At 37.4% G+C, this 72,089-nt stretch overlaps 4 protein-coding genes across 5 annotated transcripts; 1 reads left to right on the forward strand and 3 right to left on the reverse strand.

Moving 5' to 3' along the window:
• The first annotated feature begins 5,227 nt into the window (after nucleotides 1-5,227).
• On the forward strand, nucleotides 5,228-10,584 carry LOC133788804 (uncharacterized). The gene is made up of 2 exons (XM_062226404.1): nucleotides 5,228-5,415; nucleotides 7,771-10,584. Exon 2 carries the CDS (start codon nucleotides 7,790-7,792, stop codon nucleotides 9,767-9,769), a length of 1,980 nt encoding a protein of 659 aa, XP_062082388.1. The 5' UTR covers nucleotides 5,228-5,415; nucleotides 7,771-7,789; the 3' UTR covers nucleotides 9,770-10,584.
• On the reverse strand, nucleotides 10,353-15,364 carry LOC133788805 (4-diphosphocytidyl-2-C-methyl-D-erythritol kinase, chloroplastic). Of its 2 annotated transcripts, none has more exons than XM_062226406.1 (11): nucleotides 14,945-15,364; nucleotides 14,715-14,810; nucleotides 14,551-14,619; nucleotides 14,373-14,477; nucleotides 14,239-14,295; nucleotides 13,944-14,144; nucleotides 13,258-13,350; nucleotides 13,082-13,181; nucleotides 12,559-12,701; nucleotides 11,965-12,050; nucleotides 10,353-10,581 (listed from the first exon to the last, which is right to left on the reverse strand). In XM_062226406.1, the coding sequence occupies exons 1-10, from the start codon at nucleotides 15,119-15,121 to the stop codon at nucleotides 11,997-11,999; spliced, it is 1,095 nt and encodes a 364-aa protein (XP_062082390.1). In that variant the 5' UTR covers nucleotides 15,122-15,364; the 3' UTR covers nucleotides 10,353-10,581; nucleotides 11,965-11,996. The 2 variants fall into 2 exon arrangements, with proteins under 2 accessions (XP_062082390.1, XP_062082389.1); XM_062226405.1 differs by having other exon boundaries at nucleotides 12,602-12,701; nucleotides 14,945-15,356.
• Nucleotides 15,365-22,874: 7,510 nt separating this feature from the next.
• Nucleotides 22,875-23,729, reverse strand: LOC133792355 (uncharacterized). Its single transcript, XM_062230256.1, has 3 exons — nucleotides 23,199-23,729; nucleotides 22,994-23,053; nucleotides 22,875-22,910 (listed from the first exon to the last, which is right to left on the reverse strand). Exons 1-3 carry the CDS (start codon nucleotides 23,727-23,729, stop codon nucleotides 22,875-22,877), a joined length of 627 nt encoding a protein of 208 aa, XP_062086240.1.
• Nucleotides 23,730-32,357: 8,628 nt separating this feature from the next.
• On the reverse strand, nucleotides 32,358-33,542 carry LOC133792356 (zinc finger protein ZAT9-like). The gene has a single exon (XM_062230257.1). The coding sequence runs from the start codon at nucleotides 33,540-33,542 to the stop codon at nucleotides 32,358-32,360; it is 1,185 nt and encodes a 394-aa protein (XP_062086241.1).
• Nucleotides 33,543-72,089: the final 38,547 nt, after the last annotated feature.

A 72,089-nucleotide genomic window follows, 5' to 3' on the forward strand; every position in this document is an offset into this window, starting at 1 on the left:
TCTGTTCGGGTTTCGAGTACTGTGACAACTGTCTTGTCAACTTTTTGTCGCTACTTGGTTTATTTAATCTAGGCCCTTGGATCTCAAACTAATCTAATCATGTGGCTTAGATTGGTTCCCAAAGTTTACGTATAAATAGGAGAACCAGACCTGAACTTTACCACCTCTGTATTAAAAAAATTTCCTCTTCTTATTTCTCAAAATACTTTCAAAGCTTTATGCGTTCCCTCATTTTCCAAAAGCTTCCAGGTTATTGCCTCCGGTGCTGCTATCATTTCCTCGACTGAAAAACCAAACTGTAAGTATCTTTATATCTAGTTTAAATTTCATCTTCTTATTTTTCAATAAGTTTTATAAAATTTTCCAATATATTTTCTTACTTTGATTATGTTTGAGTTTAGTATGGGTCTTTGTTAGGCTGAAAACAATAACACTAGGTCTAATTAGAAATAATGCACAAAAAGAACGGGTGATTTTCTGGGTTTTCTGGGTTTGAAAGAGGATCGTCTGAGTATGTGAATGTGAAGATTTAAGGGATTTTAGGTTCAGTTCTAGGTTGCTTAAGGGTCACGGTTTCTTGAGTTTGTTTTGCATGAAACAACTTTTCCAAAAAAGTATTGGGTCTGACACGTGAATCCTGAAGTACCAGGGGTTTCCCAAGGTTACAGCGCGTGGTCACTGATCGCGTGTGTGCACATGCATTAGTGCTAAGGGAAATCTTAGTTCGTATATATCTTAGGTCAAATAGATCGAATCCAAACCCTTGGGTTGCCATACCTTTATAATTGCAGCAAGGTTTTATCTTAGGTCGCCTCTAACAGGCCGCTTTGTCGCCAGGCGAACTAAATTATGGCGAACCACAAGAAGTTAGTGAGCTCTTCTTCCCAAAGTAAGAATAAAAGTAAGCAGATTGCATCTGAGACCCCTATTCCCCACTTCGGCCCAATAGTGGAGAGGGAGAACATGGTTAACCCCAACACCTTCTTTGAGGCCGAGCATATCGAATCCTGGATAAAGACTCAGGGTAAGGTGAATAAAATTTTACTAAGTCACAGGATCGAGTTGGGGTCCGCAGGTCTTGTTGCCCGCCCTCCGATGGAGGGAGAGCGGAAATGCACTCAACTTCAGAATGACTTTGGGGCTTGGAGTGATGAACACCGGAAGGCAGGTGCCTTTCTTCCCTTGGACCAGTATTTTGTAGATTTTTTAAACTACGTCGAACTAGCACCGTTCCATCTCCCCCCAAATTCGTACCAACTTTTGGCGGGGCTAAAATATCTATTTTTGAAGCACCAATGGGAGGTCCCCACCCCCACCGATATTATGTACTTCTTTTGGCTCAAAGCCAATATCAAAGAGATGAGGTGCTAGATTCTACTACATCACTAGATTCCCCAGCACAACCTCCACCATTGACCTCCCCAGCAACCTGAATGATTACAAGGATCAGTTCCTTATGTCAAACGAGTTCAATAACTACACTCATCGATATTTCAACCGTCCTCGTAAGTTTCTCAACTCCTTGAACTTTGTACTTGAATTCCTTCTGAACCAAGTTTAAATATATTTTGATCGAGTTGTTACCTTGTGCAGCTATATATAAGAGAACGGGGCGGTCAAAGACCCTCGGAGGCCAATATGAGACTCTGGCTCGTATTCCTGCCAAGGAAAAAGAGTTCTGGATGGTGGTGAATGTTATAGCCAAAAATTGACCTAATTTCTCGAGTATCGTGAACATAATGTTCACTCAGATGTTAGATCGAGCAATCATTGTAACGACCCAATTTCGCTAATAAGGCTTAAGGGCCTTGATTAGCGTGCCAGGAGGGCATAATGGAATTTATGTGTGATTTTATGAGTTTAATGCATGGTTATGATTTAAAGCATGTTATATGACTAATTGAACATTGAGGTGCATGACTACGTGGTTAGTATGCATGTTAGGTGAAATAATTATGCATGTGGACCCCGTTTGCATGATAGGGGTAAATTGGTAATTTTAGCCCGCTGAGGGCATATATGTGATAATTGTATTCTGTGAATTGTACCACGTGAGTGTGGTGTTATTATTGTGATGCACGTGCCGAGACGGTCCTAGAGAGCAAATTAGCTTAAAAGTCACAACGGGATTTTGTACCCGGCTCGGGAGGAGCCTAGGGGTACCTCGGGAATTTTATGGTTAAGTAGAGAATTAGCGGTTAATGGTTATTGGTGATTTAGTAACTTGGGTAACCATTAGTTACTGCTGTGGGTAACAAGTTTAGTTGGAAAATGGTAGAATTGAAATAGTAGTGAAAGGACTAGAGTACCCTTGAGGAATTAGTTGAGAAAGGATCATTTGGAGGGGTAGCATGGTCATTTGGCAAGGGTAATAGGCAATTCTCAGCTGGGTTTTAGTGGGTCACGGTTTGGGTATTTAGGGTCATTTGATGCCTTGATAAAATTGGAAGAGAAGAGAAGAAAGGAGAAGAGGTGTAGATGGGGCTGAAGTTTTGAGACCTAGGAGGAGATTCAAAGGGATTTGAGGAACCAAAAACCAGATTTGAGCTAGGACTACTCAAGGTAAGATTTATATTCTGTTATTTCTTGGGTTCAAGGTTGATTTCTCAAAGTTTTAGTGTGGAATTTAAAGATAGGATGGTTGGTTTAAAGTCTGAGGAATTTGAAACTCTAGATGAGATTTTTAAGTGTGATTGTGTTGTTTAAACCATCCTAATGTTGTGATTATTAATTGGTTTTGAATTGGGAGCTTTGGGATGGCTTAAGGTGAGGTTTTAAGCTTGAAAATGGTGGGTTTTTCTGGGTTCGAAGGGTCAGGCCGCGGCATGGTTCTGGGAGGGCCGCGACCCTTGAAGGCTAAGATGCGCTGAGGATGGAGGGCGGGCCGCGGCATGGTCCTTGTAGGGCCGCGGCCCTTACCTGTTTCTGGGCATTTTGTGGCCCTGTTTGGGGGCCATGCCGCGGCGCTTAAGGAATTTTGGGATTTTGAGAATTTAGGCTTGGGAATTTAACCTAGGGTGCTCGGGGTTGAGTCTTTTACCATGTTTGGTGAATTTCAACGTTCCGAGTACTAGAACTTGGCCTGGAAGCTCATTTAAGGTTGTTAAAAGTGTCTTTTGTGTGTTGTGACTAGGATTTCGGGGAGGCTCGTGCTAGTGGACCGTGCTTGTGACCGTAGTGCATCGGATAGCAAGGGATACGGGTAAGAAAACTATAACACCCGTAGGATAGGGCGTGGGCCCATAGTGTGATTGCCGGGCATGGCCCTATATTGCATGTTGCATGATGAGATGATTGCAGGGCATGGCCCCAGATTGTACTATGTGCAAATGTTTAACCTTAAATGAATCATGATGTGTGTGAATGATTATTTCGAATGTACTATATGTGTGATTATGATGAAATGAACGGCAAGGGCCAAGTGCGGCGTAGGCCGGGGCGGCCGTGGGGCCGAAAGTAACACACAGCACATGGGATGCTTATATTCAAGGTGGGACCCAAGGGATACATGAGTTATCCTCGCGGTGAGAACCGATACCCCAGGCTTCGATAAGGCTCTGGGGCGGCATGGCCGTGTTTGCTTAGTCTAATGGTTGACTTGTTTATTTGTGGATTATCTGTTATGATAAACTGTATACATTGCATATGTTATGTTCTGCATGAGTTTTCTTGCTGGGCTTCGGCTCACGGGTGCTCTGTGTTGCAGGTAAGGGCAATGACTGAGTCAACCAACCATGAGTACGGAGAGCGTGAAGCGACGCGTACATGTTTGGCCTGCCCGACTGCTTTGGTTGGGGGTTTATTCGAAAATGGCTGTAATAATCTATGATTTTATGATTTCTTAACTGTAACCTTATTTCAAGATGTAATTAGTTTTCAAACCTTATTTTGGGATCCCAAATGTTTAATGATAGAAGTTTTAATGAAACGACGCATTTTCAAAGATTACAGCCTTAACTTTTAATTAGTCACACTTTTGTTCAAAACCTCGGTTAGCGAGTTCATTGCACACTGTTTCGTCTTAAAAACTCACTTAGTAACGGCTCTAAGGAAGTAGGGCGTTACAATCATCATTTTACAACATAATTGTAATAAGATATAGAATCCATCAAGAGCTTGGACAGAGGACATCAAGTTGAGTTGTCCAACGAGTTCTTGTTCCTTTTAGACTAGATAGAGAATTGTGCCAAATTTGGAGGACAAACTTCTGAGTTGTGTCTCCTCAGGATAAATTGTCGGGGATGGAGAGAATAGACAACAATGAGATAACACAAAACTACAATAAGCACAAACAAAAAACAACAAATGTTGAGCAAACTCAACACAAAGACTTACACAAGATGAAGATCTTTATTCAAAATTTGTATTCCAATTTCTAAATCACTAGATGAAGATCTTTACACAAGATGAAGAGGATTGCTTGAGGTTTCTTGAAAATAGAATGAGAATAATGATATAATAAGCCTTGAAAGTCAACAATCAAGCAATTTCTTAATGAGTTTTTTTTGAAGAAAAAAATGGTGATCTTTGAGAGCTAGATAGAGAATTGAAAAGTGTGATCAAAACCTTTGAACACTAAAAATCTATATATATATATATATATAATGTTACCACCCTCCTAAGTTTTAACTAATGTGTCATTTGGTTGGAGGGAATGAAATTTGAGGAATAATAATGAGAATGAAAAAAATAATAAGAATGGAATGGAATAAAAGTTAATATGAATAAAATAATTGATACAAATATTATTAAATTATTTTGAATTTTGTATTAGAACAATATTTTCTTTCATTTTTAAATGAAATAATCATTTCATCAAAATTATAGAAAAATTATTCCATTAAAATGATATTACAGTACTTCAAAATACAACAAAACAAATAAATGGAATGAAAATTAATTAATTTTCATTTCATTCTATTCCTCCAACAAAAATTCACCTTGTAGAATTAAACTTTGAAAAGCACGTTATTTTGAACCAAAAATGGAGTTGCCACTAAATTTAAGTTGAACGTTTTTATTGAGAGGGTACGATGTAATAAATTTTTATTTTTTTGAAATGTTAATTTTTTTTAAGGAACGTATATTTACCATAATTATATTATAATACTAGCGAAAAAAAAAGTAACCGTTAAAAAAAGTTGAAGAAAATTAATAATATAAAATTAGGAAAATAATAATAAAAAAAGAGAAACAAGGGCGACGAGGCAATCTACTAACCTTCCGTTAATAGAATTTTTGGTTTTTATGTCTCTTTTTTCTTTCTCTCTCCTCTTCTTCTTTTTCAAAACCCTAACTCTATCGCTCCGATTCCGTTTCAGCCTCGAAAATACATCTTTCTCTCTCCTTTCTCCCAACGATTCACATTTCGCTGCGATTCTTCCTCTAATCACTGTTCTCCCTCTGCATTTACAGGTTGGTTTATTTCTCTCTTATTTTTCTGATCAGAACTATTGTTCTGTATTTGGATTAATTGCTCCGTATGTTATACATTTGCATGGTGGCTTTGTCATGGTGAAGTTGTCAATCTCGCTTGGTCTTTGGTCAATTTGGGGTTCGAATTCGAATTCGAATCCGAATTACCTCGGCCAGTTTGCTTTTTTCTTCTTCTTTTTATTTGGGGGTGTGGTGGTGGTAGGTTCGATGTATTTGAATTGAATCATTTGGGGAATTGGTCTTTCGTGGCTATGAATATGGGGTTTCGTGGATCTTCGAGCTGAGTGGTCGACCCGTGATCCGCAATGCTTCTGTCTTAGTTCTTCGCTTGTCGACGATGTGGGTTTTATCAGATGATTCTTGAAGGATTCGCTGTGAATGTGGGGATTTGAGGTTTTCGAAATTGGATGTTGCTTATGAATAATGGTTAACTTGTTCGTGGCAGTATTGGAATAGACTTTGAGAATGTGGTAGACTATTTCACCGGAAGTGCCAGGCTAATTTACATGGAATTATCCAATAATCGTCAAATTTGGTCCATTTGAGAGGAGAAAGTTGCTAAATCGTGATTCTGTGAAGAGTAAACTTTCTGTAGTTCTGTAGTCGTATTGATGGGAAGAGCTTGATCTCTATTTCGGATAAGCAGTTGGTTGTGTATGCAATGGGTGCTTGCGTCGCTCGTTTTATCTTATGGCATTAAAAAATTACACTGATCGCAGATGGGTTGTGTCCTTTGCCTCGAGATGTTGATTCGGTGTTGATTTTAATTTTTATCTTCAAGATTTCCTCAATTTATGAAACACTTACGTGAATAAGCAGAAACTTGTGTTTAAGAACATTTGAAGTTCTTTAAACGCTGGCTTCAAGTTTATTATCTTTTGTTGTTTACTTAGAATCATGAAGTACATATCGGTACCTTTTTCTTTCGGTATATTTTTCTGTTTTATTTTGCATTGTGGAACAGCGACAATTCCTGTATCTTATATGTTGAATCCACTTTGAAATGGTTGAATTTATGCATGTACAAAATCAGAGTGTTGTTAGCAAGCTGAATTTTGTTGTGAGCCTTTGCTGTTCTTTGAGGAGACTGAAAAATATTGTTTGAAAATTCTTATTTACAAAGTTTATTGGTAGTCTAGGTCATTGTCATCATAGCAGAAGAATAGATGGATCATTGAGCTGGATTTATAGCTAGGTGTATGAATGTGGGGATGTATGAGGTATATGCTATTTGTTTGTATTTTATTTGCTGATAGAAATGGTATTCTGTTACCATTTCTTTGTAGTTTCAGGAGTAGAGTTGTAGGAGACTGCCTCAATGTCCTATAACTATAATCTTGCTCTATGATTATGGTTACTGATTTGATCTATTTGTTTCCTGCTTTATCCTTCTGTATACCCTACAATTCATTTTTACTTAAATTTTTTATTAAGCTTTCTTACTGATTGCTTCCTTGCCTTGTTTTACTTGCTCACACTTGCTTACCTTGATAAAACACTAACGAGGATGTTATTCTTATTATATATTGATGTTGAAGATGTTTATATCTAGGTCTAGGTCAGTATCATCATAGCAGTTAGAATACATTATCCATACAGTGGCACTCTTCTGGTTAATTGAACACAAACAAGGTCTTTAAGTGCTTGTATCTGAGTTAGAATACATTATCGATACAGTGGCACTCTTCTGGTTAATTGAACACAAACAAGGTCTTTAAGTGCTTGTATCTGAGTTTAAGGATGAGAACATACTGTGGCAGTAAATATTTGATTGATTTTAACACATTCCTCGTGCCTTTGGATTTTGTCTGCATTTATATTTGTACTAGTTTGACCCAAAAAGATCCTATTAAAATAGAAAATCCTATTTTATAAGATGTCTGTGTCGGAAAAAGGGGCAACCATTTTCTTTTTCCTTTATATAGGGAGGCTTTCTTCTGTGGTATTTCATAATCTATTACTTCAGACAATTTGAATAGGTTCAGTCCTATTTGGTTTTTGTTTCGTTTCGTTTTGTTCTTCCTTAAAACCATTTGGAAGAACAGGTCCTTTATTTTAAATATGCTCTACTAATCAGAAGTTATTTGGTTAACCCTTTTTAATAAGCCATTTTGACACTAGTACATAGTTTTGTTCTATTCTCCCTTTCTCTCTAGGAATGTATTATAATGATATGCACATGTTCATTTCAGATTATTACTATTTATAAATATGTATTTTTTCTACCCAACTTTGTATTAGGTGGTATGGTTTTGATTTAATAATGTATATCTCAGGGCTAATTTCTATTAGATAATTATCTAATTTAATGAATAATTGTGTTTTGAACTGTAGGAACACATTGCTTTTCAAGATGTCTCCAGCGTCTAAATCTAAAGCAAAAGACAAAAAGGCTAGCAAGGAATCTCAGAAGGCATCTACAAAGCCTTTGGTACCTGCTAGTTCTGGTAGTGGTATCCCAGCAAGTGCATACAATCCGATTTTGGGAACATTTCACACTCTTGAGTTGTTACCAACATCTACTGTGGCATCTCTTCAGACTAATGGTCGTTTCCGAAACATAGATGAGTCAGATGATCATTCAGGGAGCTCTCTTGCAGTTGGAGTTGAGTATGATTCTGTCTCCAACAATGGCAGTTGGTCTGGTGAATCAGAAGATCACAAAGATAAGGCATCTAATCTTCCTGCCCGGCAGGATATAATACCTGGAGCTGACAATGACAAACGAGAAAAAATACGTCAGAAGAATGAGAAAAAGCATCAGCGTCAAAAGGAGAGGCGAGCTCTAGAATTGCATGAGCGATGCAGTGGTTATCTTATGTCAAGAAAGCTTGAAGCACTTGCCCAACAACTTGTGGCCATGGGATTTTCACAAGAACGTGCAACAATGGCTCTAATACTGAATGAAGGTAGAGTAGAAGAATCAGTTAACTGGCTTTTTGAAGGTGGTGAAGAAGCTGATAAGTTCAGGGATCAAAACCTTGGTGGGAGTAATTTGAAAATCGACATATCAGAAGAGCTTGCTCGGATTGCAGATATGGAAACGAGGTACAGGTGCTCAAAACAAGAGGTTGAAAGAGCTATTGTTGCTTGTGAAGGTGATCTTGAGAAGGCTGCAGAAAGCTTAAGAGTATCAAAGCAAGACCCACCTTCTGCACCACCTAAGCCAGAAGAAACTGGTGATCCTCCAACCATCAGTAATGGCAAGCTTTCACTTGCAGTTAGTCAGAATTTGAGGCTTCAAGCAAAATCTATTCCTCCACACTCATTACAACAAAGAAAAGATGAAAAAGATTTTAATTACACCAAGCAAACAGTAACAGTGTTAGGATCTTCAGAGCCTGCGGGCAAACATTTGCAACCTCTAAAGAGAGTTAATCCTAAGTTGGATTGGGCAAAACCTCAACAGCCAGCATTACCAGCTGATAAAAGGTGGCCAAATGCAGCATCAAATCCTTCTGCATCATACTCTTTAGCATCACCCTTGCAGGTGTCGTCTTCACCAGCCAAAGGCGAAAACCGGTATGTAACTGTTGGACATGATATAAAAAACCTACATGCAGGGGCAGTCAGGGAACCTGTTATTATGATGCAGCGTCCTCAGTCCCTCAATACAAAGCAAGTTCAAGCTAGTATGAGCTCATCACTTCCTGGTACAGCTGGCAGTTGGTATCCTACTAGTAATGTAGAAGTTATGAGGTCCAGTGGGTTTTTGCCACAAATTCCTACTAGCACTGGAAGCCTCAGCCCGAACAAACTTAGCTCAAATCAGATGTACCACCAATATCAGTATCAGCAGCAACAGCAACAGCAGCATCAACAACTTGTTACAGGCAGTGGCCCAGGGGATTCTCCTGCAACTAGCAGAGGGAATGGTTTGTGGAGTAGCAGAGCAGGTACTTCCCCAACTCTAGCTGCAGCTTCTTCCCTTGGACTTTTTTCTGGGTTGGGTTCAGCTGGCTCTTCGGGGGCATCTTCTCCAGTAGACTGGAATACCGGTAGCTCAATGCTGCATTTAGACTACACCAGCATAGACTGGACATTGGATCGAAATATGCCGTCAACAAGGTCGAATGGGTTATTGCTCGGGGTTGCCTCGTACATGAACAATGCCAACATCTACGAGCCGAAAGCTTCTGGGTTGGCAGCTTCTCAGCCCGCGATGAGATCGGCTTCCTCTAATGTGAATGGTGTTTCCATGGTGGGACTGCAGGATGGTGGAGCTGCAAGTTCTGAAACATCAGCCGCTGGTTCCAGAGACTGGACATCGCCATTTGAAGGGGAAGATCTTTTTAGTTTACCCAGACAGTTTGTTTCTTCTCCTTCTCTTTAAGCAAGGAAAGTAATTCAATGAATAAATAAGAAAAATGAGGAAAAAAAAAACAAAAAAAGACCCCAGAAATGTGCGTGGATTTGGTGTTGGTGTTGGTTCTTATGATGCTGCAGTGTTGATTGTTGGTCCATAACCTTCAGTGAAAAAGCATCTAAAGTCCTTTGCTTTATCTCTCTTTTCCGTTCGTTTTCATCATTTAAAAAATGAAAAGAAAAAAAAAAGCTTAGGTGCTGGAAGTGAGGGAGAGAGCCTTAGAAAATTAAAGACAATATTTTTAAACAAATAATAATTTTAAAATAATTCATCTATTAACTAATGCTTTCAGTCTAATAAATGGAATAGACGAGGCTGCAATTGAAATGAAAGCTGCAACGAACAAATTTATATCCTTTTCCCTAGAAAATGGTCAAACTTAAAATCCTACGTGAATGTTTTAATTTAACCTACAAAAAGTGGAGATTTGCTTACGATACTCGTTTAATAAATTGTCCCATCATCATCACCACTAAAGTTAGTACGTGCTATATTATGTTGACTTTATTATAGGTCAAACTATTGTTTTTGATTCTTGGAAAGGTGAAGCTAAAACAATAAATTAGATTTTTCAGATTCTATATTTTATTTTATTTATTTATTCTATTACATAGCGTACTTAATGAATGATACAATTTAGCATTTTTCCAAAGAAAGGATGTACTATAATTACTCGCCAGATAAAAAATCACGAGAGAAATCGTCCAAAGGGCTACAAGCACTTGCTGAAGCAGGTTCTTTGTACCATTCATTTGCTTCTCGAGTCAGGAAGTTGGCCTCTGCATATAAGAAAACCACTTATTTCAAAATATATATATATTTTTTTTTAAATGAAAGGAAATTACTGTAAACAGTAAACACTGCAATTGTCAATCTCAAAATTTTGCGGGAAATCAGTAGCTAGAGAAATTAAGTAAAATAGTTGGACTCCATTTCTGTCATAGTTGTATCTCTCCAATTGTTCCCTTATTCTTGCTTTGTTGAGTGTTGTCCCAGTAGATCCTCAATGGTCCTTTTCAGTGGCTGACTCCAACAAAAGCCTCTAGATCTCAAATGTGGACTGCATTTGAGTTGGTACTTTAATTGTTTTCCTCTTATTCTCAGTGGCTTCACTATGGATATATATTATCTAATACATATTTTTATCAGTCATCCTAATTCTTGCCTTTGCAGGTAACATGGGACTGAAGGGTATTCTAAAATCATAAAAGATTGTAGCATATTCAACAGTTATAAACACAGTCTGGCCCTGCAAATCACACATGATGAACAAACTCCGACAACCATCAGTATAACTTTATTCATTTTCAATTCTGGTTGTATAAACCTGAAACAAAGATCTCTTAACTTGGTGTTTCCAACTAAAAAGGGAATCAACTACTAGAGAAATATTCCCTCCTTGATATCTTGATAAGTCATCGAAATTACTGCTAAAGAGCTCTTTAATAACAACTTCATTTTCATTTTCAAGAATGTCAGACAAAATAATATGGTTAGCACTTTCAACCATGATCTGCTTAGCACAAACAACCTTATGAGATGTTAGGTCGCTAAAATTATGTTAAGACCTGAAAAAATAAGCAAGAACAAACCAAGAACGAAGCACAACACTAGAAAAACAGTAAGTGATTGAGGCACAAAAGTTCTGGAATTTCTATTAGGAAAAATAGGCACACACTTACACAAACACTGGTGGTATTCGAGAGACCACCCACTCTCCACACACTGAAAACTCACACTAGATATCCCTTACACACCAAGCCCATACCCATTTATACAATAAACAACAGCCTATTCCCATTCCAAAACTGACAACAACAACACGCAACTTAAATAATAGCAATCAATAACCATGACAGCAAACCATTCTAATTCCATAACCACCAGAATATGAACTGATACATCTATTTCTTACGTACGTGATGTGAGTTGGAGGCCTAACAAATTACTGCACAAAGCCTCAGTTTAACCATTAACTTCCGGTTAGTGTCATGGGTTCCAAGGTAGTTTTTAAAAGTTCACCAGATAGACAACCATGACATACAAATTCAAGGCTTAATTGGTATCAAATACAAGTGTTTAAGTATATATAAATATATGTATATCCACATTGATTTGTTCCACTACTACTGGAAAAAACATAAAAAGTTTAGAAGACTAACCTGACAAAAACACATCCTTGTAGTCCTCATCATCATATATAAACTGTGGTGGATCTGGGGAACCAACCCCAACAATGGTGCTTCCACTGCAGCATGCACAATGAGAAAATGTAAAATTCTTGTGACAGATAATGCGATGAAATTACATAACAAATTCATGATTCTTAAAATTCATTTGATGCAAGCATCTTCCAGTAGATTAATTATGAACCCTAATACACAAAGACTTGCCATCAACATCATCAGCTGATTTTTTTTTCTTGTTTCTATAATTACATGGTTACTAAATACCTAGCAAGATTTGCTTATTATTGGCACTCGATATAAAAGAAATGAAGCTCAGTCAGTATAAAAGCCTAGGGTGTCACTGTCAATAATGGTGTCAAAGAAAACTTAGGTAATTATTATGTGGTGCAAGCTACAGCTTAAAGCATACTGAGGGCTGGCTAGGAGAAAACTGTTAGCAGTGTAGTAACTAGTGTAACTATCTTCAGTGTCAGGATGATGGTGTTGGACTACTTAAGGGTTCACATTTATCTGTTAATATCTAATATATCTGGGCTCAAAATTTCCACATTGAGCATATGAACTCACGAGCAACGTAAAGCCACCAGAACAGGAAATCCAGTAGTTATACCTCCCAGACATAAAAACAGCATCATATTGTCCACGACTAGCTGCAATTATGCGCTGTTTCAATCTTTTAAGAGATGGAAGAACTTCAAAGGCAGGAGGTTCTGCAAATAAATACAACAGCAGACATGAAAAAAAAAAACAAGGAATGCTTATAAGATGGCACATCGAAGTTGGAAACTTGTCAATACTCATTAAAACCAATACCGTTTTGGAAAATCAATATTGGCATATGCACCCAGTACAAACTCAAGTTAGAAAAAAAAAAATCTGAGCAGTAAAACTAAAATATTTTCTTGACCTCCAATGTGTGTTGAAGTATTTAAAACTCAAGTTTTGACGATCAGGCCACATAAAACGACCAGTCATGACCGTCAAATATTCCAACTAGCAAAGCCTGTAATAGGTTCAATGCAGTGCAGTATAACAAATGAAAAGGGAGAAAACAAGTAGGTTTGTTCAAGTTTCTGCAATATGTACTTACCTAAATCATTTATGCAAACATCTTGACTTATTCCATCACTTGAGATCTTGTTGAGCAATTGTAAAGGGTCGCTCTTGCTAGTTTTATCCAACTTAAGACACTACAATATACATAAAGTTGGCATTAATGTAATAAAAGAAAATGATTAAATATTCACCATCTTAAAAAAGCACTACCTTATAAACTTCAGCTGTTGAACATGCCTCTGGGGGCTTTATGAGAACCATCGGAATGTTTAATGGTACAGGTGGTAGAATATCCTGAACAACCTGAACAGCCAGAGAAAATTTTATAGCAGGAATCATCACAGTTCATAAACTCAGAGATACAGTTGTTCCCTTCCACATAATAATATGCACACACAAATATATGCATATTCTTTTCTTTAGATTAGCCAAGCATAGACATAATATGGGTATATAGATATAAAAACATAATGTCAGTAACTAGATGGTGAATGAGGGAAAACATAAATTCCTAGCCTTTTATAATACTCAGTAACTGGATACTGTTTCCCCTCATTTTGACTGTTTCTGAATTTATGTCAATGCAACTTTATTCAAAGATGAGAAAAAAGAGAAGAGAGAAAAATCCAATTGGGCTTTCCATTTAATAAAAGCAACAGTAGCCAAATCATGGAATTTTTTTTAAACTGGGCAGCTTGCTTAACCCCACAATATTTTGAGCATGAAACTATAGCAATTGTACCCATGAGGGACTCAAATTATGACCTTTGCCAATCACAGAAACTAATGAAAACACAGCTGCAGAAAAAGGATTACTATATTTACGAATGAATATTCATTCGTAAAAGAATTATAATATCTTTGTTTGAGCTACATATAGTAAGATAAAGACCTACCTCACCTCGACCTGTACAATAGGCTGCCCCTTGGGAGAAAAAGAAGGGAATATCTGAACCAATCTCACTTGACCATTTTTGCAGTTCCTTTTCAGTAACAAGACAACCGTTGAACTGATTTGCTGCCCATAGTGCTGTTGCAGCATTACTACTCCCACCACCAAGCCCTGCTCCAGTGGGCACTTTCTTGTCAAGATGAATCTGCCATTTTAAATGAAGCAAGGTATCATCAGTCAATGGCAGCTTCTTCAAAAACAAAATAGAAGATAAAACTGTCTTAGGGGTCACTTCTTACCCAAAAGTATTTGTTTGTACCAGTTTTCTTTCGGTAAAGATTAAGGGCCTTGATAATCTGTACAAAGAAAGTCGTGTGTGATTAAAAATCATCAGGAAACAAATAAAAAGCATATAGGAACATTCATCCCTTACCAAATTTCTATCATCAAGAGGTACCCCAGAGGCATTAGTTGACAAAGAGTCTTTCTTTGTTGAAGGAGACAAAGAGAACTTAAGTACATCTCCAAGGCTTATCACCTAAATTTCAACCAAAAATCCACTTATGTTTCATATGCTTTCAAACAACTTAAACAAAATTGAGTATACTTACATGAAAGAGAGATGCCAAATCATGATACCCATCTTCCCTTTTGCTAGTTATTCTCAAGAAAACATTAATCTGCATTCATCAAACATCATAGGACTGCTCAAATTAGCACAAATCAAGAAACCCATTTATTAGAAACAAAATCTGCAAACAACACAATGATAAACCTTGCAAGGTGAGAAAAGAGTGAGCCTTGAGAGTGGCGCTTCTTTGTCCACTTTATCAGCCAACTTGTTTATCCTTTCATCAGCATCATAAACTATCTACAACCCCCAAACTAATAATTAAACAACCATACAACTTTATACACAAAAATAAATAAATGATAAAAAAATTAAGCCTTACAAGATAAAGACTGAAAATTTTGAAAAAAGGAATGTGAGATTACAGCACAAACCTCGACTTGTCTTTTTTCAGAAACCACAAATTTGAGAGATGAAGTCCTCGAAAATTTAGACTTCGAACCAAAAGAACACAACCCATTTGAGTATAAGGAAGAGAGATCCCTGTTCCTAAAGGGATTGGGAGAAAGATTGAAAACATTGTTGTGGCAGAGAATATGAGAGGAAGCCATTTAAGTTCTCGAGAGGTATAACAAATATGAACTAACTATCAAGCTGTGAAAATTATGAAATGGTGCATTTGAACATTTGGGATTCAGTGGAACAAAAACAGAATCAATCTCGGGGCCAGACTTTTGAATTCTCACTTGTCCTCTTTCTCATTCATGGTTGGTTGGTTGGAGGATGACTCTCAAGGAAACATCGCTGATTGTTATATTTTAAACGAAATAAAACAACAACAACAACAATTGTTCTTGATATCTTTATTTAATTTTTTTAAGCAAAATTTCCGTCCAGTCGTAAAATTTTAAAATGTAGATTTTTTTTAAGGAATTTATAAAATTAGATTAATATAAATTAGTAATCATCTAGAGATTTATTTATTTATTTATGTTTTGGAATTATTATTATTATTATTATTATTATTATTATCACCCTAAAAAAAGGAGTAATGGAGTTTGAGACCTACTTTTTAGGGGAGTGTGTTACTATTAGGTTATGCAAATAACTAATTCATAATGGATTTTATCATACATTCTAATACATAATAGTTTTTCTTTTGGAAAGAGTACATAATAAATTTAAAGAAATATTCAAAAAGCGAAAAAAATTAAAAACTTAACCGTTAAGGTACTAATTAGTTTTTATTTTGAAATTTTAGTGTTGATTTGAAATATTATTTCTTTCAAAATTTTAACTAATCAAGATCAGTCTTTAATTTTGTTTCAATTTTGAAACCTACTGATTAGTAAAAATCAATTTTGTTTCAATTTTTAGAACCTGAAATATAATTTATTTTACTGAATTTAGTACTAATGATAAATTTATTTTAGCAAAATTTACACGTGGTGTTGTTTTTCAAATTTTATTTCCAAAAATACCGATTTTAATACTTTTTCTGTTTTTGTGTACCCTTATTTGTGAAGTAATTGTACAACCTTATTTTTTTTTAATTTTATCTTTTGACTACCATGTAATAAAATGAATTCTCTAGACATTATTTTTTTCAACTAATTCTCTCTCTTCTCCACGACTTTAAACAAATTTTATGGTCACACCGCCAGTCATTTGGGCTCAAGTATGATACTATTGCGATCTACTATTAGAAGTGGTCATTTTAATATGTGGGAAGCATAAATTTTTTCGCCGTCGTCGAAGAAGATAACTGAAATTAAAAGTAACATCTTAGTTTATTTTATATTTAGTTTACCATAAAGTTTCTTTTCTACTTTGTTTTATTTAAAAAGTAATTATGTTGTTACTTTTTAATTTGGTTAAACAGAAATTCATAATAAAAAACTAAATAGGAAATTACATTTTATATGAGATTTTTAATAGAATGTGCAAAAATATGGTTTTTTTTCAAAAAAAAGTTAATCTATGGCTTTTTTTAAGAATTTTCACTTTTATGGGTTTATTTTCCCATATTTTTGTATAAAAGTTGGTTTATGCCATAGTTTTACTCTTAATCAAATTTGGAAGGGTATGTTTGTAATTTGATTATTATATTTTTAGGTTATTTGTTTTTTATATTGTTTTTATATTAAATTTTTCTTTGGTTGTTTTGCAAATTTTTTTTGTAATATGAATTATTTTTAAAAATATTATTTATTTATTATAAACATGTTTTTTTTAAGATTGTATGTTTTTTTTTTCAAATCCTGGGTAGGGTAACCAATTACTTGATTGATCTTAAAAAAAATCATAGAGCTAGGTTAAATAACATGCACCAGGAGGGGTAACCAGTTATCCTGAGATGAGTAACTTTCTGTCATAAGAGGGGTAACCAGTTAACTAAGAGGGGTGACAAGTTACTCATATTAAATATGAAAAGAAACATCAAATTTGAAGGAAAAAATGGAAGAACACTTCATTAAAAAATGAATAAGAAGTAACTATGATTTTAGTAACATAAGTAACTAGTTACCATAAAGAAACCATAAATATACACACACCAGAACGTGAAAGTAACCAGTTACCCTCAGAAATACACATACAAAGAATGTGAAGCTAACCAGTTACTCATTCACGTTTTCATATTTTTATTAGTTTTTTTTCCAAATTTTGGTATTCCTATAAGTGTTACAGTAAAAAGAAAATGCTGAAAAAATTTATTTGAATTTTTTTTACATATAATGGAAAAAACTATAAAAAAATTACAATAATAAAAGATAATACATAAATAAAATAGTAGAATAATTATGTAATGTTAAAATATATGTGTGAAAAAAAAGAAATAGAATGAGAAAAGAATAAGTACAAAAATGAAAAAAATATATGAAAAAAAAACAAAAGAAATGATGAATGAAAAAAAATAGATGAATAAATAAGAATGAAAAGAAGAAGAAGAAAAATAATGTAAAAATGAAAAGAAAAAAAATATGAATAAAAAAATTGGTAGAAAAAAAAGAAAAAAAAAAGCTCATATGTGTGAAAAAGAAAAAAAAATTAGGAGAAAATAATAAATACAAAAATAAAGAAAAAATAGAATGAAAAAAAACTGAAAAAATATGAAGAAAAAACAATACAAATGAAAGAAAAAAATAGATAAATAAATAAAAATGAAAAATGAAGAAGAAGAAGAATGAAAAATGGAAAGAAAAAATGATGAAGGAAAAAATTGGTAGAAAAAAAAAGAAAAAGGAAAAAATGGAGGAAAAAGCAAGTAAGGAAAAAAAAGAAAAAATAATTAAAAAATGATGGAAAAAAAATAATAAAAATAAAATTACCTTCAAAATCAAAGAAAACGTAACTATAATAAAAAAATGTGACATTTCTATATTTTAGTTAGCTACTAATTGTGTTTTCCATACTTTAACTTTTTCTTTAATAAATTTCTCATACAAATTAAGAAAAGTATAACTCCCATATTTTTGTACATTGATGATATAAAAGCCATATTTTTTAAAAATTCCCAAAACTAAAATGTGTATTTTGTATTATAATACGAAAGTAATTTCTAAGTATTTTTTTTTGTTTGATTAATAAAAGAAACATTGTTATTTACATATAAATTTCATTAGTGATTAAAAAGTGAATCAAAACTTTTCATTAAAAAAAATATTATATAGTATACAACAAATAACTTTTAATGATAAGTTATATAGTAATTTGTTATACTTTATTATAACTCATTAGTTCCTAAAACAAGTTTGAAAGTAACGTAAAAATATTTTAAATAATAAGACACTATAATATAACCTTAAAAAAAACTAATCAGTATTTTAAGATAAAAAAAATTCAACAAATATATTTTGGAGATAACCAAAATATATATGAAATAATATGCTCTAAAATAAACTTTTTTGTGAAAAAACAACTAATTGGTAACTTATCACCATTATAAGTAACCAAAATGTTACTTTTGAAAACCCAAAAAAATGGAAAAGAGATTTCGAGAATGTTTTCAATTCAGGTATATTATTTTTGAAATCCGATATTTTTTTATGATGTGGCAAGGTATTTTTGTAAATAAAATTTTGTAAGTGATTTTTGTAAGGGAAATTTGAGATTTTATGCATAATGAGAAGGCCTAAATCTAAAGCACTCTCATTCTTGTCATCATGTAAAATTGATTCTAAACTTTGCCCAATTACTGAAAATACCCCTACCAAATTTTCTAACTCTCTTCTCACCTCACGAAGCTCTATTCTCTCTCTCTCTCCATCTCAGACACTTCTATAGCACAATCACACCACACCCACCTCTATTTCTTTCAGATTTGAAGACCATACATCGACCCACGAATACCATGGAAGCTCTCTTGCCATAGTTTTGCTCTTTGTTTTTTTTCTTTCTAATTTCATTTGTCTTTAATGATTCAAAGCTTAAACTAAGTAAAATTTTTAGTTAAAACACTAATATATGCATTTGAACAAGTACGTGTTTGATTTTGTTTTTTGCAATTATTTTACAATTTTTTAGATCTGAAACGTAAAAATTTGCAGAAAACTCAATATATCTCGATATACCTCGATGCCCAGCTCGATGGGCCCTTAAAAATCATGTTTTTCGTGAAAAAAGTCATTTGCCTCAACAGGCCTTGATGAAACTCGATGCAATTCGTGCATAACTTTTCACTCGGGGTGTCTGTTTTGGGTGATTTTTTTTTAATTTGAGTATTTTTTTGAGATCTACACATCTATGTTGTGTACACACACATTTGAGAAGTTCAAAGATTGAAAACACCCCAAAGTTAAAAACAATGCCCCTATATTTTCAAAGTTGAGTATGTTTTTGATCTTTGAACTTCCCAAATGTGTGTGTACACATCATACACATGTAGATCTAAAAAAAATACCCAAATTAAAAAAAATCACCAAAACGGACACCCGAATAAAAAGTTATGTACATTCTATGAATTGCATCGAGTTCCATCGAGTTCTATCAAAGCCTGTCGAGGCAGATGACTTTTTTTTTTTATGAAAAGCATGATTTTTAAGGGCCCATCGAGCTAGGCATCAAGGTATATCGAGTTTTCTGCAAATTTTTACGTTTCAGATCTAAAAAATTGTAAAATAATTGCAGAAAAAAAACAACAAAATCAAACACAAACTTATTCGAAATGCATATACTAGTGTTTTAACTAAACTTTTTACATAGTTTAAGCTTTGAATCATTAAAGACAAATGGAATTAGAAAGAAAAAAAACAAAGAGCAAAAAGATGGCAAGAGAGCTTCCATGGTGTTCGTGGGTCGATGTGTGGTCTTCAAATCTGAAAGAAATAGAGGTGGGTGTGGTGTGATTATGCTATGAAAGTGTCTGAGATTGAGAGAAAAAGAGAGAGACAGAGAGAATAGAGCTTTGTGAGGTGAGAAGAGAGTTAGAAAATTTGGTAGGGGTATTTTCCGTAATTGGGCAAAGGTTAGCATCAATTTTACATGATGTCAAGATTGAGAGTGCTTTAGATTTAGATCACCTCATTATGCATAAAATCTCAAATTTTCCTTTTGTAATTATTTTATGCTATATGTATATAAGCATAAAGATCCATTTATTTTACCCTAATGTCTCCTAATTTTAATTTTTGATTTAGTTATGTAGAGCTACATGTTTTGTTTGCTAGGAAGAAAAGTAATATATTATTATGTGATTATATATTTTTTTAATACGAGATTAGTTACTATTTTATTAGATTAATTTGTTTTTCATTTTCCCCCTTTAAATCATAATATGTACATATATTAAAGTGTTAGCATGAAGATAAGTCAAGATTCAGAAGTTTGAAGTTGATAAAAATTAAAATAAGAGTTTATTTGCAAAAATATATTTATATATATATATATTAGATGTCAATTTTTTTTTATATGTTATTGCAAAATTATGTTAAATTAAATGAATATCATTCTAAAGAAGAAAATATTTAAAAACAGTGTTAATACATTGATTAAAACTCATATGTTTATGTACTCACAAATAAATTAAAATAAAGTATAATATATATATATAAAAGTAAACAACAGCCTACCTAACTGGCTCAACTTATTAGTTGCCTATCCCTTAGGGAGATATTAGACTTAAGCCGATTTATTTTTCCACATAACATTAATGATTTTTTTGGCAACCTAACTAGTTAGGTAATCAAGGGTACTATTTTCTTTGGAAAAATTACAAGTACTATATACAATAATTTATTCAATCTAAAAGAATTATTTTATTTAATACATTTTAAAAAATATGTATATAAGAATATTTATAACTTTCTATGATATTTAAAAAAAATTACTTTTTCATATTTTCTCTCATTCGAGTTTTGAGAATTGAATTCTACATGATTTAAATTTGAATCCACAAGTACAATTGATTTTGTGTTATTAACAACAAAATCAATCGACCAATCATTTCAGTAAAAGAATCTATGACTTACCATCGATTTTAGGTTGGTTACTAACTAACTAGTAAAATTATAATAATAATTGATTGCTAATGTTTTCAATAATTAGATAGCAGTTGGTGGCTATGTAGTTGTTTGGCTTGATACTAAAAAAATGATTTTTCTTTTTAAAGACAAAAGATGTTCTCTTAGAAATAATTTTCAAAAACAAAGATAAAGAAAGTGAAAATTTTGAGAAAAACAAAATGTTATTTTTAGTGTTTTTCAAAAACATATTTTTGACTTTTTTTTTATCACTATCTCTCACATAATTTTATCTAACATCACATTCTCTCTCTTTATTTTCTTTTCTTATTATTTTTTCTTATCACTTTCTCTATCATGTCTTAATTTTTCCCTCTCTGTTTTTTTCTCATCACTTTTTTTATATTCTCACGTTCTCTCATATCACAATTTTATCACTTTATCTTTCACATTACTTTTTCTTATTATTTAGAATAAAAAGTAATTTTGCCCTCCACCCTCCCGAATTATGACAAATTTAGAAGTTGCCCCCCAAATGATTGACAATGTTAAAAATTTCTCCCGAACTGTTAACGTTAGTTAAAATTCAATCTTCTGTTAGCTTCCGTTCAATTTTGACGTTAACTCGATGATGTGGCATAACATGTGTATAATACATGTAAACCTAAGAAAATTCACAATAAATATTTACATTATTTCTTTTTATGTATATATTTTTGGAAATAAAGTATTTAGGTTCCTCCGTCTTCATGATATAACTCTCTTCCTTCTTTTTCACGATTTTCTTCTCTTCAAACCCTAGGTCTATTTCTTCAACATGCAGTTGTCTTGGCCGAGCATTCTAAATACCTTATTCTATTGGAATAAGGTATGAAGAAGTTCAATGGAGAAACCCTATTTGTCGTTGTTGGTTGGAGGCTGTATTACACACCACTTGGAGTCTAAATAGTTTGGGAAGAAGATATTATGGCTGCCCAAGATACAAGCTTTGTTGTTTCATTTGTTTCTATCTTTTGATGGATTAATCTCCTCTAATTTATGTTAATTTTTTTATCAGAGAAATGAGAGAGATGGTTGTGGGTTTATGCATTGGATAGACCCTTTTAGTGGGCAAAAATATAATTGTGATAATGGAGGGTTGTTGAAAAGGCTAGAGGAGATTGAGGGCAATCTAGTGCAGCAACATATTATTGTTGGAGAAAGAGATGAACAAGTTGGAAGAATTTTGAAGTTGATGGAAGATTTGATTGTGAAAATGGGTCTTTGTATTTTTATTGTGATTCTGTCTTTTGTTTTCTATAAGGTATTGTTATGAAATGTAATTGTTGTTCTTTTTTTTTTTTACTTAAAAAAGTGTAAATGTGTTCAAGGAATTAAATATAAGTATTTCAATTAAACTTCAATTATTGTTCTTTGTTGAACTCATTAAACTACTCCTGTTATGTACCTAGAATGGTGGTTGAAATGTAATGAAAGTTGATTGCAAAAAAAGTGTTATAATAAGTGAGCCAAAGCCTCATTCAATTAACATATATTTGAAATACAACTTTATAGCCAAAAAAAAAGTTAACTTAAATTAAGTAGTATCTATTTACAAAAGAAATTCACTTATGGATCAAGTGACACAAACTGATATACATGTCTAAGTACAATGACAAAAAAGGATAAATAAAGTGATCCATAACCTGAAAAACTGGTCTAGGTACAGCCAAACAAAAGTGATCCATAAAGGTCTACCTATAGCCAAAAACAAATCTACGAGTATTCATTCAGCATGTTATTCATCCAAAAAAGACAAAATAGACATACCAATAGACTTTGATCTCCAAACCGATCCAATAAACATGTATGTCCGTCCAAAAAGCATCTAGTAATTTTATTAAACTTGTTTGTTCCTTGATTCAACTCACTTGCTTATTTTCCTCGGTGGGTTGAATGGGACCTGTGACATTGACAATATAAATGAGGATAGGTATAATCAACCAATAGGGATGATAATAAGTTTACAGTATTATTAGGATATACCTGAGGTGGTGAAATTATTCCAGTGAGACCACTCTCATTTGTTGTTGAACTTACTGAAGCCTTTGGTGTGATTTATATTTCAAGCATAATTACTCGGATCAGGGGGGGGGGGGGTTGTTTTTTCCCTACAAAAACAAACATGTTGAAGCATTTATGAATGATGTGAAAACCAATGAATGTTTATGAATTTGAAGTAAAAACTTACTGAATTTGCAATGTTTCTAGCACAAGTTCTGAAGTTGTGCCCCACTGCACCACAGCCACAACATCTCATTCTCACATATCTTCGTTTTAGTTTCTTGCCTTTTGATGGAGCAATCTCATCCAGTTCAACTCTTCTACTTTTCTTAGGCCTACCATGTTGTGTCTTCCCAATTGGCTTAATCATTCCCACATTGCCACTTCTAGGCCACTCATCTTGATTCCTAATGGGAAAAATCTGTACAGAGTAGGCCTTCATGTAGTATTCTCTAATATACCATTTGGAAACATATAGCTCAAGATCCTCTCTTCTATGCCAAATTGCAGCAATAACATGACTGCCAGGTATACCAAAATGTTTCCATCTTCTACAGGAACAAACCCAAGCCTGCAAATCTATAGAGTACATGCCCCCATACATGTTCATCACCTGGTAAATAAACTCATGTGATTTGGTGGGAATGTGACTTCTAGCTTCGACCTTGTTCTTTTCAAGAATGGTTGTGATCTTCGGTCCATTGTTGGACTCCCACATTACTATAGACTGCCTATTCTTAGTTAACCTTTGCATCATGTACATCCTAATGCACTCAAGCATTGACTATATTGGTCTATCTCTAGCAGCCAATATTGCCTTTGTCCCATTGATTCCCTTGTTGGGGTTTTATGCCCTAATTAAAACCTAATTTCTTTGTAATCTCATTTATTATCAATAAAAGAATAGAAATTATTTTTTAACTTGGTCAATCACTTTGTTCACATGTTTTATTTTCATGATTATTTGTTTAATATAAATTTCTGTTGCATCCTGATCATATAGCTAATCATATTTATAGTGACGTAATCATAGTGGAATATAAATATGATTATATGTTCAAAATAAATTAGTCCTAAGATTAGTCAGTGCACAAGATTTACACTGATTTGTCAATCTATGATATGATCTACTTACATATTGCAATGTTATGTTATTTCCAGAACATTAGCAAAGTAGATAAGATCGGATGTATTTGTTACATCGGACAGGACTGATATTGACAATAGACATGATAAGTAAACATACCGTTATTATCTATTCTAGTCATATCATATAGTTGACCATTGGTCAATTCAATCTCAATTCTGAATGATTAGTATTCTAACTGATTGTATTATTTGAGTTCTTTGACTTGTTCATTACCAGCTTACCCTACGGATTAGCCCATACTTACATCTTGGGAACTCGGTAGTATAATTGAGTAGGAGTGTTAATCATAGATATCAACATCTATAACTTCTGATGAAGAAGTGAAATGATGGTTTCCTTTTAGTTTGATTCAAGGTGCTAAATGATAGAGATCTCATTTCAGTAATTAATATTAGTTTACTGAAATATCATTTACAAGGAACTAAGTATTTTAAGGATAAAATACAATGAGGGGTAAAACGATATTTTAGTCCCATCTCATTGTAGACCGTCTATAGAGGATTGAGTGACAATTATGGTTGTAACAATGGATAATTAATAGTGTATCTATATTTTTTATAGAGCATTATATGAATTAAAGAGTGCAATTTTGAGTCTTTAGTGGAGTCACAAAACTTAAATTCAATTAAGTTTGTAAATTCATTTGTTAGATTTATGATAACTTATTGGAGCTTGATTTCATAGGCCCATGGTCCCCACTGTACCTTGGATAAAATCATTTAGATAGTCTCAATTAATTGATTTAATTATCAATTAGAATTATCAAAGTTGACCATGTCAATTTTGGATAGCTTCACAGAGTTATGTAATTTAGAGAATAAAAGAGAAATTATGGCAGATTTATTAATTAAGATAAATTGATATCTAAATTAATAAATAAGTTTAAATCAAGGTTCAAATTATAAATAATTAATTTGATAAATGATTTAAATAATTATTTAATTAATTAAATCAATAGAAAATAATACAGGCCTTGATTTTAAGTCCAATGTGCTTATAATCAAATGAGAAATTTCATAGGCCTAAAACCCATGATAATTTTGACCTAGGGCTAATTATTGACTATTATTTTATTGATTTTTTAATTAAATAAATGACTTAATTGAGTATATAAAAGGGATGTTAAGAGAGAGTTGAAATCATAAGTTTTAATAAGTCAAAACACAAGTTAAGATTTCAGAAACACAAGTTTCTGATAGGTTTTAGATTCTCTCTAAACATAAGTCCTTTCTAAGCCTCAATTTTTCTCTTCTATTCTTCTTATCTCTGTATCTATCTCATGTGTTGAGAATTTCCCACTCTAGTCTAGGTGATTCTAAGGATACTTTGGAAGACTATAAAGAAAATTGAAGATCGGTTCCGTTTCTTGGTAATACTCCGCGACAGAAATGATACAAGGGTTAGAGAAACTGAATGAATGACTCTATTTTTCCGTTGCGTATAATGTAAGTATTCTTATCATTATTTTCCTTTGAATTCAATTTTAGAAACATGTTTTAGGTTGTCTCATATTAACTTGTTTGATATTAGATTTAAATGAAAATAAATAAAGCAATGTATAAGTTTCCCTAACATCCCTCACACATATTATTTACCAGTATATCACATTTAGGTTGAGTCCTAAAGTGTGATCTACTCCAGTGATGTGGACCTGCAGCCATTAACCAATTATAGGCTTCCTCATTAATTGCTTTAATCTCTAACATCGCAGCTTCAAATCTCCTCATAGTTACCTTTCTTGCAGCCTTCCATAACAAGTCTTTCAATATTTTATTCCTGAAAACCTTGTTGATATTATTCTCTAGATGCCTAGCACAATGTCTATGCTCAGCCTCCAGTATTCCCTCATCCCACATACCATTTAAGGCTTGTTCTAAACCCTTGTGCTTGTCTATAATAAAGCTCTAGTGGTTTGAGTTTTCAATTTTTAGGTCCACCTTCAACAATTTCACAAACCAACTCCATGAATCCTTATTTTCTATCTCCACAACAGCAAATGCAATTGATACATTTGGTTGTTTTCATCAATTCCAATTGCTGTTAAAAGTTGTCCTGGATGTACACCTTTAATGTGGCAGCCATCCAATCCAATAACAGGTTTACAACCTTCATTGAAACATTCTTTTAATCCAGGATAACAAATATACATTCTTTGGAAATGTGGCTTACCATTTTCATCGGGTTCTGTCAAAAACTCAACATTTGAACCCTTATTCGTCCACTTAATCTCCTCAGCATAGTCCCACAGAGCAGCATATTGCTCTTCATAGGTCCCTTCAATTATTTTTGTAGCAATTAGTCGAGCTCTGTATGCCTTATCCCTTGAAATTTATATGACATGTTCCTTACTAACCTTGTGCATGAATGAAGAGAAAACCCACTTGTCATTCATCTTGAACTTATTTAAATACACCAGACTCAACCATTTTGATGTTGCAAATCTATTTGTATTCTTTCTTGCACACATTTGTTCACCATATGTTTTGATGACAAATGTGGAGCTCTCATCAATCTTAGATGCAAAACAAACCCAAGGACAACCCACACCTTTACATTGTGCCCTAATCCTATTAGGATCATTCTTCTTAAAAAATATATTCTTCCCATTTTGGATTGCATATTCCCTAGCTCCTTTCTTAAAAGTTGCCCCATTTGGGATGATAACCCCAGCTTGAACACTGGTTTCTCCATGTCAATTGAAGCCATGAACTGAGGCAACTCTGGTAGCTTGGTTTTTTGGTACCTTTTGTTTGGTTTGTGGAACCCTCTAATCTCCTCATCATTCTCATCTTCATCCTCGGTTGAACTATCTTTTGGAATAAAGTCACTCTCAAATCATTCACGACATCATCCCTTATGTCAATTTCTATCGACCTTTTCCTTAATCCTTTTAAGTGATTTTTCTGCTTCATCCCCAATATCTAAGTCATCATCACTCTGACCATATTCTAGATCTACCTCATAATCACCATCTTCACTACTCTCATCACTTGTGTCATCTTTTTCAGCATTAGTTGTAGCATCCAAATCTAAAAATTCTAAACCAATTTTATCTTCAAATATAGGCTTAGTTTCAGTGACATTTTCAAATTAAAGCCTAGTTTCGGTGACATGTGTCCAACCTAAAAAATAGGTCCGGTTTGTGTCTCATTTCCATCAAATACCAATTCATTTTCTAGAATAAATTCATCCTAAAAACACAAGCCCAGATTGTGTCTCATTTCCATTAAATACCACTTCATTTTCTACAATAAATTCATCACCTACAACATGCCCATCCAAGACAGGCCCACTTCTATCACCCAGACCAAGCCCATCCAAACCTACATCCTCCAAAATAGGCCCATCTGATTGTGTCACACCTCTTTCACCAATTCATTTTCAACATGTTTTTCATGACTGTTTTCCACACCTGTGACTGCTGAAGCTTGAGTTTTACTGACTTCTACTTCACAAAAAAAACATTCCACCACATTACATCTCTTCACAGAGGCCCCAATCCTTTCTAGTAACATTGTGTAACTAGTTACATGATCCATTAACACACCATCTATTCATTTAAAATAAAAACTAATGGCCTCTGGATGTGTGGAACCTAATTCTCTAACAATAACATGTAGCTCAAATATGCTCATGTGGTCCACCTCACACCAATGGACATATTTAGTAACTCCACCAAAGTAGGCTAGGATGTTACATAAGTGCTTAAATTCTCCACCGTGACACACCTTTAGAGTTAAATATGAAGATGTGGCCTCTGCAAGATAGAACAACAACAATTAATATGGCAAGTCATCAATAACTACACAATGGGTGGTCCCAAAATATGCTTTCAACATTTTATTACATGGAATCCAACCAAAGTCAAACACACACACACACATTGATACACAACACACCCAAAAGACCCCACAGACCCCCATAGACTGAACAACAAACCAGGGTAAAGTCCAAAGAAATTTCCCTATACTACCATGTGTCATCTGACTACAACAAGACTTAGTACAACCTTTTGACCAGATCCATTTCGAACAAAATGACAAAAAAACACTCTTTATGTGGGTATAAAGTTGTGTAAGATTCTTTTTTCCTTTTAAGTTAGCAATTGATCCTCTACATACTCTCAAACCCAAAGTACTGACCCAATACAAAATAAAATAGAAACGCGTATAAAAATAGAGACTAGCAACTCACCATAGAATGGAATGTCGTCTTCAGCCCTTGCCTTCTTCGGGTGTCCCTTTTTTTCATTGATCTTGTTTTCTTCATCCCCATTTCTGTCGAATATAGAACCAGGTTCTCTAATTTTCTCCACCAAAGCAACAATGTTGACTGATTTTCTCCAATTACTAAACCTAAAATGAATGCCCTAACTTAGCCCCCAAACTACTTTATTCGACATTTTGAAACCCCTCAAAATTGATTTATATTTTCTTTCCTTAAAAAAAAAAAAGAATTTTCCAACTCATAAATGACGTGTATAGCCAAGTAAGCCATATCATTACCATATCATCCCTTCCATTGACACATCATCAAACTTTGTTGATTGTGCAATGACACATAATCCTGTACAGTGAAAAATTGAAGAGAATATAACAGAAGACCCATAAACTACTAACGTTAACAGTTCGAGAGGAGTTTTTAACATCTTGAATCATTCAGATGAAACTTCTGAATCAGTCCTAGTTCGGGGGCAAAAATGTTATTTATGCTGTTATTTATTATAGACTTTTACAATATTATATCTTTCTAAATATGTTTATTAATTTTTTTTATTCATGGTTGTTTTTTAAAAAATTATTTTTAGAAAACATCAAGCAATTCTTGAAAATAATAAAAAAATATTTTTAATTATCAATTCTAAAAACACAACTTTGAAACAAACAACTATGCCATACAAATCCTAATATTTTTTTGTAATAATATAGTAATTGCAATTCAACTATTAACCTATGACAACTTAAAAACTAAAATATTAATAACTAGTTACTTTTATTGTTGACTAATTTTTTAGTTAACTAATAAAATAATAAAGGGAAGAGTTGTTTGTGCGTAAATCTCTAAGAGAAATATTTTGAGTGAATAAATGACTAAAGAAAAGGAATTAAATGCAGTAATAAATAAAGAGATACACGGAAATTATAGTAGCCCAGACCTTATTGAGACCTACAATCACTTAGTAAATTGTATTAAGCCTTTGATTGATGAACTAGCAAGAACAATTAAACTCAACAATTAATTTGTTTTGGAGGTAGTTGGAAAATGATTACAGAGTAAATGTGTTGACCCTTGATTTGGCCAACGACACGGAGTCAAATATACGACAAAAGATAAAACGACGATCCAGAAAGATAATCCAATGGAAAAGAAGAAAACACCAAGGATTTATAGTGGTTCGGCCCCAAAGAATGGTAATGACCTACGTCTACTTACTGTTATTATTAATATTGAATTTCAAAGCCGTGATAAAAAAACTAGGGTTCTTGAGTTTCACAAACCTTGGAAGAAAATACAATGAAACGATGGATAATTGCACTAAAATATTTAATACAAGATTAGATATTTGATACATATATTAACATAAATTTAAATATTATAAAATATCATTATAATAATAATATATTATACATAACTTAGTTTTTATTAAAAAAATTATTAGTTATATTTAAAAAAGTTATTATATTATATATATTTAAAAATCATAAACAATATTTTTTGTTTAATTTTTTTTTAATATGTTTATGTTATTATTTTATATATAATATTTTTTATTTATTAATAAAAATAATTAATAAATTATATAAATAAAATTAGGCAAATGTGTACTACACTTTACTTTTATTTAGTAGACAAATAAGCCTACCATTTTAGTGCTTGTTAATTAATTATAATGTCCCTATTTGATTAAAAGTAGCAATGTTTGACATAAAGTTTAAAAAAATTGGATTATTAATTTGGTTCATTTTCTTTTGAAAAAAAAAAAAATTTGGTTCGTTTTTATGAAAAAAAAAAAAAAAATTTGGTTACTTTGATTGCTGCTATTTGTTTGTGGTCACTTGGTTACATTTTATTTACTAGTTAATTGTAATCATTTTATAAAATTAAAATAATGATATAATAATAACAAAAACAAATTATTAATAAATATTTTTTAAAAATAAATATTATAGAGAGCATTTGTTTGTGAGGATTTTATTGAATTGATTTCTTATGGCCTACGACACTTGTAAACACGCAATCAGTTAATTCTTTCAACTTATTCGTAGCTAAATTCCAGCATTCATTCTATAAAATAATTTAAGCACAATATTAAATCAGTTAACTTTTTTTCTAAATTATCAGTTAATAACTTTTTTTTTTAGAAAAAAAAATGCGGACGTGCTTTTCTTCCGATTTATCTATATTTATATTTTAATAAAATATAGATTCTAATTAATACATATATTATAATATTAGATAAAATTATGTTCATAAATTGTGCGTAAAATTGTATGATCCTATGTGAAACAAAATCCTGAACAACAATCTTAATTATTATATATATACTAGGGAGGTAGAACCAATGCGCAATAAAAATATCTATTTAATTTTAAAGTTGTAAATATACTTATTCAAAGATATATTTATTTTTATTATATATTTTTTTAATTCTTATATAAATTTTAAATAAATAAAAAATATCATAAAAATAAATAAAAGATGTTTGATATAATGCATGACATAAATATATTAAAAAAATTAGAGCAAAATATTATCTATAATTTTAATAAAAATTTATTCATTTAATATATATATATTTATATAATAGAAGGAGTTTTATAATTCTATAGTATATATAAATATTTATATCAATAATTTCTACATATATATGACATCTAAACACAATATTAACATATATATATTTACATGACTATATGACATGTATATAAATTATAAAATAAATTTTTAAAAATGAGTTAATAATAAAATAAAATAAGAATAGAAAAAGTCATGTATGATTTACAAGATATGTATGATTTAGTTATTTAAATTATCATAAAATATCTTAAAAATATCATATTTTAGTTAATTAATTTATTTTTGTTTAAGTTTATATTTGTTCTAGTTTAATTAAATTTTGTTTAAGTTATAAAATGTATGATTTTATTATTTTTAAATAATTATTATTGTAAAATATCTAAAAAAAAAATTTTATTTTAATTATTTAATTTTAAGTTATGTTTACAATCTACGGTTAAATATAAAAATATTATGAATATAAGAATATCAGTTAACAGAAAAAAAATAAAAAACTGTTAAAACTGTTAACGGTTTATTCTTATATTTATGTAGTTTGTAAATACTTAAACTTAAATAAAATAAATAAATGATTAAAAAAATTTAAAATATGATATTTTTTAGAATTTTACAATAATAATTATTTAAAAATAATAAATAATTAAACAAATTAAAATAAGATATATTTTTTCAGATATTTTACAATGATAATTATTTTAAAATAATAAATAATTAAATAAATTAAAATATGATATTTTTGAGATATTTTACATTAATAATTATTTAAAAATAATAAAATCATATTTTTTATAACTTAAATAAAATTTAATTAAACTTAAACTCACTTATTAGAATAATATCATATTAAACATATAATATAATCTATTATGAATTAGCAACAACTTTTTAAAAAAAATTAGCAAGAAACTTAAATTTAAAATTCATGTATAATATTTAATATTACATTAAATATATAATATATAATATATAATATATAATCTCTTGTTCTCGCTCCAAAATTAAAAAATTAGAACAAACATCAACTTAATCAAAAATAAATAAATTATTTATAAAACTAATATTACTAAGATATATATAAAGTGCTATCTTTACTGATATCATATAGGTCAAAGAATTTTCACTTGAAATTTTAGATTAAACCCATGTATCAGCTAGGATTTATAATAAGATGTCAAGAACCAGATGGAAATAAAGTATAATTATTTACAATTAAAGTAGAGAGATTGTAAAATAAGAGCTGATGATCTAGCTTGGTCTTCAAAATAAACTTCAATTCGCACATACATAAAGGAAAGAAACTACAAAATATATCTAAGACTAAAAAAAAGAAGAAGAAAAACCTGTTCTAAACTTGATGAAAATGAGAAATTAGCCACTGAATGAAAGACAAGCACCTTTTTAGGCATCAGTTACGTCGTCGGCCATAACAGCACAAGGCATCTGGTTGAGATCAATATCAAGCATTAAAGGACGGCGCCCAGTAATCTTAGTAGTGTTACCATTTCTACCAACAAGATGATCATGATCCACTTGAGACGATGATGATGAGGCCATGATCTGAAGCTCACCACCACCATTACACATACTTGATTTAGCTACTTCAACACCTATACCATAAAACTTGGTCCTTTTCATAGTTTTCGCAACTTCAACATCATCATTATCATCTTTTTTCTTAGTATCAATTGTAGTAGCACTACTATGCTTCTTGTTGTCTTTGTTATGAGTTGATCTATGTCCTCCCAAGGCCTGGAATGTCGAAAAAGATTTATCACAGCTACTACATTTGTAAGTAGCAGCAGTAGCAGTAGTATTAGTAGTGCTAAATCTAATCTTCAGCTTCTTATTATTAGAAACGCTTTTCTCATCTTTATTACCATCATCCGTTTCGGTACTATTACTACTACTACTAACACTCACACTGTTTTTCATCATCATATTCTTCCTTTTCAAATCATTAACCCTAGCATATTTTTTTGGATCGGAATTATAATCAGTACCATCACCAGACACAGAAGTAGGAGAAGAATCTGCTTTTACCTGATCAGGTTGTTTTCTCAAAACCCTATCTTGTGAGCGAGAAAGATTGATGAGATCAACGGCCGCAGCTAAAGTAGGGTCACCTTTCCGGCCTCTCCTACCGGTCTCGGACCAACTTGATGACAAACTTTGTAATAAATCAACGGTAGTGATGGAATCTGTACTGGGCGAACCATTGGCCAATCTATCTGAGACTAGTGTCTCCGAAACAGGAGGCTGAATCCCTTTCCAATTCCTATCACGATGAGTTCTCATGTGACCAGATAACGATTTCATTGAGGGGAAATACTTGTGGCAGATACAACATAACATACTATTTTCACCTTTAATCCTGCTTCGAATGTTATTATTGTTACCACTCTCTTGAGTTTTGTTGCCGGCGGAGGCGGAGGCGACTGCAGCTGCGGCCAGGCGTTCCTGCTGGATGTGAAATCTCTTGTGCCCTCCCAAAGCCTTGCCGGAGCTGAAGCGTTTCCCGCAGAAGTTGCATACGTGATTTTTCTCTTCTACAGACTTGAATTCCATGCTCAGCACTATTTGCATGTCTCTTTCTCCAGAACCGCAAAATTATGAAAATTAGCAAATTGTAATTAAAATTGAGCACAATCAAATCGATTTGATCAGATTGAGGTATAATGAAGAGAGTATTTTACTGTGATAGTAGTAGTATACCTTAGAAAAGGAGATAAGCTACTCGGATTCTGGTTTAGGAGACTAAGTAAAGAGTTTTAGAGCTACTGATTTCGGATACTGGTTATTTAGGGCTTAAAGGTTAAGCAAAAAAAAAATAAAAATAAAAATAATAACAGAATAAAAAGTAATGAAACAATATATTTAATGGGAAGAAAAAAAAATACCAGATTAAATTTCGGGTAAGAATCAAACCATACAGCGCAGTTGTGGGGATTTTTAAAAAAAAAAGAATCAATTAAGTCGTTTGAATTAATTAAGTTTCCAAATTGCTCATGTACCCTTCATTAATGCATTTAATTCAACATCCTTTGCCAAAACTTTGTTTTCCATATTGTTTGGCTTTCCGTTATTGTATATGCACCTGCACTACCATTTAATACAATATATTATATAGGTTATTATCGGCTCTTGATTTTTTTTCTTAATTTATTATATATACAAAATTTGGAAAGTGATAATAGTTTTTGACTTTTTATATTCCTTTCTTTTATTCAGAATTTACCATATATATTTATATTCAATATATTCTTTCTCAAGTTTAATTTTCTTTGATATATAATGTTGTGATGGTTATCCTCTTATAATACTTCAACCACGCGTTGATTTATATTCTCCCTAGTCAAGACCGTTAATTTATTTCACCCATATATACATTAATTGATGATATAGGTACCTTATATATTCATCTGAAAAGAAGCTTTACATATATTTTTTATTCAATTTATAAACATAAATTTCTGAATGTAATAGTGAGGTTGAAGTAATTCATCGTTCTCATTTTTCTTTATCCTATCTCGGCCGTGGCGATCACCATTTTTCTTTCCTTACTTGCGGCTGCTTGTCTCCCTTCTGGCGAGCTTTTGGCTTTCAGACACGTGTATTTCATCACCAACATTACATATATTAAGCAATGTGAAAATATTGATGAGAGAAAAATGAAGAAAGAGATGCGAGATAGAATAAATGATGAAAAAAAGTGATAAAGAGAAAAAGTGGTGGTATACATATTAGGAAAAAAAATTGGGAGAGAAAATTGTAGAGAGAATTAACTATCTTAATTACCTACTTTGAAGAAAATCGATTAGTATTAAATTGATTAATCAAATTTAATGTCTATAATGGCATGCTCAAAAGAATATGTATCAAAGGGCTTGTTTTAAAATAATTGGATTTATAAAAACCAATCCAAATCGGTCTAAAATATTAATGTTGTTGATTAAATGTTTGTTTAGTTGTTTCAACTAGTTATACTTGCTTTGTGCTAGACTCGTTAGGCCAAGAGGGAGGTCTCCAACTTAAAGGAGGCGCTTATCTCCGTCAGCGATGGCTCCAATGAACAAAGTAATTTGTTGAGGAAAATAGGAAGAATGATGTCTTGGACGTGAGAGAGATGTGGATGTCAAAAATTAATGCACAGTAAAAGTATGATCATAAGAGTATCTCTAGTGGTATACCATGGTGATATGCATTGTCAAAATATATCTTACTCTATAAAATATTTGCTGCAATGGTTTGTCAAGTTGTATTAAATTTGACACACAATATAACAAGATGTATATTTTGTATCACCATAAATGCTATATTTTTTATTGAGTAATGCTAGGGACAAACATTTTGCACATCCAAAATGCACACAATAATGGGCATGTCACATCTTAAATCACACATAAAAATAATAAGTCTCGCCTTAATAAAAATTGAATGGTTTAAGATGCATGTTATATCATTGTGTATTATGAATGTGTAAAATGAGTGTATTAGTAAACAATTGATTTTTCCATCTACTTTTATAACTGTGCAACATAATACATAAAATTGTGTCAAATATATTACATATTGATTTTTTGTGTCAAATATAACATAATATTTACACGGGAGATGGTCGAAGCCATAATGAGCATAGTAAAAGGGGTGCTGTTTAAGGTTTGGATCGTGGGAAGTACATTATAGTCATGAAACCGTTACTCTTAGTGTGGTGAAGGTTTCTCTAGATCTCAAAATGAATGAAAATTAAAGATGCTTTAAAAATGATAAATCATAGATAGATAGGAGATACTCATTTATAAATATCTATAGTTTTTTTAAAATCAATTAGACATAGCTCACTAAAATGAGCAGTACCACTAACAATCTGTTACAATTTTCAAATATAAACAATTTTAATTTAAGTTACAAAAATATTAACTTACTAATCTATATCTGTGTAGATAACAAAAAAAAAAACAGTTTGTTTTGTTAACTTTAACAGAATATATAAAATATTTAACATAATATACCTTTAAAACTAACTTAAAAATAGATAATTATCAATTATATTAATATAAATTTAAATATTATAAAATATCATTATTATAATAATATTTAATATAAGACTACATATATAATAATTATATTAATAGCAATTCAAATTCAAATTCAAATGTTATAAAATACCATTATATAATAGAAGACTAAATATTTAATAACTATATTAATATAAATTTAAATATTATAAAATATTATTATGATAATAATATATAATCCTATTTTTTTACTAATTATATTAATATGAATTTAAATATTATAATAATATTTAATACAAAACTAGATATTTAATACTTATATCAATATAAATTTAAATATTATAAAATATAATAATAATAATAATAATATAAAATACATAATCTTAATTTTTATTAAAAGATATTTTTTTTTATATATAATATTGTTTATTTATTTGAAATATTTATATGACAATGTTATAAATTTAATAAATATAATTAATGAATTATATAAATAAAATTAAGCAAATGCACTAAGTAAACGTGCATTGCTTGTGTTGACGCTGTTTTTCGTTAACTTAAATCGTAGAGCAATTAAACAACGTATACTATGAAGTGAATGAATAATGAAGAAAGACAATAGGGTTTTTACGTGGTTCAACAGTTAACTCTGCCTAGTCCACGAGTTTGTGTTATTAAGGCTTAAAGATTTCTAGAAATTCTTCAGAGATGAATTACCCAGAAAAGATTCTCCAGCCCAAAAAGAAATCGATCATTTACAAGTGGTCATTCCTCCTCTATTTATAGGGGAGGTTACAGAGTTCATTCCCACATATTTCAGGAAGATATTCCATATATCAATTTAAATAATGATATTAAATGCAATATCTCCTACATATATGGAAACGTCCCATAAGAATCGGGAACGGATAACAGACTAAATAATATCCCTTAAATGTTGGGATTATACAACAATAAATATGTTCATACATAACGGGTTATCCAAGATGACTCATCGGGTCTTCGAGATCAGTGATCGAACCTGTGGCTGTTGAGACTTATGGTATTGTTACGAGCTTACCATCCTACTTCAGGACATGCTCGGACCAGATAAACACTGCCGAAGCTATCACACTCGAGCTTGCACTTCCCAAGCTCGGACTGTTTAATCCGAAGACGATCGATAACCGATGTATCCTAATGTCGTGTTATTTCGAACTCAGAAAGTGTCCCGAGGTTACACATCTTTGAGGTCGTCATTTTACTTCGGAGATCTCACAGCTGGACCATACGATGTATTTCATACATTTCGAGCTCACTCTGACGAGTCCAGTTTTTGAGGTCATAACCTCTAGTCTCGAAATCTGGGTTTAACAGTTTGCCCCCTCAAAAGTATCAGTTCGAATCCTATGAGAAGGAAACTTTTGAACTGTTCCTATTCGAAATGTACCATAAAAAACACTCGAGTGTGGACACGCGTCGAACAGGTATTGATCACTCAAAGTACTTGAGTACCTTGGAAATCTGCCCACGTCTATCCACCTGCCATTCTTTATGGTACTATCAACTCACAGGTCCCTGGCCGTTTGATCCGATATGGAATCTGGTCAATGGCCCAAATTAATTCGGCCTTTTACACTTCCATGGGTTTATAAATAGGACTCTATTCGTCGTCCCCATTTTACTTTCACGTTCGAGTTTTCTGCAGAGAGAATAGAAGAGAAAAACCAGATAATACTGCCCAGTTCTTGCATGTTCTCCAAACCACGAAAACAGAACAACGTGCACCTCTTCGACTCTATGAGATCGTTTTTGCAGCCACTTATTCAATCATCAATCTCTCTGTTTCCGCCGATCGCATTATGTAAGTTTTCTGTTCATAGCTTCGTATGCCCGTATATTTTTCATGCATGTTTACATTGCTACACTGTTTGTTCCCTTGCTAGTTTTTCACATTAGATTGTTTCAGTACATACTAGCCTTAAGGTCTGATATTATGGGTTCCAAACCCAGTTCATGTGTAGGAGACCTAGATATGGTTCTTTTACTGAACATTTTGAATTTTGAATGGCGTATCTTGTACACCAAGATATCGGGTATAAAATTAGGGTTTTGTAAAATGCACGTTTCCCAAAAATTCCACTCTTTGGGTAACTGCCAACTTTTTCCCTGAAATATCGGGATCTTCAAAAATAAATCCACATTCCTTTCTTTCGGTGGAATACACGCTCCGAGAGACTGTCCTCGTCCTTTGGATCGAGTTTGCCTTGTAGCCTCGAACATTCGAGCTTAGGTCATCTTGGTTTTACATTATTTCTTGTTCGCTTGGCCCTCACCCTTTTGCTCTCTTGCTAGATGTTGCAGAACTCAGGAAAATGGTGGGGGTCAAAGCTTGAGATTCCTTATTCACCAGTAACTCCGAGCCCGAATTCCCCTTTTACTCAGAACCAGCACTTGATTCGAGAGCACTAACTGAGGTGTGAGTAAGAAGACATCCGAGATCATTTTCGACGTCAGATAGACGAGGTCGAAGAAGGAAAAAGGAAAAAACTAAGGGTTGCCATCTACCCAGATCCGGATTCCGAGCTTAGACCGATTCCCCTCGACCCTGCGCTCAAAGTGACAGTTGCCTTTAGGCTAGGTGATCTCCAATTCTTACTGATGGGGGAACCTTCTTCCTCACAGCCAACCTCTGTCCCCACCTTGAGGAGGGAATTTTTTGAGGCCAAGCATTACTGGAGCTCGATCTCTTCACTAGGGCAGATCTTCGACATTCTGGCCCTCCACAACATCGGACTGTCGGGCTCACTGAGGTGTCGAGCTTCGGCCTTCCACGAGCGAAGTTGCCACGCGCCGGGAGATGGGAACCCTGACAGCAAGCTAAGATATGCAGCTTGGAGCCATGAACATATGAAGGCAGGGGTTGTACTGCCCTTAAAGTCCTTTTTCAAAAACTTTACGGAGTTTGTTAGGCTCTCCCCTTTCCAGCTCAACACCAACTCATACAGGGTTTTGTCCGCCCTGAGGTTGCTTTACCACGAGCTAAAGTGGGAAGGACCTTCACCAAAGGAGATCCTGTATCTCTTTTGTTTGAAAAGCAAACCCCTCCCGAGCTCGGGGAGGGGACGACTTCTACTACTTCTCGAGCTATCCCAAAGAGAAGAAAATCTTTGAGGATCTTCCCAACCATCCCCCAGACTTCAAAAATGCTATCTTTTGGACGGATGGCTTGGCTCCCTCCATACACTACTCGTTCAAGCGAATTCGTAAGTCCCTGACTAATTTCTTCGTTTTGTGCTCGAGTTTTGTTTGAGCTCGCGCTTAATCATAATATGTTCATTTTTCCAGCCAACTACCATCGTCCCACTCCCACCAAGGAGATGAAAGAGCACAAAGAGGCTCTGCTTCAACTCCCTTACGGAGGGAGGTCTCTCTCCTATCTCCTCCACGAAGACAAGCTCCGAGCCTGCGGCCTCCTGGAGAAGGATCAGTCCACATTTGACTGGTCCAACAAAAAATATACCCAGTGGGAGCTTGTGCCTCTCCCAATTGGCAGCCTTCCTCTGAGGTGAAATGTTAGGCCTCCATCTCCAGTTCAACGCCGCAGGAGCCCACAATTGGGGAACGAGGCCAATGATGAAGTCTCAAGCTCGAGCTCGAGTGACAGAGGTACAGTCATCCTCAGCTCGGATTTGTGGTCTCCTTCACTACTTAAGCATTGTGCAAGGATGATATGGACCATTTTTATGTTTGGTCTTGGGTAGATGAGAGAGTACATAGGTTTGATAGCTGGCTCGGGAAATACGACACCATGTATAGTCTGAACGAGGTATGGAATGGAATAGCCATTCAATACGGGACAAACGACTATAGAGACCTTTCGAGGTTGACTTCCACTTACAGGGAAGGTACTCCCCCCCGCCTCCTCTGAGGATGGGGGAATTACATGGTCACCGAGCACGAGCTCGGGGGAGAGTTCCAGTTAGGTTTCCCTCTACTTGTCTTTTTGTTCTTTGCCTGTCTTTGTCATGCTAGCTTTTTTGTCTTGGAATATCTCATAATGTGATGTGAATGTGCAGGTGATATGGATTCCGACCTCGAATCTGTGCTCGCTAGGGGTGAGGGAGCCCAAAGGAGTAAGCGCCCGAGGGGGTCGCAGAAATCAGACTGACCTGCCAAGGTCCTTAAGAGGACCGAGAAGATACCTCCTCCACCAGCTCCAGCTCCTCCAAGCCCAGCTGTGGATCCGACTCCTCAGGTCGAGGCGTCCTCTACGGTCGTTCCTCCTGTGCCTCCTCCGACCTTGGTCCATTCCGCGCTTGGTCCACCTCCGAAAAAGCCTTCTGTCTCCAAAATGCATTTGCTGTCGATTTCTACTCACGTCAATGAGTATGTAATTGACAATGCAGCCGGATCCCATGGGGCTACACTTGGCTCAGACATTCTGTCTCGAGTGGGCTAGAGTTTTGGTAGCTTCGATGCCCCTCATTGGCAGTTCTTGAACAATGCTCGAGACTGCAACACTCTTTACGAGAAGAGTATCAAGCTCACTGCAGCGGTAACTTTCCTCATCTCGTTGCTATTTGTATTTATACTTAGTTCATTTTCTAATTTGATTTCTTCGTGTGTCAGACTCTTACTGTCTCTGCTCAACTCAACTATAAGTTGAACAATGAGGTTCATTCGAGCATGTCTTATGCCCAGGAGTCAAAGGATCTCCAACTCAAGCTTAGTGACGAGCTCAAGGCCACAAAGGCAAAGATGGAGGCTGAAGGTGAACAACTATAAGCCAAGACAGCCGAGCTCGAGAACCTGAATGCCCGGGTCGCGGAGCTTGAGAAGGTGAACGCCCGGGTCGCGGAGCTTGAAAAGATCAATGCCAAGCTTGAGGAGGAGAAGGCTGCCACTTTCGAGATTATGGAGGGCGAAAAGGCCCGCCTCCTTGCAGAGTTTAAGGAGAAGAAGGATCGGGTGGTTGACTTGGCCATGTATAGGATATGGGTCAGTAATGCCGATCTCGATACCAGCTTCTTAGGCTCTTTCGAGACAGATCTAGTGGCCAAGTGGCAAGCTCGGATCGATGAGGAGGAGGTTGCTCGGGAGGAGGCAGAGAGAGCTAAGGAGGTTTCAGAGAAGGCCAAGGAGGATGCTCCTCCCTCCTAAATCTCTACCTGGGGCTGCGTCCCTTTAAATTTTTTGTAATAGTTCTTTTTTTATCTTCTGCTTTTTATGCCCCCGGGGCTAAGACAATTTATAGCTCATGAAAGAGCTATTTTCTTATGATATTTATGATACCATATTTGACTTTACTTTAATATATTTGTTTTACATTTCTTAGGTCGAAATATTTCACACATTTTATAATAAATGGCCTTATGTCTGCTTATTCATACAAACATGCGGTGGATTTTGAGGCTCGAGCTTCAATGCATTCATGCATAGTTTGCACGATATATCCGTATTCGATCTCGTTATTTGTCAAGGTCGAAAATTACTTTTACCATGCACCCGAAGGTACTTCTATGGTGTGTAACGTAAGTGGTTTAGTTATATCTTGCTTTTTTAGTTACTTTTCCTTGTACTTGGGTAGCTCCCCAAGGTTATGAGGTCGAAACTATCTTTTTGCATGATATTCCAGCCTCGATCTCGACTTAGGTTGAAGTAGGTTATATTCCAACCTACCGTTGATTAGTTTTAGCTGGTTCGTTCCAAACCTATTCAGGTCGTGTTTGGTTTGTAATCCATACACTTATATTCCCGTATTTGGTTACATACAAACACTTATTTTTCCATAATTTGGTTATGTCCAAGCATTTTATTTTTAATAATTTGGTTGTATCCAAACTATGTTATCTCGCATATTTGGTTATATCCAAATACTTTATTTTTAATAATTTGGTTATCTCCAAACTATCTTAGCTCGCATATTTGGTTATATCCAAATACTTTATTTTTAATAATTTGGTTATCTCCAAACTATCTTAGCTCGCATATTTGGTTATATCCAAATAAGTTATTTTTAATAATTTGGTTATCTCCAAACTATCTTAGCTCGCGTATTTGGTTGTATCCAAACACTTTATATGCTATTTCATTTTTTCAAGCTGATGGTATATGTACCACTAATGCCCCCTTAATATCCTATGAGTGTGACCATAGGTTATTAAATTAAGAGAGGGTTTGCAAAAAAGAAAATACAGCATATTGAAACAAAATCGAAATTTATTTATTAATAAGAACATAGTACAGATAAACAAGTATGGTTTCAGGTGACATCATTCCTACACTATTGATAGTAAGGTGGTAGATGTTCGCCATTCCATGCTCGTGGTACCAAACTCCCATTCAATCTAGCCAACTTGTAGACACCAGGTCGGATGACTGATTCGATCTTATAAGGTCCTTCCCAATTAGGCTCGAGCACGCCAGCAGCTGGATCCCGTGTTGCCAAGAACACACGCCTCAGCACCAAATCTTCCACACTGAATTTTCTATCTCAAACTCTTTTATTGAAATACCAGGTAGCTCGCTGTTGGTATGTAGCATTTTTTAGCTGAGCTTCGTCCCTTCTTTCTTCAATCAGGTCCAGACTTACTTCGAGCTGGGATTGGTTCGAAGCTTGGTCATAAGCATGGGCATGAACTGTGGGTATTTTGACCTCGATTGGTAGCATAGCTTCGCATCCATATGCCAGAGAAAAGGGGGTATGTCCCGTTGAAGTACGAGATGTGGTTCAATATGCCCACAAAACTTGGGGCAATTCTTCAGGCCATTTCCCTTTTGCTTCTTCCAACTTTTTCTTCTTCCAAATTTTTAGGGTTTTGTTTACAGCTTTGACCTGTCCATTCACTTGGGGATGGGCCACAGAGGAGAAGCTCTTTATTATCCTGTTTTTCTCGCAAAAGGTGGTAAACAAATCGCTATCGAATTGAGTATCGTTATCGGATACAATCTTCCTTGGCACCCCATATTGGCATACGATGTTCTTTACCACGAAGTCCAAGAATTTTTTTGAGGTAATTGTTGCTAGAGGCTCGGCCTCGGTCCACTTCGTAAAGTAATCTACTGCGACTAATGCGTATTTGACTCTGCCTTTGCCAGTTGGCAGCGAGCCTATGAGGTCGATTCCCCAAACTGCAAATGGCCATGGGGAGGTCATCATAGTTAGCTTGGAAGGTGGAGCTGGAGGAATTGTGGCGAATCGCTGACAGTTGTCACATTTCTTGACATAATCAAATGAATATGCTTTGATACTAGGCCAAAAGTATCCTTGGCGTATGATTTTCTTGGATAGGCTATGCCCCCTAGTGTGGTCTCCACAGAATCCTTCATGAATTTCTTCCATGATTTCCTTAGCCTTGGGTGGAGTCACACATCGGAGTAATGGCATAGAGTACCCTCTTCTATATAGCCTTCCCTCCACAACGGTGTACCTGGGGATCTGATACATCAATCTTCGAGCCTTGGTCCCTTCTTCTGGGAGAATGCCGGTCTCAAGGTACCTAATTATCAAGGTCATCCAGGTTGGCTCAGAGTTTATCATGCACACATCTTCCTATTCAGGCTCGGTTATACTGGGTGTCGATAGATGTTTGATTGGTACGACATTTAGTTCATCGACCTCGGTGGACGTGGCGAGCCTAGCTAAGGCGTCTGCATTCGAATTTTTCTCTCGGGGAACCTGTTCTATCGTGTAAAATTCGAATTGCTCGAGGGCTGCCTTTGCTTTTTCTAAATATGTAGCCATTCTCGTCCCGCGAGCCTGGTATTCCCCTAAGATTTGGTTGACCACCAACTGGGAGTCACTGTAGCAATGTACCACCTTAGCTTTGTATTCAGCCTCGTTGTTTGACGCTTCGAAGTCAAATCTCAAAGCGGAGTGAAATCGAATTTTGGCTGGGGTGATCAATATTATTCCTGCCCCTGACCCATTTTCATTGGAAGACCCATCAACGTAAAGTTTCCACAGCTCGCGGGCTGGGGTTATAACTTTGTTGTTGGTTACTTCGGTGCATTCCACTATGAAGTCTGCCAGAGCCTGTCCTCTTATGGTTGTCCTCGGGTGGTAGGTAATCTCAAATTGTCTGAGTTCGACGACCCATTTTAATAATCGGTGCGAGGCTTCTGGCTTGGACAAGACTTGTCTTAGTGGTTGATCAGTCAACACATGAATGGGTTGCGCCTGGAAATAGGGTCGGAGTTTTCGAGATGAGTGAATTAGGCTGAGAGCCAGCTTCTCCATTAAGGGGTATCTCGATTCTGCCCCCAGTAACCTTTTTCTAACATAGTAAACATGCTTCTGCACCTTATGTTCTTCTCGGACGAGCACAACGCTAATGGCGTGCTCGGTTGTAGCTAGATATAGGTACAAAATTTCCCCCGTGATGGGAGGCTTTGCGAGGTGCTTCTTGAGCTCCTGGAAAGCTAACTCGCATTCTTCTGTCCACTCGAATTTTTTGCCTCCCCTTAAAATATTGAAAAATGGAAGACAACGGTTTATAGATTTCGAGATAAACCTACTTAGTGTCGTCATCCGCCCAGTCAAACTTTGGACATCCTTATGCTTTCGAGGTGAGGGCATATCAATCAAAGCCTGGATCTTGTCCGGATTAGCTTCTATTCCCCGGGCGTTTACAATGAAGCCTAGGAATTTTCCTGACGATACTCCAAAAGAGCACTTGTGGGGGTTGAGTTTCATATCATATCTCCGTAACATGACAAAGCATTCTTCAAGGTCGTCCACATGGTTACTGTTATGTTTAGATTTAACCAACATATCATCAACATAAACTTCCATGTTATTACCTATCTGCTCGGAGAACATCATGTTTATGAGCCGTTGGTAAGTGGCTCCAGCATTCTTCAGTCCGAATGGCATGACATTGTAGCAATATAATCCTTTGTCTGTCACAAAACTCATATGCTCTTGGTCTGGGGCATGCGTGGCGATCTGGTTATATCCAGAATAAGCGTCCATGAATAACATAAGTCCATGCCTAGCTATGGCATCTACGAGCTAGTCGATTCGAGGTAGGGGAAGCAGTCCTTTGGACATGCCTTATTGAGGTATGAGTAGTCAATACAGGTCCGCCATTCCGGTTCGGTTTCGGGACTAGCACTGGATTGGTGACCCAATCGGGGTAGAAGGCATCTTGAATGAATCAGTTTGCCTTCAACCTGTTGACCTTTTCTTTTAAGGCCTTCTTCCTGTCATCATCCAGGAGTCTCCCCTTTTGTTGCTTCGAGGGGAAGCTTTTGTCAATATTTAGAGCGTGGCTTACCACATTCAGATTTATCCCCACCATATCCGAATGTGACCATGCGAAAACATCCTGGTTCTTTTTCAAAAAGAAAATTAATTGCTATTTCGTTTCTTCTGGAAGGTTTTCCCCTACCTTTACTGTCTTCGGGGGGTCTACTTCTTCAAGCTCTTCTAATGGCTCGAGGTCAGTTCTTTCCTCTATTCTCAGATCAATTTCTTCGTCTATCTTGAAGACTATTCCGTCCTTATTCTGAACTATGACAAATGTTTGTGCGCTTGTCTATTTCTTTCCTCTAATGGAAATGCTATAGCATTCCCTCCCTACTAGCTAGTCTCCCTTCAGTGTCCCGATGTCACTAGAAGTTGGGAACTTGATGGCCAAGTGCCTCACAGACAAAAATGCCCCCAACCCTACTAGGTTGGGTCTCCCGAGCAGCACGTTGTAGGCTGATGGTAGATCCACTACTACGAATTCCATCATCTTGGTTGTTGAGACCGGGAAGTCTCCCAAGGTCACAGGGAGTTCAATGGATCCCATACAGGCAATCCCTTCTCCTAAAAAGTCGTCCAATGTCATTGCACAGGCCTTTAGGTCACGAAGCGCGAGTCCCATCTTTTCTAAGGTGGCCTTATAGAGGATATTCACTGAGCTCCCGTTATCAACCAGGACTCGGTGAATCCTCTTATTCGCGAGCTGTAGGGTGATGACCATAGGGTCATTATGAGGAAACTGCACATGAGATGCGTTGTCTTCAGTAAAAGTTATAGGTTGAGATTCAACCCTCTGGTGTTTCGGAGCCTTGGGTTCGGGTTCGTAAGGGAACCTGTCACCAGTTTTCAACTCATTTTCGTATCTTTTTTGAGCGTTCCTGCCCGATCCTACGAGATGAGGTCCCCCTGAGATGGTTACAACATCTTCTCCATCAATCGGAGGGGGTCTCTCGTCTTCCCTTGCTCAGGAGTTATTGTTTTGGGCAGGCGGTGGTGCAGCTGCCCTTTGACTGGTAGAAGCCTGATTGGGATTTTGATTTCTTACATATTGCCTGAAATATCCTCTCGAGATCAGGCCTTCTATCTCGTCTTTTAGTTGCCTGCATTCATCGGTTGTATGCCCGATATCCCTATGGAATTTGCAGTATTTACTAGAATCACTCTTTGCTTTCTGGTTCCTCATGGGGTCTGGACGCCTGAAGGGGACCTGATTTTCATTAGCCAGGTAGATATTCTCCTGAGACTCATTCAGCTCAGTATACACTTTGTACACGGAGAAATATCTTTCCCATTTCTTCTTCTTTCCCCCTTCCGCCTCGGGGTTACTCCCTTTAGTCTTCTTTCTTTTGGAAGGGTTATTTGCAGAGGGCTTCGAGGCCGATGGGTCTGCCGAGGTCGAGGCAAAGTTTATGTTTGTCATTGTAGTTATGGGCTGGGAGGCCATATTCAGTGCTGACCTTGCCTCTTCTACATTGACAAACCTCTGAGCTCGTCGATTGAACTTGGTTAAGGACCTCACAGGCTTTCTCTGCATGTCTTCCCAGAGAGGGCTTCCAGGCATTACCCCAGCTCGGACAGCCATCAGATGACCGCTGTCATCTACGTCCCGAGCTCGGGCGACTTCCAAATTGAACCTTGTGAGGTAACTTTTCAATGTTTCGTTCGGCTGTTGTCGAACATTGGCAAGGCAGACGCCTCGGGCCTTATTCTGATCATGGCTCTGAATTACTTCTTGAAATCTTTAGATAATTAATCCCAAGAAGCAATTGAATGCCTCTTATATTTTTCGAACCAGTTTTTTGCTGGTCCTGTGAGCGAAGTTGGAAACAGCGTGCATCTGAGCTCGTAGCCCACATTACTCGCTTTCATAATGGTATTAAACGTACTTAAGTGACTGTATGGATCATAATTCCCATCAAATGGTGGGACATGAGAAATCCGAAATCCTTGAGGAAACGGGGTGCTGGAAATATGGGGGGCGAAGGGTTCGAGTTCCTCGTCAAACTCTTCGTCCTGATCTCGACCTCATTCATTTTGTAAGAGCCTGAACGCTCTTTCCAGTTGATCAATCCTTTCTTGGACTGGATCCACGGGGGGTCTGCCCTGAAATTGGTTATCATCGATCACAATTCCAGCTTCACGCCTTCGCATGGGATCCTTGCACCCATTTAGGTGATCCCTTAGGTCTGGGTTTGAGGGGTTACCATTACCCCGATTCTGGTTCAGGTGTTCCCGTAAATCTGAGTGATCCCTTCAATTCCCAGTATTTCTGCGTCCTCAGTCATACATACTGACCGATCTGGTGTCTCCTGAGCCTTCGCTCATATAGCTCGCCATGCGGTTGTTCCAAGACGGGTTCTTTTCTGGTTGTCTTGTCTCAATAGTGTGAGACCGAGACATTTGGCTTCTCGTAGGCTGGGCACCTCCACGTTCTCTAGCAGTCTCCCCATTCCCATGTTTTCGCCCAGCTCGCCTTTCCCTATCACCCTACGTCGGTTGCGTGTTTCTCCGAGGCAGTGAGGGATATCTTATCGGCGATGGTGGGTGCCTTATGGGTGATGGTGGCTGCCATCCATTACGGGGCCTAGAAGGTCCCGAGTTTGCCTATGTCGGTTCAGGAACGTTCTGCGTGTTACCAGGATTTTGGGTCCGAGTCGCCGCGGGGGCTCAGTTATTCCTAGTCTCGGCTGGTACCTCAGCAGTTGAGTTGATAGGATATCCAGCCCGGGTATTTCTCCAGGGCCTTGTGGGAGCAGGTTGTTCTGCTGGTGGTGGAGGTTGCTCTGTTCTTTGTGTGGCAGCGTTTTTGCGAGGTCACCCACGAGGCCTGCGTGGTGGAACATGAACATCTCGTGGAGGTGGAGCTTGGGTCTTAGGCGGAGGCGGGGGCTGAGCTGCCTGCGCCTCAGCAGCCAATCTGGCCAGCTCCTTATTATGTTTCTTGGCCTCCGCCAACTGCATTTGCAGTAGACAATTTTCAAGCTCCACAATAGGAACATATCGCTCAGGGTTGTAATACATGTTCTCGTTGTCCCTGGGGGTCGGTGGTGTAGGTGGTCCTCGAGAGTCAGAGGATCCACTCCTCTCATCTGGGTCCGAATTCATCATCGGCTACTTCCCGGGGCGCCGGGGATAGTCAACTTCCTCTAAGATTTCCTCCTCAGGAATATTGGGATCATTCGCGGCCATAGTTGATTTAGGGAGGCTTCTTAAACTGAATAGACTCACGTACGTACTGCTTAATGCTCTCAATGAAAGCACCAAACTGTTGGCGCCATTTTTTGTCAACTTAAATCGTGGAGCAATTAAACAACGTATACTATGAAGCGAATGAATAATGAAGAAAAACAAGAGGGTTTTTACGTGGTTCAGCAGTTAACTCTGCCTAGTCCACGAGTCTGTGTTATTAAGGCTTAAAGATTTATGGAATTCTTCAGAGATGAATTACCCAGAAAATATTCTCCAGCCCAAAAAGAAATTGATCATTTAAAACTGGTCATTCCTCCTCTATTTATAGGGGATGTTATAGAGTTCATTCCCACATATTTCGGGAAGATATTCCATATATCAATTTAAATAATGACATTAAATGCAATATCTCCTACATATATGGAAACGTCCCATAAGAATCGGGAACGGATAACAGACTAAATAATATCCCTTAAATGTTGGGATTATACAACAATAAATATGTTCATACATAACGGGTTATCCAAGATGACTCATCGGGTCTTCGAGATCAGAGATCGACCCTGTGGCTGTTGAGACTTATGGTATTGCTACGAGCTTACCATCCTACTTCAGGACATGCTCGGACCAGATAAACACTGCCGAAGCTATCACACTCGAGCTTGCACTTCCTAAGCTCGGACTGTTTAATTTGAAGATGATTGATAACCGATGTATCCTAATGTCGTGTTATTTCGAACTCAGAAAGCATCCCGAGGTTACACATCTTCGAGGTCGTCATTTTACTTCGGAGATCTCATAGCTGGACCATACGATGTATTTCATACATTTCGAGCTCACTCTTGACGAGTCTAGTTTTCGAGGTCATAACCTCTGGTCTCGAAATCTGGGTGTAACAGCTTGTATCTAGTATATATATATATATATATACTAGGTAGAAGCAACGTGCAATGCACATTTGCTTACTTTTAAAGTTGTAAATATTGTTTATAATTTTAATAAAAACTGGTTCACTGTTTTAAAAAAAATATAAATATAATATAATGAATTATAATTCTGTAGTATATATAAATAATTATATCAATAATCTCTACATATATGACATCTAAACACAATGTTGACATAGATATATATTTACATGACTACATGACATATATATAAAATACAATAATATTTTAAAAAGAAATTACTAATAGAAATAAAATAAGAATAGAAAAAGTCATAGTGTACACAGACAGTAATATACATGCATCAACTATTTTTAGTTTTTAATGTATCTCACAATGTTTTTCGGTGAATTTGATAAAGAAAAAGAGCTTCAATCACTTGATAAAAAACAAACTATCACACAAATTTATAAGATAAAAAACTGATGTATGACTTTATTATTTTTAAATAAATATGATTTAATTATTTAAATTATCATAAAATATCTTAAAAATATCATTTTCAATTAATTAATTAATTTATTTTTGTTTAAGTTTATATTTGTTCTAGTTTTTTAATTTGGCAGTGACAACAAAAGATTATATATTATATGTTTAATATAATATTAAGTTTAAGTTTAATTAAATTTTATTTTAAGTTATATAATATATGGTTTTATTATTTTTAAATAATCATTATTGTAAAATATCTCAAAAATATACTATTTTAATTTGCATAATTATTTATTTATTTAATTTATTTAAGTTTAAGTCATGTTTACAATCTACTGTTAAATATAAGAATATTATGTTAAATATAAAAATATTCCGTTAAAGTTAACGGAAAAAAAATAAAAAACCGTCAAAACCAAGAATTTCCATTATCTACACACTTATTATATATACTAGATACAAGCAACGTGCATATTGCACGTTTGATTAGTTTTATTTATAGAATTTATAAATTATTTTTTATTAAATTTATATTAATGTCAAATAAATATCTCATTTTAATTAAATATTTATTTATTTTTGTTTAAGTTTATGTTTGTTCTAGTTTTTGAATTTGGGAGGGACAATAAGAGATTATATATTATATGTTTAATATAATATTAAATATTATACGTGGATTTTAAATTTTAGTTTCTTGTTAGTTTTTAAAAAAAACCAATTTGTTGCTAATTCACAGTAGATTATATTATTTGTTTAAAATGATATTATTCTAACAAGTGAGTTTAAGTTTAATTAAATTTTATTTAAGTTATAAAACATATGATTTTATTATTTTTAAATAATTATCATTGTAAAATATCTCAAAAATATCTTTTTTTAAAACTTTTTGTTATCCAAAAATCAGGCACGGGTGACGTGGCAGACGTTTTTAAACACGTGGCTGACACCTGGCAGAAGTTCTGTTCGACCATCGACCAGTAAGATTCTCCTGGCGTAACATTTGATGTTTCTTTACGACCATCATGGTCGTACACTCTGCATATTTAAAGATGATCTTGGGTAAATCATAGTCAATTCCGAGATTATCTCCTATGATTCCCGATTATCCAATTAATTAGGAGAGAATATCTGTAACAAATTCATGTAATCCTCCTTGAGCCTATAAATAGGGAAAGATAGCTCAAGGAAGGGACTTTTGGCTTTTAGTTGATTGAAGCTATACACTTACAAGAGAATTAGAGCTATTGTATTACGATTGTATTGTTCATCTCTCTCAAGCTTGTGAAACTCAGAGAACCCTAGTTCTTTGATCACTCCTTTGAGAGCTCATATCAATAATAGCTTAAGTGGACGTAGGTCATTACCAGTTCTTGGGGCCGAACCACTATAAGTTACTGTGTTCTTTACTGTTTTTGTCATTAAATCTATTCCAACACATCTATCCACTTCAAGCGTTTGACTCCGTGTCAGTTGACCAAATCGAGGGTCAACATTCTGGTGCTTTCATTGAGAGCTTGATTCGAGATTGTTGAAGCATTAATGGCAAAAACAACAAAGAAGACTGGGCAGGCGGCTGGCGTTGCACCATCTCAACCGCCTCCTCCCCCAAACATGGCTGCAAATGAGCCGCACTTGGAGTTTGATGAGGAGGAACTGGACTCCGAGACGCTGAGAAATACCCTGGGGGTATTGCAAGATGAACTGGCCAATCTGAGGGCCAGTCAAGAAAGTGTTGCGGAGATTATGGCGCGGCAGCAACAAGAGATAGAGTGACAGCGCTAGGAGCTAAGTGAAAGACAGGCGGAGATGGACCGTCATCAGAGGGAGGCCATGGCAGCCCTCAAAGCAGCCTTGCAGTTGGCTAGGAATCAGGCTGCACCTGCCTCACAGCCTGATCAACCCTCAAATGGGCCACCCCAAAGGGGTCCCAATCCTAGCCCCCCAATCCAGCTGACGAGCCCTCAAAGGATCGAGAAACCACCAATGCCTCAGGATGATGTCCCACCAAGGGATCCTGAGATACAACCTCCGTCCCAGGCTGGTCGTGGCAATCACCCACAGCCAAGGCAGAATAGGGCCGGGCAGCAGCCCCGTAGTCCTAGACGCCATAGGGGTGAAGGGCCTAACCCACTGAGCAGGGGCAGCGTCCTTCTGGCAACAGAAGGAACTCAGAGACCACCCTCTAACGCTCAGGAAGTTCCAGCCTGAGGAGGCAACCGAGGGGACAGTCGGTCCCACCATAGCCAATCGAGGTTCAGAGATGGCCATGGTTACAATGAGGCCGACTCAGGCAGAGGAAATGCCGGTCGGAGAAATGAAGAGAGAGGTGGGGCTAGAAGCTCACCACCTAGGGAAGACCAACCAGAAAGACGTAACGCTGGGGGGCAGCCCAGACAAAATAACGTCTTTAATTGGCTCAGAGCAAGCAAGCAACGGTGAAGAGACGAAGACTTAAGGGATGTACTCAATGACCGCCGGGAATGACACGACGAGTACATTCCCCCAACAGCAGAGGCCTTGGCGATTCCTGACACCGTGCAAGCCCAAATAGATGCCCTGAATCAAGCAGTACAACAGCTGGTTGGGGGAAGAACGTCTCATATCTAGTACGACAGGAGAAGAGGCACTCCTTTCGTTCAAAGGATAGCTGTGGCAGAAACTCCTAGCAAGTTTAAGATGCCCACGTTTCTGAACTTTGACGGGTATGGTGACCCGGTATCTCATGTCAACAAGTTTAAGATACAGATGGACATTCAGAAAGTGTCCGAAGACGCTCGGTGCAGGATCTTTCCTGCAACACTTTCTGATGCTGCACAGGAGTGGTTCTTTAAATTCCCTCCTGCAAGTATTGTTTCTTGGGAGATGTTCGTAAAGGAATTTTACGGACAATTGTATGCGTGTCGAGTGCACCCAACTGAGGCAAACCAGCTGGTTGAGATACGCTAGCAAGAAGGAGAGCCACTGAAAGATTACGTCCAGCGCTTTATGGGAGCAGCTAAAATAGTGGGAGATGAGGGCAAGATGATGGCCCTAACTGCAGGAGTTAGGCGTCATACGCCTTTGTGGAGTAGCCTCAGGAAGCATTTAGTTAAGGCTACCCAAGAATTCTTGGATCGAGCTGATCGGTACATCAATCTCGAAGATGCCATTGCCAGCGAGGGAAAGCCCCCAGGCAAAGATAAAGGGACTGCAGAACCCGCCAAAGCCGCCAATGGGTAAAAACCCAACGACAACGGTAAAGGCAACGGGAATGGCAATGGAAACAGCAAGAATGGGGGGAAGAGGCCGCATAATGACCCTTCCACCTCCGAAAACAAGCGCGCTAAGGGAAACCGTTATGAACCACAGTTCACTAACTACACTGCCCTCATCGAGTCTCGAGGAGAGGTATATCAGGCCACGAGTTCTAGTGTGCCTTACAAAAGAGCCGCTCCCATTCGAAAGGATATTTTGAAAAGAGATACTACCAAGTTCTGTCATTATCATAACGACTACGGACACGATACAAACTAGTGCAACCAGCTGAAAGACGAAATCGAGTTCCTTATCAGACAAGGACACTTGAGGAGATATGTATGGGTCTCGGGAACATCCCAACGAGAGGCTCCAGGTGGCAATGAGCAGGCGCCTGCACGCCAACGCTCGCCACCTTTGCAGCTTGAGCCCGTAGCTGGTACTTTACTCACCATCTGTGGAGGCCCGCACCTCGCGGGAAACAGTGGAAAGGCAAGGGAACAATATGCTCGGACCCTTCGCCATGATCAAGACATTGAGATGATGACTATGGAGGACCGGGCATCAAAGAAGGCTTGGTCAGAGGATGGTGAAATAACCTTCTCTGATAGCGACGCCCAGCATGTCCGGTTCCTGCATTCCGATCCGCTGGTCGTGGATGTTCAAATCGCCAACATGATGGTAAAGAGAGTGCTGGTCGATACAGGGAGTTCAGTAAACATCCTGTATAAATCTTCGCTGGAACGCATGAAGTTGTCTGTCAAGGATTTGGAGCCCTGCAACCAAACAATATACGGCTTCTCTGGTGAGGGACTCGCCCCAATAGGGTCAATCAGACTTCCGATAACAGCAGGTACAACGCCTGCTACCAGGACATTACTCGCTACTTTCATAGTAGTCGATTGTCCTTCGGTGTATAATGCTGTAATCGAAAGGCCCATACTGGTTGACCTTCGGGCCGTCACCTCAGTATGGCACCTGGCCATGAAATTCCCAATAGACGCAGGGGTAGGACGCATGTTTGGAAATCAGAGGGAAGTAAGGGAGTGCTACAATGCCTCGATCACGAAGGCAAAGAAGGGAACGTCGAAGAGCACTCCCCCAGAGAGGTTGCAGATGGACATTGATACACAAGCCCAATCCGATGATGGAGTCACCAAATAAGGTGTTGCCCAAAGTGAGGATAGAGATTTAGATCCTCGCTTTGGGGATTTTGAGAAAGATGTTGGACCCGTCGAGGACCTTGAAGAGGTCCAACTTGACGAAAAAATTCCGACCAGAGTTGTAAAGGTCGGTAAAAATTTAGAAGCAACAACGAAGCGCGCACTGGTGGAATTTTTGAGAAAGAACCAGAAAGTTTTTGCCTGGTCACATAAAGACATGGCCGGGATAGATCCTGCAGTCATTAGCCATGTCCTGAACGTTGACAAAAGCTTTCCACCCATGCAACAGAAAAGAAGGCTGCTCAATAAGGACAAATCGAAAGCCTTAAAAGAAGAAGTTGAAAGACTGAAGGAGAATGGGTTCATCAGGGTGGTGTTTTATCCATCGTGGGTCTCTAATCTAGTACTGGTTCCCAAGCCTAACGGCAAATGGCGAACCTGTGTGGATTTCACAGACCTTAATAAAGCCTGCCCAAAAGATTGCTTCCCACTCCCAAGGATCGACCAGCTGGTCGATGCAACTGCAGGACATGAGATCCTCTCTTTCATGGATGCATACTCAGGATACAATCAGATCAGTATGCATCCCCCTGACGAGGATCACACTAGCTTTCACACCAATACAGGGTTATACTGTTTTAAAGTAATGCCCTTCGGACTGAAAAACGCTGGTGCGACTTACTAGCGATTGTTTAACCACATGTTTAAGGAGTTGATCGGAATAAACATGGAGGTGTACGTGGATGACATGCTGGTAAAGTCAAAGAAGGTAGAAGGACATGTGAAGGATTTGCAGGAGTGTTTCAATGTTTTGAACAAGTATCAAATGAAGCTAAATACTCTCAAGTGTTCCTTCGAAGTAGGATCAGGGAAATTTTTGGGATTCATTGTCAATTCGAGGGGAATCGAAGCCAACCCATAAAATATCAAAGCCCTGATCGACATGAAATCGCCGGTGAAAATCAAAGATGTACAAAGTTTAACTGGAAGGATGGCCGCGCTCAGTAGATTTATTTCAAAGTCGACGGATAAATGCGTCCCTTTATTTAATCTACTTAGAGGCAACAAGAAGTTCGAATGGATTGGAGACTGCGAACAAGCTTTCCAAGCCTTAAAAGCCCACATGGCACAGCCTCCTATCCTATCAAAGCCTATAGATGGAGAAACTTTGTTCATTTACCTAGCAATCACTGAGTATGCTGCTAGTGCGGTGTTAGTAAGAGAAGAAAAAGGCATGCAAAAGGCGGTGTATTATGTAAGCAAAAGGTTAATTGGGGTAGAATTAAGATATCCTCCCATTGAAAGATTAGTCTATTGCTTAATTTTGGCCTCAAGGAAATTACGTCCTTACTTCCAAGCCCATCCCATCACAGTCTTAACTGATCAGCCCCTTCGGCAAGTTCTACAAAAGCTAGAGGCTGCTGGACGTTTGTTGAAATGGGCAGTCGAACTCGGGCAGTTCGATATAACATATTCACCGCGAGTAGCAGTAAAAGGACAAGTCTTAGCTGATCTTATCGCCGAATTCACTGAGCTCCCAGACGACGAGCAGTGCGAAAAACCTAGTGCGCCTGAGCCCCAAGTTGAAGCTCCTTCGTGGAAATTATTCACGGACGGATCGTCCAACGAATCTCACGCAGGAGCAGGAGTGATATTGATAACGCCAGAAGGGCATCGATTTCACTGCGCTATTAGGTTCGATTTCACCACTTCAAACAATGAGTCCGAGTATGAAGCACTCCTCGCTGGGCTGAGGTTGGCCAAAGACATGAGTATAAAAGTGCTGGATATTTACAGTGATTCACAGCTGGTAGTGAATCAGGTCTTAGGGGAGTATCAAGCACAAGGCCTGAAAATGGTGGCCTACCTGAACAAAACCAAAGATCTGTTGGCACAATTTGAGAAATACACCCTCCAGCAAATACCTCGAGATCAAAATTCGAACGCAGATGCCTTAGCCAAACTCGCGAGTGCGAAAGATGTTGACACTTTAAATATAGTGCCAGTGGAGCGGCTACGCGAGCTGAGCATACGAGCAGATGAAGCCAATATGGAGGTACGGTTAGAAGATACATGGATGGCACTGTACTTGAAGTATCTCACTAGTGACGTACTACCATCAGATGGAAACAAAGCCAGGACTCTTTAGAGACAGGCTGCTAGATACATATTGGTCGAGGGTGTTCTATACCGAAGAGGATACTCCCACTGCTCAGATGTATTACACCAGAAAAGGCTAAAGAGCTGATGAAAGAGGTACATGAAGGATTCTGTGGAGATCATGCTGGGGGGCAGAGCTTATCAAAGAAGATTCTGAGGCAGGGTTATTTTTGGCCGACTATGAACGAAGACTCAATGGAGTTTGTGCGAAAATGTGATAAGTGTCAGAGGTTTTCCAAAATCCCATGCGCAGCTCCTAATGAGTTAAAGTAGATGCAAAGTCTGTGGCCCTTCGCAATATGGGGTATTGATTTAATTGGGTCCTTGCCAATAGGAAAAGGTGGAGTAAAATATGTAGTTGTAGTAGTTGACTACTGCACCAAATGGGCCGAAGCCGAGCCACTCGCTACCATAACGATAAAGAAGGTGCTTGACTTTGTCATCAAGAACATTGTTTGTCGATATGGATTGTCTCGAAAGATCGTCTCAGATAACAACACCCAGTTCGACAGTGACCAATTCACAGACTTCTGCGAGAGGCATGGAATCATCAAGAGCTTTTCTTCAGTTGCGCATCCATAAGCAAATGGGCAAGTCGAAGCAGTAAATAAAACACTAAAGGATACCCTGAAGAAAAGACTTGAGGAAGCTAAAGGAGCATGGCCAGAACAGCTGCCTGAAGTACTCTGGTCGTATAGAACGTCTCATCAAACAACAACAGGTCATACCCCGTTCTCCTTAGCATACGGGTATAAAGCTATGTTGCCAATCGAGTTAGATCCGCTCTCACATCGAAGAATCACATACGACCAAGACCAGAATAGCCAACTGTTGATGGAGTCCCTAGAATCGGTGGAGGAGAAACGAGAAAAAGCCCAACTCCGAGTAGCTGCGTACCAGCAAAAAGTCGCCCAGTATTTTAACTCAAAAGTAAAAGAAAGAAAGTTCAACGTCGGAGACCTAGTACTTCGACGAGTTTTCTTAAACATCCGCGACCTAGTTGCTGGAGTACTCGGACCAAACTGGGAAGGACCTTACCAGATTGAAGAAGTCCTTCATCCAGGCACATACAAACTTGCACACTTAAATGGAGATTTCGTTCCGTGCTATTGGAACGGAGAACACCTACGCAAGTATTATCAATAAACAGTCCTTCTTAAAGGATTGGCTTGTATCAATTTTTACTTTTTACAAGTTTTGAAAAAGGGTTAGTCATGTTGTATGACTAATCGCTTATAAGTGTAAGATCTTTTAAAGATCACTTGTAAAGACATGGTTAGTCCATTTTAATACGAGGATTATAAGGGACTGTGAGCAGCCAGTCATTCTTGCCAAACCTTTGTAATTTTTTTTTACAAGTATTTGTTCATTACGTGTGTTGTTTTGCTATATTATAAGTGTTGCATTTTATACCGAGCAGTAATGTTCGCACAGGTCGTGGTCAAGGCAAGTGACCAAGGACCTTAAGCTCCTCAGTCACTTGGGGGGCATATAAGGTACATCGATAGCAAAGCATACCAAGACGTATGTAAACACATGAACAAAATAAGTGAAAGCATGCTACGGTACTTAGAGTATTTTTCAAAATTTATATTTTGTTAAATCAAGCCAAAGTACTATGCTAAGTTCGGTCATGCGAAAAAATGTTATAATAAGCTGAAATATTATAATATCAAAGGGAATTCTTTTACACCGCAAGCAGTACTGCTTGGATGTAATTGTTCAAAAGTAAAAGTAAAATATGCTGCCCATGCAGCAAAATTAAAAAGAAATCAGTCTTTACATCACGACCCGTAGGTCGTGTAATTAAAGAAAAGTAAAAGAAAAAACTTTATGGAGCTTGAGGAGTAGGAGGATCCTGTGGAGCATTCTGATCGACCACATCCCCAACAACTTCTCCTCCCTCCACTCTGGCGGCCGGCAGAATGTCTGGGAAAGTAGGGACCCTAGCTCTCTCTTTTGCAGCCAACCGAGCAGTGCAGCGGGCTATCTCAGCCTTTCTGGCGTCCTCTGGAAGGTAGTTGAAGTTGGCACTTTGGTTGTGTTTCCAAAAATCATAGAAACATCGAAGTGTCGCGTTCTTATACCTCTCCAGGTCCTTGGCATTAGTCAGCTTAAGCTGCTCCACCTGGCTCTGAAGGACTGTAATGGTCGTGTCCTTAGCAAGATGCTCCTCCTTAAGTTTTTTGACTTCACGCCATTGGATTCTGCTAGCATATTGATAGTCATCCCTCTGCTTTCTGGTAGTTTTCAGAGTAGCTTTCTTTTCTGCCAACTTCGCTACTAAGGCATCCTTCTGCTGGGTGACTACCTCTAGCTCCCCAGCATGCCTAGCCTCCGCGGCTTGAAGCTCCTCAATAACCTTCGCCCGAGACTGCTCCATGCTAGCACCAGCACGGGCACGAGCAACAGTCATTGCCAGCATGGCCTGCAATCAAAGAATGAGAGTTAGGCCATCTTCAAAGAAAGAAAAAATCAAGACTATAATCACAAAAAGGGAAAGAGTGCTTACACTGGCCACTTCATTAAGGGCCCTGTTGAGGATCTGGTCGACCCCCATGTTTTCAGCCTCAGCCATTACCTCCCTGCAACAGTCATGATTCAGGATATGGGCGAGACGATCCTTGGCTGATCGCAGGGAGCGGCTCGAGAGTTTGGCCCCTGGAAGTTCGGCTTGCTGGGCTTGTTCTTTTGGAGTCACGGGCGAAGGATTTGTGGCAGTAGGCGGGGTCTCCTTCTCAACAGGAGTGGAATGTTGGGTAGACGATTGGCTAGAGGGCCCATCCTTTGGGGGATCAGTTGCTCGACTCTTCTTGGCCAAGGGTGCTTGGCTGGACTCGCCATCGTGTTTCCTGGCCGATTTCCTCCTTCGGACCAGGGGAACCTCTTCCTCCTCCTGAGTGTTATACAGGTCGAAAACGTTGGCGGAGGCCATGTCTGCAAAAAGAGATAAACATGCAGATACTAAGCTAAAAATAGATGACAAGTTATGGCACATTAGAAAAAAGACAAAGAAAATCACAAAGACCAATACCCGAGCTATTACTACTTGTCGCTACACTATCGACTCTACTAGTCATACACTCACTCTCTGGCACGAAGAAGTCTGGCCCTAGATTTGGAGTATATGTAATATTTCCATCCTCGTCAAACAAGTGACAGGGAATTGGCAAGCTATTTAAAAGCGAAATAACAGTACCATTTTTGTCTGAAGACTCATCCAAGTCTACGATAGTCTCTGCTGCCTTTTGTTTCCCTTTCCCTTGGGGGGCAGAAGGCCTTTCTGCTGAGGGGGCACCAGTCGGTTCCCTGATCGTAACCCTAGTCAGTCTCCTTCGAGGAGGGGACGCTGGTGGTTGTTGCTTGGGATGCCCATCGACAGTGGCGTCAACCACCGCGGGTTCCCTCATTTCCTGATGAGGGGTCAGGAGGCCAGATAGCCTCAAGTTCTCATCAATGACCAGAGACTTAACGCTCTTTTCAGCATCAGTCATTCTGCCCAGTGTGTTGGACCTCAACACCATGTCTGGTGTTGGGTTTGGGCGTAACCATGGTCCTGAAAAGCATAAGATATTTTAGAGAAGTACAAGGAGAATCGCTAAGTAAAAACAGTGACCAGTAGAAAAAGGACATTTACCTCCTCGAGCGAAGGCCAGGTTGTTTGTAGTCATGTCGGGCGTGAGGAAATACTCCTGACTGTATTTCCCCACATTTGAGATATGGGTGGTGTCACTTAGGAATGTTCGGGTTGTTTCCTGGTGACAAAAATGAAAAAAGCCCGTCCCGGACTGTTGGGGGTTGGACTTTGTTATATTATTTTATAATATAATGTAAAATTATATTATATTATAATATAATGTTTTAGATTAAATAAATGTGACAAAGTGTGTCACATATTGTAACATATAATAGAGAGTTACAATATTTAGATATATGAGATATATCCAAATAATGTAACATATTTGGTATTACAAATTTGTAATCTCCAAATATTACCCTTTATTGTGTAAATTGTTGTTACACAATATTGAGATGAATTTCATAAAAGCCATATGTGATATGGCTGTTAGAGATATGATTTTAACCCCAATAATGTGTTTTGGGAGTTACAAAATCATTTGGGAGGGTTTGGAACCGTTTGGAAAAATAGCACAATTTTTGTGCTGAATTTGGTCAGTGGCCGCGGCGGCCTGTGGGTCAGAGACCAGTGGCCGCGGCCACAGGCCAAAACTGACCAAATTTTCAGTTTTTTCAATCTTTGTTGAACGGCTCAAAAAACCCAAATAACTCCCAAATCTCTTTTTTAATTCCATATTAATCCAATTAAACATTGGTAACAACCATGGGGGTTGGTGGAATTTGAAATTCAAAGGGTGTCTCTAAACTCTATAAATAGGAGCCTATAGCTCACTTGTAAGACACAACTTTTCTATCCACTAGAGCACATGGCTAGAAACACCTTAAGGTTTTATAATTCCATAAAGCTTTTCCAATATCTGAGAGAGATCCCTTAGTGCTTGAGTTAGGGGGAAATAAGCTTTTGGACAAATGTTTTAAACCTTGTTCAAGTTTGTGATCCCCAATCCTCTTCACTTAGGTTGTGTAAGTGAGAGTTTGATTGTGTTTCTGTTCTTCTTTTTATTCTATTGTTTTTCTTCTTATTCTCTTGTTCTATTTACTTGTATATTTTATTTAAGAGTTGTAATCTTTTCATTTGGTCTAAACACTTTATTTTACTTGTAATCTTTTGCTTAGAGTTGTATTCTCACTATTCTCTTCTTCATCATCATCTTCTTCCTTTCTTTAGTTTATTTGTATTTTCAGTTATAGAGTTGTAACCTTATTTAATCAATCTATATTTACTTGTAATATTATTGCATAGAGTTGTAATATTATAATCATTTCCATTGAGGCAAAACAATATTTTCCTAACAGACTTAAGGTCAAAAAGGAAGTTTACCTCGTGAGGAGTAGGCTCTGGCCATTTTTTAAGTTTGTAAAGGATATAGAGTGCAGCGAGCATTCTATATCCGTTGGGAGTAATTTGAAAGGGGGCTACACCGAAGTAGTTTTCCACCCCCTGATAAAAAGGATGAAGAGAAAGGGTAGCCCCCGCCTCTATATGATACCTCGACCAGGCGCTGTAAGCGCCTCCAGGAAAGTTAGCCCTCTGATCCGCAGTGGGGATCTTGAGATTGACCCCAGTGAGGGGATACTTCCTGAGATAATTAGCCAGCATTCTGGGGGTCACCTGGCTGAGGGGAGAGAGATACCACTCGACATCAAGAAGGGTTGAATGCCGAGGGCGAGCCTTGACCTGAATGTGAGGGTCCGGGACAATGTTTTCTCGACCGCTGGTCGAGGGAACCCTAGCCTGCGAATCAGGCTGGGCAGGATGATTTGGATTGTCTTCGGGATTTGATTTCTTTTAGCCAGGAGATTTGGAACGGGCCATTCTGGGTGATGATGGTTGAGGTCTGGAAGAAGAGAGTCTTGAGAATGGAATCTCGTGAATGCATTGAGAAGGTTGTTCTTCACCTTCAAGCAGTTGCACAAGAAGATCATCTTCGATAGGCCGCTCACCTCCCCACAAATCTGACATTAAAATCTGCGAACAGAAAAATGGGGAGGTGAGGATGGAGAGTCTAGAAAGATGGTTAGAATAACGCTGGTCGTGTATAAAAGTCAAAATTTTATACAACAGCATTCTAACGAAAACCAAAATTTTCCACATGAACAGTTTGAAAAACAGATCAAAAAGTGAAAGCAAAAAGTTTTTTGGAAAAGCTTTTTCAACTCCTGTAAGGGCGGGAAAAACTCAGTTTTCCACTAGCATAAAAATCGAATTTTTCCTTCGGTTTTACGTCCTAAATTTATGATCTCGACTATCAAACTGATTCACAACTCCTAAATGGAAAAGATACACCATCCTATCTAGCATCACTCGATAAATCCCCTATTTTCATGCATTTCTACTCAAGAATGCAGACAATATCAGAACCTAGAAGTTAACTCATAGCGGCATGCACAACGAAAACAAAGAGTAGAAGAGTTCTGAAACTTACCGAAGCAAAGATTATGGAGGTTGGAAGAAATTCCAAGCGTAAGCGAACAAACGGCTGGTGGTTCTTGAAATGCTGAGGGATGGTCTTCAGGAAGAATGAAGGTTCTGATTTAGGGTTTCTTGATAGAGAAATGGCTTGCGTAAAAAGAAAAAGAAGGCTCTGAGGAGGCTATATATATTTTGTCTGTGGCATGAAAAAAGAGGTAATCATCAGTTTCCTCTTTTCGAAGCATGGGGAAAAGTGATAGCCGCCAATGGATTGCTTGGGAAACGAAAAGCCGTGATTAGACAGGGGTAGGTTGCTTTTTCCAAGAATGCACGAACTGCTCTGACAGATCTGGTGGGTTAATCGAAGAGTCGTTTTCCTTAAAGTTTATTTATTGTTGGTCGTAATAAATAAACTTGGGGGAAAATGTTATCCAAATATCAGGCATGGGTGACGTGGCAGACGTTTTTAAACACGTGGCTGACACCTGGCAGAAGTTCTGTTCGACCATCGACTAGTAAGATTCTCCTGGCGTAATGTTGCGAGATTTATAGCTATGCAAGTGCACACAGTCGCAAACTTGTAATAAAATGGTAAAACCAAGTATCGTCCTCAAGGACTGATTTATCAATTACCAATCAATTAATCCCTTAATTCTATTTGATTAAGCAATTATCAGAGATTTTAAACTAAGAAAAATACTAACAAAGCGCAGTGAAGAATTAAACAAATTAACAAAGAAAACACAATTAGGACAATTATGATCCTCTATTTTTCCACCCTGTTATTTCCTAATGCAAGCGTCTATATTCCCTTCTCCCTATTCAAGAATAAGTTGCAACAACAATTCATAATCTGGTTAAGACTTATGAAATTCAATCTAAATGACAACTTCCTATATTTCTATGGTAAGATGAATCATGTAGAGGGCATTAGCCACGCAACTCAGAAAATACGCAAATAATCTAGATACCTTCGTTCTAAATTAAATTTGCATCCAAACAATCAAAGCATATCAAATTTCACTTTTCAGATTTCAATTTGATTCATAAAATAGCAATTAGAAGTGATCAATCAATAATCGCACAATTAACATAGATTGCAAGGAATTGAAAGAGATGAAGAAGAATATCAATTTTGCATTAAACCATAACAAGGGTTTCCAAAAGATTCACATAAAAGCCCTAAAAGAAAATTTAGCCGATAATATTCATTCTAGCCATATAATTGTTTAATTACAAACATGAAAATTGACAGAAAAAGATAAAGAAAACTCAGGGACAAATCCTCCAATATGGTGTTCTTACTCCAGCCGCCGTCCTCCCCCCCAGACCTCCTTTCAGTCGCATTATATGTTTCTCAAAAATCCCTACCAAAGTTCCCAAGTGAAAGGACCAAATTGCCATTCAAAAAGTGGTAAAAAAATGTGAAAATCGCGTCTCTAGCGCTGTAGCGCTACTTCTGGAGCGCTATAGCGCTATTAACAGTGCCAAAATGCTTCAAAATCTGGTGCACTAGCGCTGTAGCGCTCTTATTATGGCGCTGTAGCGCTAAAGTCAGAACCGACAAAACTCGGTTCGAACAGCCTGCAGCATCATCTCATCGTATTTTGATCATAACTCCTTTGATATAACTCCGAATTGAATGATTCAAAAAGCTATGGAAAGCTAAGAGAAATATATACAACTTATATTTCTAGAAGTGTTTCCAGAAAGTGAATAAATCATGATAAAAATGCGGCTTGAAGTTTCAGACTTGCGTTATAGAGCATAAACGACGTGTGTTGAGCATCTTCAATGTAGTATTTTCCACACATAATGTCTTGAAACTCCACAATCAACACAAAATCCATCGTATTTATCATATTTAACATGTTTCTTCTCATTTTACTCCATATTATGTAATTGACCATTAAAACCTGAAACAAAAAGAAAACAAGCATAAATCTGCACTAAATAATCCTAAATAACTAAAAACACAACCTAAAACGATCTCTAAAACAAACCTAAAATGAACCTAACACGTAACATTTGAAGTTTCTTTACGACCAGCATGGTCGTACACTCCGCATATTTAAAGATGATCTTGGGTAAATCATAGTCAATTCCGAGATTATCTCCTATGATTCCTGATTATCCGATTAATTAGGAGAGAATATCTGTAACAAATTCATGTAATCCTCCTTGAGCCTATAAATAGGGAAAGATAGCTCAAGGAAGGGACTTTTGACTTTTAGTTGATTGAAGCTATACACTTACAAGAGAATTAGAGCTATTGTATTACGATTTTATTGTTTATCTCTCTCAGGCTTGTGAAACTCAGAGAACCCTAGTTCTTTGATCACTCCTTTGAGAGCTCATATCAACAATAGCTTAAGTGGACGTAGGTCATTACCAGTTCTTGGGGCCGAACCACTATAAGTTACTGTGTTCTTTACTGTTTTTGTCATTAAATCTATTCCAACACATCTATCCGCTTCAAGCGTTTGACTCCGTGTCAGTTGACCAAATCGAGGGTCAACACTTTTAAATTATTATTATTTTTAAATAATTATATTGTAAAATATCTCAAAAATATCTCATTTTAATTTTCTTAATTATTTATTTTATTTCAATTAAATTTAAGTGTTTACGAACTACTGTTAAATGTAAGAATATTCTGTTAAATATAAGAATATTCCGTTAAAGTTAACATTAAAAAAATAAAAAACTGTTAAAATAAAAAATTTCCGTTATCTACACACTTATTATATAGAAGATATACATATATATAAATATAAGATCACCAAAGAGATGACGTGGCATTCTAAAAACTCTTCAAACCACTTTATCTATTTTCTCCTTTAATCTATTTTTTTATTCATTTTATAGATTATAATAATAGTAATTAATTCTAATTTTACTTCTTAACTACTTAATCATTAAAAATTACTAAAATATAAATTTAATTTAAAAAAAAATGTACCATACACGTTTAAAAAAATATAGTTATATATTTTTTAAATTTTAATAAGATATTTATAATATATTGTTATTTACATAGCAATTATTAAAAATAAATATATTATTAAATGTTACACCTAGATTTCGAGACAAGAAATTATGACCTCGAAGGCTGGACTCGTCGAGTGTGAGCTCGAGATATATAAAAACGCGTGTTCATGGTACACCTGTAAAACCCTTGAAGCGAGACGGCAACCTCGAAGACATGTAGCCTCGAGATTCTTTCTGAGCTCGAAAGAACATAGCATCGGGATACATCCGTTATCGAGTGTCTTCAGATCGAGTAGCCCGAGCTTAAAGAGTGCAAGCTCGAAATATGACAGCCTCGATAGTATTTATCTGTCCCGAGCAGGTCTTGGAGTAAGACGGTCAGTTCGTAACTTGTCTGTAAACCTTGACTGATGCGATGTTGATTGCTGATCTCGGAGATTTGATGAATCATCTGATGTAACACGTTTTGTACATTTAAAGACATTTATTGTTGTAACGTCCCAACATTAAAGGGATATTAACAAGTCTGTTATCCGTTTTCCTGGTCTTCAGGAGACGTTTCCTTGTATATAGGAGTTACAACATTTAATATAATTATTTCAATTAATAAGCAGGAGTATCTTCCCGAATTATGTGGGAATGAACTCTGAAAACTCTCTATAAATAGAGAGGTCATGAACACTTAAAAGGGGATGGATCTTTTGCTATCTAGAGAGAACTCCAAGTTCTAATAAAATAGACTCGTGGACTAGGCAGATTTAACTGTTGAACCACGTAAAACCCTTGTTGTTCCACCATACTATTCATTTGCACCATAGTTCTTATTGTTTAATTGCTCGATATTTTAAGTTGACGAAAAATGGCGTCAACAGTTTGGTGCTTTTATTAAGAGCCTTAAGCAGTACAATCCCTGATTAGCTATGGCCGCAAATGATCCGAATATCCACGACGCCCTGGGAAACAGCCGATGACGAATCCAGAACTAGAAAAGAGAAGTGAGTCCTCCGATTCTCGAGGACCTCCGGCACCACCGGCCCCCAGGGACGACGAGGACATGTATTATAATCCTGAGCGATATTTTCCCATTGTGGAACTCGAAAATCGTCAGTTAAGAAAATAGTTGGCTGAGGCCAAGAAGCGTAATGATGAATTAGCTAGATTGGCTGCAGAGGCACAAATGACTCAGCTTCAACCTTCGTCTGAGGCCCAGGTCCCTCCTCCACGGGACGTTCATGTTCCTCCCCGCAGACCTCGTGGGCGACCTTGAAAAAATGCCACCACAAGAAGAATGGAGCAACCTCTGCCACCGGCAGAACAACCTGCCCTTTTGAGGCCCCGAAGAAACACCCGGGCTAGAGCTCCTATTAACTCAGCTGCTAAGTTACCAGCGGAAACTGGGAATAACCGAGCCCCTGCTGCGGCTCGGACTCAGAATGCTGGTAACACACAGAATGTTACCGATCCGGCACAGGCGAACTCGGGACCATCTAGACCCTGAAATGGGTGGCAGCCACTGTCACCCATACGACACCCTCCGTCGCCAATTATATATCCCTCACCGCCTTTTTGAAACACACAACCGACTGAGGGTGATAGGGAAAGGCGAGCTGGACGGAAGTAGGGGATTGGAGAAACTACTACAGAACGGAGAGGCGCCCAGCCTACGAGAAGCCAAATGTCTCGGTCTCGCACTGCAGACACGAGGCAGCCTGAAAGGAATCCATCTCGAAACAATTATGCAACGAGCCTCGCCAGCGATGACTCAGGAGACACCAGATCAGTCAGTATGTATGATCAATGACGTAGAAACACTGGGAACCAAAGGAACCACCCTGAGCTGAGGGAACACCTGAATCAAAATCGAGGTAGTGGTAATCCCTTGAACCCAAACCTGAGAGATCGCCTTAATGGACGCAAGGATCCCATGCAAAGGCACGAGCCTGGAATTGTGATCAATGATAACCAATTTCAGGCGAGACCCCCTGTGGATCCAGTTCAGGAAAGACTTGATCAACTGGAAATAGCATTTAGGCTCTTACAGAATGAGTGAGGCCGGAATTGGGACGAAGATTCTGATGAGGAGCTCGAACCATTCGCTCCCTACATTTCCAACACTCCGTTTCCTCAGGGGTTTCAGATTCCTCATGTCCCACCTTTTGAAGGGAAATCCGACCCATACAGTCACTTAAGTACATTCAACACTATTATGAGGGCAAGTAATGTGGGTTACGAGCTCAGATGCATGTTGTTCCCAGCATCGCTTACAGGACCAGCAAAAAGCTGGTTCAAAAAATATAAGAGGCATTCAATCACTTCTTGGGATCAGCTGTCAAGGGATTTCAAGAAGCAATTTAGAGCCATGATCGGGATAAGGCCCGAGGCATCGACCCTGCCAACGTCCGGCAACAACCAAATGAAACGCTGAAAAGCTATCTTACAAGATTTAATCTGGAAGTCGCCCGAGCTCGTGATGTAGACGACATCGGTCATTTAATGGCCGTCTAAGCTGGGGTAATGCCGGGAAGTCCCCTCTGGGAAGATATGCAGAGGAAGCCTGTGAGGTCCATAACCGAGTTTAATAGACGAGCTCAAAGGTTTATCAATGTAGAAGCGGCGAGGTCGACACTGAATATGACCTCTCAACCCATAACTACAACGACAAACGTAAACTCTGCCTAAACCTCGGCGGACCCATCAGCCTTGAAACCCCCTACAGAAAACCCTTCCAAAAGAAAGAAGAATGAAGGAAATGACCTCGAGGCGGAAGGGGGAAAGAAGAAGAAAGGGGAAAGGCATTTCTCCGTGTACAAGGTGTACACTGAGCTCAACGAGTCTCGGGAGAATAGTTACCTGGCTAATGAAAACCAGGCTCCTTTCAGGCGTCCAGACCCCATGAGAAACCAAAAGTCCAAGAGAGACTCCAGTAAATACTACAGATTTCATGGAGATACTGGGCACACTACTGATGAGTGCAGGCAACTGAAGGACGAGATCGAAGGTCTGATCTCGAGAGGATACTTCAGGCAATATGTCAGGAACCAGAACAACAATCAGGCTTCTACCAGCCAAAGGACAGCTGCACTGCCACCTGCCCAAAACAACAATTCCCGGGCTAGGGAAGAAGAGAGACCCCCTCCGATTGATGGAGAAGATGTGATAACCATCTCGGGCGGGCCTCACCTAGCAGGATCGGGCAAGAACGCCCAAAAGCGATATGTGAACGAGCTGAAAACTGGGGACGGGTCCCCTTATGAACCCAAACCCAGAGCTCCAAAGTACCAAAAGGTTGAATCTCAGCCTATAACCTTTACTGAGGACAATGCGTCCCATGTTCAGTTTCCTCACAATGACCCACTGGTCATCACTCTTTAGCTCGCGAACAAGAGGGTTCACCGAGTTCTTATTGATAATGGGAGCTCAGTGAACATTCTCTATAAGGCCACCTTAGAAAAGATGGGACTCACGCTTCATGACCTAAAAGCTTGTGCAACGACGCTGTACGGTTTTTCAGGAGAAGGGATTGCCTGTATGGGGTCCATTGAACTCCCTGTGACCTTAGGAGACTACCTAGTCTCAACAACCAAGATGATGGAGTTCGTAGTAGTGGACCTGCCATCGGCCTAGAACGTGCTGCTCGGGAGACCCGCCCTAGTAGGGCTGGGGGCAGTCTCGTCTGTAAGGCACTTGGCCATCAAGTTCCCGACTTCTAGTGGCATCGGGACATTGAAGGGAGACCAATTAGCTAGAAGGGAATGTTATAGCATTTCCATAAGAGGAAAGAAGCAGACGAGCGCACAAGCGCTCGTCGTTATTCAGAATAAAGATAGGACAGTCTTTCAGATAGATGAAGAAATCGATCCAAGAATAAAGGAAAGAGCTGATCTCGAACCATTGGAAGAGCTCGAAGAAATCAGGCTCGAAGAAGCAGACCCCTCGAAAACAGTAAAGGTCGGGAAAAACCTCCCTGAAGAAACCAAATAGCAATTAATTTGTTTTTTGAAGAAGAACCAGGATGTTTTCGCATGGTCACATTCAGACATGATAGGGATAAGTCCAAATATGGTGAGTCACGCGTTGAATATCGACAAAAGCTTCCCACCGAAGCAGCAAAAGCGAAGACTACTGGATGACGATAGGAAGAAGGCCCTTAAAGAGGAAGTTGACAGATTAAAGGCAAACCGATTCATCAGGGATTCTTTTTACCCCGATTGGGTAGCCAACCCGGTACCAGTCCCGAAGCCTAACGGGACATGGCGGACCTGTATTGACTACTCGGACCTCAACAAGGCCTGTCCTAAGGACTGCTTCCCTTTACCTTGGATCGACCAGCTCGTGGATGCCACGACAGGGCATGGACTCATGTCGTTCATGGATGCCTATTCTGGATATAACCAGATTTCCATGCATGCCCCTGACCAAGAGCATACGAGTTTCATAACAGAGAAAGGGTTGTATTATTATAACGTCATGCCATTCGGGCTCAAAAATGTTGAAGCCACTTACCAGTGACTCGTGAATATGATGTTCTCTTAAAAAATAGGTAATAACATGGAAGTTTATGTTGACGATATGTTAGTTAAATCTCAACTTAACAATAACCATGTGGATGACCTCGAAGAATGCTTCGCCGTGTTACAGAGATATAACATGAAACTCAACCCTCAGAAGTGCTCCTTCGGAGTATCTTCAGAAAAATTCCTAGGATTCATTGTAAATGCTCGGGGAATAGAAGCTAATCCAGACAAAATCCAGGCTCTGATTGATATGCCCTCACCTCAGAAGCATAAGGATGTCCAAAGTTTGACTAGCAGGATGGCAGCGTTAAGTAGGTTTATTTCGAAATCTACGGACCGTTGTCTTCCATTTTTCAACCTTTTGAGGGGAGGCAAGCAATTTGAATGGATGGAGGAATGCGAGTTGGCTTTTCAAGAGCTCAAGAAACACCTCACAGAACCCCCCATATTGTCAAAACCCATTACGGGAGAAGTCCTGTACATGTACCTTGCTATGACCGAGCACGCCATAAGCACGGTACTCGTGCGGGAAGAAGAAAAGGTGCAAAGACCCGTATATTATGTCAGTAAAAGGTTACTGGGGGCAGAATTGAGATATCCCTTAATGGAGAAGTTAGCTCTCAGCCTAATTCACTCATCTCGAAAGCTTCGACCCTATTTTCAGGCGCACCCCATCCATGTACTTACCGATCAACCACTAAGACAAGTCCTGTCCAAGCCAGAAGCCTTAGGTTGACTGCTCAAATGGGCCGTTGAACTTGGACAATTCGAGATCACTTATCATCCAAGGACGACCATAAGAGGACAACCCTTGGCAGACTTCATAGTGGAGTGCACTGGCGTGGCCAACGACAAAGTTATAACCCTGGCTCTCGAGCTGTGGAAACTTTATGTTGACGGGTCTTCTAATGAAAATGGATCAGGAGCAGGAGTAATTTTGATCACCCCAGCAGGAAACCGATTTCATTATTCCTTGAGATTTGACTTCGACGCGTCGAATAACGAAGCCGAATATGAGGCTCTACTGGCAGGACTCCGTATAGCCAAGGAACTCAAAGCCAAAGCGATACATTGCTACAGTGACTCCCAGTTGGTGGTTAATCAAATTTTAGGAGAATACCAGGCTCGTGGAACGAGAATGGCAGCATATTTAGAAAAGGCAAAATCAACACTAGGGAATTTCAAGTTCTATGCAATAGAACAGGTCCCCCAAGAGCAGAACTCAAATGCGGATGCCTTAGCCAAGCTTGAGACCTCCACCGAGACTGACGTGCTGAATGCTGTGCCAATTGAACATCTCACGACGCCCATCATTCACGAGCCTAAGTAGGAGGATGTTTGCATGATCAACTCCGAGCCAACCTGGATGACTCTGATAGTTGAATACCTTGAGACCGGAATTCTCCCAGAAGAACGGACCAAGGCCCGAAAACTAATGTATCGGATCCCAAGGTATACCATTATTGATGGAAAGCTGTATAGAAGAGGATATTCCATGCTGCTACTCCGATGTGTGTCCCCACCCGAAGCTAAGAAAATCTTAGAGGAAATTCACGAAGAGTTCTGTGGAGACTATACTGGGGGGCATAGCCTATCCAAGAAGATCATACGATAGGGGTACTTCTGGCTTACCATCAAAACAGATTCGTTCGACTACGTCAAGAGGTGTGATAAGTGCCAGCGGTTTGCCACAATTCCTCGAGATCCACCCTCCGAGCTAACTATGATGACCTCCCCGTGGCCATTTGCGGTATGGGGAATCGACCTCATAGACTCATTGCCGACTGGCAAGGGCGGAGTAAAATAAGTAGTAGTCGCCGTAGATTACTTCACGAAGTGGACTGAAGCCGAACCTTTGGCAACAATAACCTCGAAGAAAGTCCTTGACTTCGTAGTGAAAAACATCATATGTCGATATGGGATGCCAAGGAAGATTGTGTCCGATAACGGTACTCAATTCGACAACGATCTATTTACCAACTTTTGCGGGAAAAATGGGATAATAAAGAGCTTTTCATCGGTGACCCATCCCCAGGTGAATGGCCAGGTCGAAGCTATAAATAAGACCCTAAAGAGTTCGCTAAAGAAAAAGTTGGAAGAAGCTAAAGGAAGATGGCCCGAAGAATTGCCCCAAGTTCTATGGGCATATAGAACCACGGCCCGTACATCAACATGACATACCCCATTTTCTCTGGCGTATG

This window comes from Humulus lupulus, chromosome 7 (genome assembly GCF_963169125.1).
Source record: "Humulus lupulus chromosome 7, drHumLupu1.1, whole genome shotgun sequence".
Classification (NCBI taxonomy): Eukaryota; Viridiplantae; Streptophyta; class Magnoliopsida; order Rosales; family Cannabaceae; genus Humulus; species Humulus lupulus.

Bases quoted from the DNA above. Each gene is read 5' to 3' on its own strand.
- LOC133788804 (XM_062226404.1), top strand. From the start codon at position 7,790: ATGTCTCCAGCGTCTAAATCTAAAGCAAAAGACAAAAAGGCTAGCAAG.
- LOC133788805 (XM_062226405.1), bottom strand. From the start codon at position 15,121: ATGGCTTCCTCTCATATTCTCTGCCACAACAATGTTTTCAATCTTTCT. The intron at 14,145-14,238 runs GTAAGAAGTGAC...TTAAAATGGCAG, and splicing joins GTACAAACAAATACTTTTGG to ATTCATCTTGACAAGAAAGT. The intron at 13,351-13,943 runs GTAGGTCTTTAT...CTGGCTGTTCAG, and splicing joins ATTGTACAGGTCGAGGTGAG to GTTGTTCAGGATATTCTACC.
- LOC133792355 (XM_062230256.1), bottom strand. From the start codon at position 23,729: ATGTGGGAGTCCAACAATGGACCGAAGATCACAACCATTCTTGAAAAG. The intron at 23,054-23,198 runs GTAAGTTTTTAC...ATCACACCAAAG, and splicing joins CTAGAAACATTGCAAATTCA to GCTTCAGTAAGTTCAACAAC. The intron at 22,911-22,993 runs GTATATCCTAAT...TCAATGTCACAG, and splicing joins GAATAATTTCACCACCTCAG to GTCCCATTCAACCCACCGAG.
- LOC133792356 (XM_062230257.1), bottom strand. From the start codon at position 33,542: ATGCAAATAGTGCTGAGCATGGAATTCAAGTCTGTAGAAGAGAAAAAT.